Genomic DNA, 72,089 nt, shown 5'->3' on the forward strand with positions numbered 1-72,089 from the left:
TCAATGATGAAGATTAGATTCTTCCTCCTTGCCATATATTTCCAAACATATCGGTGAACTTGGTGGGGTTTGAGGGCGGTTCGCTACCCTCTTTTGCCATTTTTGGTCCACATCAATTCAATGCAAAACAACCAGTTGATTGTGAAATCAAGATACCATGCAAACAAGGGGTTTTATGTGCTAATTCAAATAATATCCACTGTTGGATTTTTTTTTTTTAATTTTGTTATTAAAAAAAAAAAAAATTGAATTTCATTCTTTTGTTTAAAAAAAAAAAAAAATTCACAAAATTCATGCAGGTTTGAAAATTAAAAAAATGGAACACTTGGAAACAAATTTTGAGGATCGATTTATCAAACATTGGGAGGATTCTATAAATGATGATTATCTTGTTTCAATAGCTTCAAGTTGGCATAACATATTTCTGTTGAATGCTTTTATATCACATACTAATATGCAGACCACAACAGATCTTTCTAATGCCAATCTTTTTGTCGAGGATATTTCATCTGACACAAACAGGGAGTATTACTTTTCATGGTTATTTTAAGAATGGATTGATTTTAATCATGATTAAGTCAATTTCAACACTTTGATTGTCCTTAATATGTTTTATTTGGTATGAAATTTTTGCGTAAGAATCATGAAGGAAATGGCCATTTCTTCTTGAACACACTTATGTTTTCTTTCTGCCAAGTTTTTTTTTTTTATAGGTTACAGGATAATCAAGTGATCATAAGAAGATTACATTGTGACGACAATTGGTCTTCCAAAGACTACAATTCATGAAAAATTCTAAAGACAAATCCAACTTCACAACCACTACCTTGCACCTCCCTTTTTTTTGGAAGCAGATTTTGAATTCCACCAATTGTAAATCCATAAAGCATGACATTTCCATATCCATTTTTCACAACAAGAGTTCATCTTCATACACCATGCATTTCCTTACATCCATTTTTGGACGCTTGAAGGAGCTAATTCTTCACTGCACATATCATGACATTTTCCACTACACCACAATCCTTTTGTGTCATGATTACAACTCCTTGTTTTACAACGATGAATAAAACTCATTCCCTTTCCATGATTACATTGCCTTGTGTTCCTCGCCATGCTGATCCACACTGCTTGTCCGTGAGTTCTTTCCATTTATAGTCCTACCAAATCTTTTTGTACAAACTCGCGTTGACTGATGTGGGATTCCTTAAGGCCCACCTTTCAACAAGTCTTGCTCCATCGACATCAGCACCTTATCTGAGAAATAGACTAGAGTTCATTTTGAGTACCTAGAGGCTTGCATGCCTTAATGGCAAGTTCTCTCGCTGATGATCATGGGAATACATCAATGTCCCTTGATCTTCAGATCTTGCAAGTGGCTCGACCTCAACACATCCATTCGCACTTCGCAAGATGTACTCGGGTACCTTGGCACTCATTGACATTAATGGTGAGTTGCCTCACATTGGTTAACGACATACATCAATGGCCGGTAATCCAATGAATTCTATTCATGCTCGACATCGACACATTCTTTCACATGATTAGAATTGTACCAAGAAGTTTAGTAGCAGGTGAAGACTATACACTTTTTCATGACTCCCTCAGCAATTACAGCAGCATGAATTCTGATCTATGAGAGTACCACAGTTCCACTTTCAGCGTTTATCTTTTCCATGATTCAGCATCAGCAGTTCAGATTCCTTCATTTCCCAAGATCCAGTTACAACAACATCAGTCACATTTTCCTGATCCAGCAGCAACAACAGCTACATTCCTATTGCATAATTCATCATTCTTGGGTAAGTAGAGGTATGTTGTTTTCTAATCTTTAATCATGCAATTCCTTATATGCTAACTTGAATATTTTGGAAAATTCCCTCACCATGCTACATTTCCTTTCATGAGCCATGTCAAGTTGCATGAGGACATGCAACCAATTCAGTTGAGGGGGGGAGAACTATATTCACTACATATTCACTTCCATGATTCCATTTCTTCACCACTATCACTCCATTTTTTTTCTCATTTACCATTCACCAACATTTATTTTCCAATGATACTTTGTTGCACTTTGCTTCATACGCAATATTGGCATGCTTCATTAATATTACAAAAGGGCTTTCTTATGCACATTATGATTTCCAGTGAGTGTTTACATTATTATTGAAGAAAAGAGAACAGAAGATGAAATGAATGTTGTTAACACAAGAACCAACATTCTTTGTATTCATGGTTGTCACACAAGAACCAACCATATTCATGGTTGTCAGACAAGAACCAACCATAAGAAAATGTAAATTGCTACTCATGTCTTTCACATATCCTGGAAACATTCATTATTAAAAGACATCATCATGTAAAGCCAAAGTTCAAGATGCCAAATGTTCTTCAAGAGACCCATGCATGGTTGCATGAGGACATGCAACAAGTTCAGTTGGGGAGGATGTTGGGACGCATAAATGTCATATTTTCATCCACCTTTTTCTTCACTATTCCTTACATTTCATCATCCCATTAACCTTTTATCATATCATTTTCATACATACATTTGGGTTTCACCTTCTCATATTCCATTTTATTCATTTTTGTATTACAAGTGAATTTATGATTAAATATTAGAAAATATACATATTTTTATATATATCTCAAGAATATGTGAGTTTTGTGATGTGTAGGAAATATGTGAAGAATTAATATCTCCTCCACCATATTAAGGAGATAATTATGCAAGCCTATTCCTAAGGAGAAAATCATGGAGGATTTGGTTGGCATATCTTATCCAATTCCTAAGGAGAAGATCATGGAGGATTTGGTTGGCATATCTTATCCAAGATATGTGAGAGATTTATGGAGGATTCAAAGGGATCATATTTTGTAATAATGGGAAAGTAGTTAAAAATGCTTGAGAGATTTGTGGGATCATATTTTGTAATAATGGGAAAGTAGATTAGTGGATGATCATTATGAGTTTGTTACTCATCCCATTGTATAAATAGGAGTAATCTGGAAGTTTTTGTAATCTTAGATTTTGAAATAAAGGATCATACTTCAATTTTGCTTCTACATCCGAGTCTCCATTTAAGTGGTGTGCTTGTGGAGTTATGGAGGGCCCCCATGGCCTCACTTGCATGCTTATTTGTTTATAATTTATTTTATGTTTTTGTTTGATTTCAGCTTTCAAGTTTTATTAAATGTTCTAATATTGGAAGAGTATTATTTGAAAGTGTTCTTGTAAGAGGACTATAAGATTGCAAACAATTATTAGATCTAGGTTTATTTCATTTCAACTTTTAATTTCTTATTAGATGTTCTAATGTTGGAAGAGATCTTGTAGAATATATTCTTGTAAGAGAATCATAGATCTCAAACAATTGTTAGATCTAAGTTTGATTAGTTATTGAAAGAGATCTTAATGAATATGTTCTTGTAAGGGGACTTTAAGATCTTGGAAAAATTAGGAATCTTTCTAGATCTATATATTTTAAATAAGCACTTCTAAGTTTACCTTCCCGGGTTGACATTAAATTAAACTCTAATTTGCATCCGCATTTTAGACCACACATGGAGTCTTATCCTCCAATACTGATGAAGGTGATCTATTAACCAGGTAACATGCAGTCTCCACCGCCTCTGCCTAGAATTCTTGTCCTAACCCAACACCACTAAGCATGCTTCTTGCCTTTTCCATCAACATCTTGTTCATTCTTTTTGCAACTCCATTTTTCTCAGGTGTGTATGGAGTAGTCTTCTTCCGTGCTATACCACACTTCTTAAAAAACTCTTCAAATTACTTCTTGCAAAACTCTCCACCATTATCTATCCTCAACGCCTTTATATTCTTCTATGTCTGGTTTTCCACCAGAGCCTTAAATTCTTTAAACCTATCAAATATTTCTGATTTCTTACCGAGGAAATATATCCATGTATTCCTTCAGAAGTCATCTATAAATGATACATAGTACACAGACTTACCCATCTTGGGAATTGACGGAGGTCCAAACACATCATTGTGCACAAGCTCTAATATCCCTTTCACCCTCTTAACACTAGAGGGGAAAATCACCCAATTATGCTTCACATATAGACAATGTTCATAGAAATCAAAATCCAGAGAGCAATTAGACATATCTTCTACCATACCATTACCATGAAGTTATTGAAGGCCCTTCTCTCCAATATGCCCAAGCGCTTGATGCCATAGCATGGTCTTTTCTTCAAAGACCACTAGATTTTCTGCTCCACTTTCAGGAACCACAAAATTGTTGGAACCATCAATAACAGTGCTACCCAAAAGCTTGTACAGAGTTCCAATATGAACTCCCCAAATCAATACCAGTGCTCCCCGAACCATCTTGCAGGTATCTTTCTCGAACAATATTTTTTCACCTGCATCATCCATCTTTCTTACAGAAATTAGATTTTTGGTCAATGTAGGAATATGAAGAACACTCGGAAGTGCTATAATCCTTCCACCTTGAAACTTCAACTTGACTTTTCTGCGTCTGACAATTCTATCCTTCCTGTAATCCCCTAAGAAGAAATCACTGCCATCATATTTCTCATACTTACAGAATCACTCCCTATGGTAATTGAAGTGAAAGGATCACCTTAGTCAATCAATCATGCCTCATGATCTACATGTGTAATTGAAGAATAAGCCAAGTACACATCCCCACCTTCATCTGAGGTGATTTTCACCTCTGCAAAAGGGGCATCATCAGATCCCTTTCCTTTCTCATGATATTTAGATCTACAGTCCTTTTTGAAGTGCCCTAATTCTTTTCCACATTTTCAGCACACCTTTACAGGTTTTCCTAGAGATTTAGATCTCCCTCTAGATTTATATCTCCCACTCGAGGAGTTATTTTTGTTTATGTTTTGGGTCCATCCTCATACAGACAAGGCGTCTCCATTCCGACCCTCCATATTTTTCTGTCTCATCTCCTCCAACAACAAGGATGAGACTATTTCATCAAACTTCAAGGTAGTTCTATTGCAACCTATTGCAACAACCAAACTATCTCACGAATCTGGTAGAGAACACAACAAACTAATGCACTTATCTTCATCTGAAATTTTAATATCAATAGATAACAACTGACTTACCATAGTATTAAAGGTGTTCAAATGCTCTGTCACTGAGTCTCCATCCTTCATCCTCAGGTTATATAGATTTTTACGTAGGAACATTTTGTTCACTAGAGAGTTAGATTGGTACAACGCCCCTAACTTGTCCCAAAAATCCTTCGTCCTAGATTCCCTTGATACATTCAAAAAGACTGAATCTCAGATATACAACTGTATTGTGCTCTTTGCTTTCCGATCGAAATTCACCCATTCTTCATCTGACATTGGTGTTGGTTTAGCACCTGAATCTACCACGATCCACTGATATTTATCTACTAGTAGATCCTCCATCTTGAGTTTCCACAACTCAAAACTCTAACCATTAAATTTCTCGATCTTTTTCTTTCCATTGTTCGCCATCTCCTTTCACCGCAAGAATTGATCCCACAGATCTCCCATTGAATAGGGTCTACCACAGGTCCAAGAAAAACCCCTCAGTATCAAAGGTGTCACCTTGAAGACTAAACAACTCTGATACCAAATGTAGGTTTTAACCCTGTACAAAAATTACTTGCATACGAATTCTAAAAAATAGAAAATAAACAAAGGCGAGAACATAAAACATAAAACAAATACATACAAAGATTTTTCTCTGGATCCCAAAACCGGGAATACCAGATTGATTTTTCATTATGTTCCTTTCAATGTTACAATACATAGATATACATGTTGAAGCATTCATAAACCCCAATCCATTAACCATGGATTATAACATAATCGTAGTTCCCTTGACCGGATCTACAAAATACGATGCGCTGAAAACCATCATGCCTAAAACCATGTGCAAAACCCATGCATAAAACGATAGGTAGGTCAGCTCACATAATATAGGGTCCAAAAAAAAATCCTGTGACGACTGCTCCAGACCCTGTGCACGGGGGTTAACGCCCCCGTCAAACCCCCCAACAATGAGGGCTGCACCTAGCGCAACGAACAATATAAGAGTTATCCCCCCTCGTGAGTGTGACTAGTCGTGGAAAGAATATAACAGCAACAATGTCATGGCCACTTTTGAGATAATATGTATTCTTCCCCTTTTGTTTTGATGATACAAACTTGTGAGCCCACGCACAAAAAAATTTCACAACAAACCCACTTATTGCTCGATTTTATGATAGGTGAAGGAATACATTATTTAATAGGAATATAAAGACCTTTTTGTTTGGAGGGAGGAAGAGGATTATTTATTTTGATTTTCTCAAAGAATACAGAGGCTCATGGTGGGAAAATCATGCGACATACATAATAATGGTGCTGAAGGTAAGAAAACACCCACAATGGCTTGCGGAATTATGAATGATCATTGAGTGTGTCAACAAAATCGTTTAGATAACTTGTTAAAAAATTACAATTCATATATGGAGATATTAATGAAATGAAATATAGTTAACCAAGATTCTATCTTATTAAATATATCAAATAAGATATTTTTTAATGTGATTTCTTAATTTTTTTTTCTTTCTGAAGATTGTTTTTTCTTCACAATTAATATAAATCATGTTTTTATATAAATTTTTTTAATGAATCACATGCAACAACTATCATGAAAAAAATAATCACGTATTTAGTAACTACTTCAAAGGATACATTTGAAAATTCAAACTTCCATGACCTAAGGGCTTATTCAAAACATAATGAAACTATTTGTTGAAGAGATAGTGGTTGTTGTGAGAAATAAAAACATACTAAATGGTTAAATGACCAAGATATATTGTCATTAGGGCGTGTCATTTATAATTTTCATGCCTTGGTGGTGTATCTTTATCATCAATAATTACATCCCATCCATTAATGGTTGGATTATCAATAGGTAAAGTGGGATCTAACCCATCATTGTCTTATCTCTCATGCAAATTCTCCATGGAAATGGTCAATTTTGTAGGATCACCCCCCCACCCCGTCAACCCCTAACCTTCCAAAAATATCTACATATTGATCATCTCAAGCACCAACCACAATAACATTTGGTTACCCAATGAGAAATAGCTAAATTTGAACCTCAATTAGACTAAACCAAATAACCGGTGGTGAACTTTATTTTGAAGCAATCCATTGAAACATATTGAGCTAAGCCACTAGTTTATAATGTAATGTGTGTGCATGTGTATGCACACATGCACAAACATGCACACACTCAAAAAATAGCCACAATAATGGCTCACAGTCCTAAGAGACTTGACTTGATTTGAAATTAACACATATGGCCTCCCCATTAGTTAACAATGGTTGGTAAGCTAGAGGGATTCTATCATATTTGAACATATGGCCTACCAATCATTAGCATGCATTGGATGAATAGTTCAATTGATTGAGCTAACCATTATGGATTCTTTTCTAGGGAAATATCAAGGGATGCCATCCACGATTTGAATATATAGATGGAAAATGACTTATCTACCAACCATAATAGTGGTTGATAACATAAACGGACTTGATCAAATTTGAACATATTGCCTACCCACTAGTAACACACTTTAGGAAAATAGGTCGATTGATTGAGATAATACCTAGGGAATTTTTTTCCAAGAAAAACCTCAAGGGATCCCCTCTTGTTCCCTAGAATATTTGGATGGAAGTTAACTCAACAACCACTAGTACGAAATGGCTAATTAGTTACTAAAAAAATGACTAAAAATTACATATAAACGACTATTTTTTAGTTGGTGACCAATAATAGCTAATTTACAATATCTTATAATGCGACCAAATTTTAGTCATTTTTAGCTTAGTCATTAATTAGTTGTCTCAATTTTGTTGTCTAGTAGTATATTTAGTCATTAATTTGGTCATTGATTGTCACAATTAATGACCAAATATATTACTAAATGATCACCTAAGAAAACTAATTAATGACCAAAAAAATATGAACAGAATGTTCGTCATGTTATAAGACACTGTAACTTAGCTACTAATAGTCATATATATGCAAATTTAAGTCATCGTTTGAAACCAATTAATGACCAAAGAAATATGACAAAATTCTGGTCGTGTTATAAGATACTATAAATTAGCTACTAATAGTTGTATATATGAAAAATTTAGTCATCATTTGTAATTACAAATTTATCATTTGCTGTAGTCATTCATCTTTTTTTGTAGTTTCATATTCATTATATAAATGACTACTTTAGTACTTTATATTCATTTCTTTTACTTTCATTAACCATTGTTATAAGCAGATAATTTAGTCGTATATTCATTTTATTTGTGTTCATCACTAATAAACATAAACTACTAATCTAGTATTTTTAGATTGATTTTATGTGTTCATTATAATCAACATAGATTAATTAGTATGATTTTGCAACTAAATTAAAAAAAATGCATACAATGTACATGTTCATCTAATATGAAAATGCAAAGTTACATTCGTTCCTAATAAGAAAAAATGAATAAAATGTGTTTTTCCTCCTCTTTTATTTTGTAAGCCAAAATGTTAATTACAATACTAAGTAATATCAAGTGCAATTATAAATAATTCCAACCACATAAATTATATCATATAAAATGTCAAGTTTTACAATATGAGTTTCCAACGTAATATTTGTTGGAGTACAATTTACACGTGAAATATTGTTTCATCACTTCAAAACATTATCATTGTGTTGCCAAAGCATTGTAGGTGAATTCACCAACTCTGAAGACTTGACCATCAGTTTCTATGTGTGCCTTATGCGGGATATTGGCTCTACAGGTATGACTAGACCAATTCTTTTCTCTCTCTCTTTAATTTGAATTTTGTCGCTCTAGTGTTATTGTTTTCCTCTTTCTTCAATTCCTGCTTCTTACCATCAATACTGAGTTCTTTTTCTGAACCAAAAAAAAAAAAATAGATAGAATACAGAGTATAAGACATGAAAGTTGATGAACACTGAAATATAAACTAAAGTAGACTATAAAGGATTTATACGATATATACCTCGACATCAGCAATATTGTTAATTCCATTTTTCCCCATAAAAACAAGAAACTCGAACAAGTTTTCTACAGTTGGACAATAGTGACCACTATGTGGCTAGATGACATGTATAAGCGAAGCAAATAAAACGTCACCATAGAATAAATTTTCAACCTATTGTGTTCTCAGTCTACAACATTTGTTGATGAAGTGTTATCTTCAACTAAGGTAATAAATGCAAGTAGACGCACACATTTCTATCCCAATATTTTGAATTCCCATGCATATGGTACATTGCAATTTTGATTTTATGCAACATAATCAAACACAACAGAGCTAGCAATTTATATTAATAATATCTCATGCTCCACTTTTGTAGTTGTTTCGTTTCCTCTAGTTATCTTTAAGAAGCAGTGACACTTCAACAACAAAATTGGTCAGTAGAAATCTAATGGATGGAGAAAAGTATCGCGGACACAAGAAACTAAAAAAGAATAAGACAAGACTTTGTAAATTGTGATACTAACTGGGAATATAACTTCAATATAGTAATTAATTGTCAAAGTACTATTCCAGGGGAAAAGGAATCCAATTCCCAGAAGCCAATAAATTATGTATGCTCGTTGTTTTCCCTGTAATTAATTGAGCAAGATTAGCACATGCAATTTCCATTTAGAATCTCTGAAATGATTCTATAAATATTCAAAACAAACTTAATGTTACTCATTCATTTTTATCTGATGCGGAGAAAACTAAATATGCTAACCTGTTTTTGAGTTGGAGAGATCTGTAATTCATTGTGTCCAAAATCATTTCTTATTGTCATGACTGCATTTTTTTAATGATCAGGTAAGAGACCTATATTTGATCAGAAAAAATATATTTTCATAATATATTCCATTTTTCTAATTCAAGGTTAAATTTCCTTCCAGTTTATCACGTTAAAAAAAACCCGAATCCTTTTGCTTTAACAAGTCATTGTTGTAATATACTACTAAATGGACAGCTACGTAATGAATTTATTAGTGGTGGAATACTAATAAATCACAAATATAGGCAAGAAATAACATCGCTATGTCCTATGCATGCCAAGTCTTTATCCTCTTGGTTGGAAATATTACTTCATGAAAACAGGATATTTGACGAAGAGAACTTTTCTAAAGCTAACCAATGCTAGTGTATCCAACAACATTGACATTTCTATTGGTATTCCCTCAAAATGCGTTGAAGTATCAAACAAGTGTAGTGCACCTCCCTATACACACTCCTCTTTCTTCATCATGTGTCTTTGTAGGAAACCCTCAAGTTTGATACTCCTACAAGTACTGCTACAAAGTTCTAGCTCTAAAGGCACTCTGATTTCAAATAGATGAATGTATTGTATCTTGGTTCTAAATGATAGACACAGTGATGGAAGCATCATGTGATCCTAAGCTTGATTATATGTCTCTATAGAATAGCATTAAGGAAATTGTTTCTATAAAGCTTTAGGTCCAACTCAGCATGGACAAAGAAAAAAGGTTTGAATTAAAATCAGGAAAGAGTTAAGAGTTAATTCAAGAAATTTTGTCAAAAGAAAATAATTTGGACAAATCTTTGTTTTTTAACTATCAAGTTTTACCCGATTCTATCTGATCTGCTCAAATTTAGATCCCAGCTGAATCAGACTAGCCAAGTTAACTCGGTTGAGTTTGGTAACTATGGCTACAAGTATATTTACCAGTGAAGGTAACAATGGCCCAAACGTGATAGGAAAAATAAATACAATGTGATGAATCATCACATTGTATGTTGGTTACAAACATAGTCATAGTGAATTCCATGCATGCAGCGGCCATTAGTTGTAAGAGAGAATGTGGATGGCTAGTTAAGGTTATACAACATGTTGAACTTGTAAGATGTATTTTAAACACCATCATGACTAATTAATGGGAATTTTGATAATAGAAAGGAAAAACACACTGCATACCAGATCAGTACATCCTTGTTGCAATGAGTATATGAACATTTCTTATTATTCTTTTATTTTTCACTTCCTCTTCAAAAATCCTTCAACGAGCATAGAGGCATATGATACTTGCTTAGCCAATACTTGCATGTACCATCTAAGGCCTCCTCAAACTTTGTTCCGTGTTTAAAAATTCAGGTTGGAATGGCTTTCTGTTTCCCAAAGTCTATCAAATACTTTGTTAGACCATTTTCTGAATTCCTGGCACAAATAACAGTCTTCTTGAAGACAACACTCTTTATCTCCTACCATTTTATGTTGACATGAATCTTTTAAATTTTAATGGTCATCCCATCTAATGCAAGCATCAAGGTTCCTTATCAATAAATCATTTCAAGAATATATAAAGATCAATAAAAGGCTAATTTCTTAGAGCAACAACTCATTATGCATATTTTCTACTTATTATGGGGATTTATAAACCTTGGATTGTAATAAATACTAGGTATTCTTCTGAAACCACCTGCAAATTTATAACATGTTAGGATTTAGAAACCTGAGATAAAGTAAAACCAAAATGAATGAACAACTATAGACACTAAGGAACTCAGAAAAAAATTGAAACGAACACCTTGGTGTCCATCTCACCGAACTGTACTGCAAGGTAACACCTTCTAGTAAAGTGCTTGGTCTGAAAGTATTCCACTCGCCCACTAATTAACTCCAAATGTTTTAACATCCGCTCAGGCAGACATAATTTTCGCAACACCAGAAAGCCTTTGGCCACATTGAAAACAACCTCCATGTTTTGGGGTTAGACCAGCTACAATTGTACCAATTCTATTTACCACGACCACAATAGAGGAATCATCAACAAGTTTGGTCCACGCTGACACAAGTGCAATAGGTCTGATATTCATTTCTAGCTACCAATAACAAAAAGGGTTAAATAATTTAGTAAATCAAAATCACCACAAAATCTCTTGAATAAGAAATAATTTAGATACTACAAATGTCATACAGTTCACATGATTAGGAAAAAAATGTAACTAAAGAAACTTAACGAAAATAATTGGGTGTTTGTTTCTAGGAATTCCAGAATGCAATTATGAAGCAATCTACACTACAAAAAAATCAATCTCATAAATTCTTACTTTCAAAAGATAATATTTGACATCGGAAACAATTGAAGATTTTTGAATGGACTTGCACCAATGTTTTCAATATGATGGATTCTCCTATGGACCCTCCAAAAGGCCATGTAATTGGTCTTCCGTATACATTATATAGGCTACAATGGCAAGAAAATGACCATCACCATTCTTTGTTAGATGAAGGCCATTTTCCATCTGTGCATCTCTTGTCATAATATTTCCAGTAGCTATATTCAACAAACAACAACTGCGACTACCTAGATATGACTTACACACAAAGAACCATCGACATCTTTCCTTTGGTACTTCCATAGTTTTCTTTCTAAAACATGGCCAACAGAGTTGCACAGCTTCCCTGGAAAATATTTTTACTTGTTCCGAAAGTGTTGCTAATGGAGATTTATTTTAAGATACACGTGCATTCAATGGTCAATATTGAGCACCTATGACTACTAAATTTGCATCTTTTGATGTAGCCATATCACCTAAAACATATTGACTGATATATGCATTTGGATGGAAGGTCAGTTCCTTATTTGAAGGATTGTTATTAAATTTATTTTGGCCCAGCACAGAGTTGGGGCCCATATCAAACTGCTTTACTTGTTCCACTTGGATAGCTTCACCGCCAGCATCTGTTTTAGTAAGTTTACATTCACACTTTTTAGTCGGGCAATCATGGAAGGGGATGTGACAAAACAAGTTCCCAACAGTCTCAAGCAACTCTCGCTCCCAAGAAACTAGTTCCCAAGCATAGTATTGTGTGTACCCATGAGGTAAGATGAATAATAAGAACCTTAACAAGAAAGTTTTAAACAAGGAGAGACTTTTGCTCGTAATTTTTTCTAGCACTCAATAAAATATTTCTTGCTAAGAAATCATTTTCAGGCATCTAGAAATCTAATATAATTTCTCAATATTGCACTAAACTACATATCTTTGAATTATCTATATTTATTACATCATCAATTATATAGTGAATGCCTAGGTAACCAATTTTTCAGTGTCTGAATATTGAAACAAGGATTTACTTAAGCTTTTGAACCACAAGTTTTTGGAAATCTATGTCACCTGAACATTCCCTTCACAAATAAGAGATGTGCCACGCAAAATATTGGTTGCGGAAATCCTTTCCTCATCTAACTCATTGATTTATATTTAATAATATTTCTCAACCTTTGTTAAACTTCCATCAAAGCAATGAGGATTTCAATGACATTCTCTTTGAAAAAACAAGAGAGTCCAAGCAAAAACATTAACAAAAAAAACAAGACCTCAGATCATCTGCAATATTTAAAAATACAGAATTGTTGTATTGGAACTTGGATTTTAGATCTATGGGAAGTTTATATGTTTAGACATAAATAATGTTTTCACCAAAATACTTGAAAATACCTCAATGCAGGTGTTGCAATTAAGATCATTTCTAAGTGAAACAGAAAGGGTGGCTCCTTCCATAAACGCGGACCAAGGAGATACTTCAACTGGTGTTGATCGAGGAAGTACTAGTTCTCCAACAGAACCAAGCTAAATATATGTTGATGAATCAACCAAGCTTCTAGCAATGAAAGCTTCAATAATCAGGTGCCACATGTTTCCACCTGAAATAAAGATTAAATATATCTTAACATTTTCAAAACTTGTTCTCTTCGTATCTATGCAACAGACATGTTATATATGGTGATATATAATGAGAAAAACACTTGCAGAGAACAAATAAAGAATACAAAAAAGATTAGAAGAGGTTGTTCCTTCAAAGAAGCATGTAAATACCTCTGATTCAGGTTTGCTCGTTTAGGTTTCCCCCTTCTTTGTTTCTACTAGTTGGATAATCTTGAAAACACAAATCAGAACTGAGTATAGGCATGAGGTTTCCCAGACTAGACACGGGTTCATGGTTTGACCAAAACTTTCCTTATAAGCGGGTTGTATTTTCTGTCAAGACTTCATCAGCCAAAAGTTACAACCAAGCACAAAGAAGATGGACACAAGACTAGCCAAGTGCTGCAGTGTCACAAGACTCTTTGAACTTCAACCAAATGCACATTCAGAAGCTAGAACACAGTGCATGACACCACTTATTTATAAAACAAAACAACAAAGCAAAGAACAAAACAATAAAGCAAAGCAAAATAGCAAAGAAAAGAACAGAACAACAATGAAAGGAGTATGTACACAATGCGGGCGTGGCCTTAGATCATTGAAAATAATATTTTAAGTCTTGGCCATTAACAGAGAGAGTGTCAATCTTCATGCTAAGTGATTGTAAATGATACGTGTGTTGGCCAAGCTTCTCGTGAATGGTGAATGGGGCAATCCACAAGGACTGAAACTTCATGTGTTTTCCTTTGTCTTCGTGGGGTTTATCCCACTTCAAGACTAAGTCACCCACAACAGAGCTGGTACTCCCTGTAGACTTCCCGTCGAACCATCTCTTGATACGGTTCTGGTAAAGTGTAAACTTTTCTTTTGCTTTCACCCTTTCTCCCTGTAGCCTATGTAATGTGTCCATCTTATACTGAACTAATAGACACAACTTGCCTTGGGACTCCTAGGACAACTAGAGAGCAGGCAAGTAGATATTCGGTGGGAGGATGACTTCTTTTCCGTATACCAAGAAGTAGGGGGAAGTATTCAGAGAGGGTTTGGGTGTGACTCGGTCAAGCCATAGAGAATTCCCTGGAGCGGAGTGTCAGTTTCGTTGTTCAGAGTAAATGGTCTTTTTTATGATGTGGATGAGACTTTTGTTTGTTGACTTGGCAAAACCATTTCCTTGTGGGTAGTAGTTAGCAGAATTGTTTAACACAATACCATTTTGCAATGAAAATTCGTAAATCTTTAACAAAGAAATGTACGTTGCATTGTCAAAAACAAGTGATCTGGGAATGCCAAACCTCGAGATGATTTTTTGTCTTGGGACGTTGATGACTTCCTGGTCTTTCACTTGTTTCAGAGGAACTTCTTCTGTCCACCACGTGAAGTAATCTGTAGCAGTTAAGATGTAGCAGTGTTTCTTTGACGAATGTGGGAAAATATCCCCAATGATGTCCAAGCCCCACTGTTGGAATGATTCATCCACTGCAATAGGCTGTAACGGGGCTGTTGACCTTTGTTTTCTGTCGGCACATCTCTAACAGACCGGACACTTGCGGGCATAGGCGTGTGCATCTTTGAATAATGTAGGCCAGTAGAAACTGGCCCTCACGACCTTGTGTGATGTTGTGTTTCCCGCGAAGTGACCCCTGATTGGTCCGTCATGGAGATCACGTAACACCCTTTCTAAATCCTATGTGTCCAGGCACCTGAGAAAAACATCGTTGTGATGGTTTTTGTAAAGCACTCCATGCACCAACTGGTAAGATAGAGATTTTAGTTGGAGTTCCCCCTTTTGTTGCATAGAGAAGTGAGAGGGCATGGTGCCATGCTCAAGGTATTGGCACATGCCTATGTACCAAGGGTTTCCGTGCGAAGTGGGGGGGGGGGGGGGGCTCGATCAAAATTATACATTTTAATTTCTTGCTCCCATCTGGCGAGCTCTTCTTCTTCCTCTTGCGCATGTACTGGTTCCGCTCCTAGTTTTCAAATATTGTGACCCTTTATGGTGTGAACTTGCTTGATGTCAAGATCATATTCTTGTAGTCCTGTCATCCAGTTCGCCCTTCTTTCACCCAACTCTTTCTGAACAAGTAGTGATCTGACTATTGGGTGTGGCACAAAGATAATGAAATGTTTTTTCAAGAGGTAGGGTCTGAAGTGTTTAACCAGTTTGTATATTGTGTATGCTTATTTTTCCATGTTGGGATAATTTAGTTCAGGTCCTTGCAAGCTCGTTCTCATGAAAGAGATAGGTCGTTCATTATTCAACTTGTCTTTCTGAGTGAGCACAACAACGAGTGAAGTATCATAAGCAAACATGTAGAGCAAGAAATATTTTTTTAAGTTTGGGTTGTACAGTGCAAGCACCTTTGCTATAGATTTCTTAATCCAGGAAAACACTTCCTTTTCCTTTTTTTGCCAACTGTATATTGTGTCCTTCTTGGTCATCTCTTAAATGGGTTTGACAATCTGTGCATAGTTAGAGATGAAATTTCAGAGGAAGTTAATCTTCCCCAGGAAGGACTACATAGCTTTCTTGTTCACGGGATAAGGAATCTGCATGATGGTTCGAACTCTGTCTGGATGTACCTTGATCCCACTCTTGGCAATGATGTGCCCAAGGAGGTTACCCTCAGACACTGCAAAAACACTCTTCTTGGGATTCAAGGATATTCTTTACTTCCGGCATTGCTCAAAGATTTTCTTAAGATGGCGCAAGTGGTCTGACCACTATGTAGAGAAGATTGTCACGTCGTCGAGGTAGACCACTACGCTCTATCTGATGAGCCCACGAAAAGCGATGTCCATTGTGTGTTAAAATGTTACAGCGCCTATGTTTACCAACCCAAACAACATTCTACAATAAGCGAACATACCCCACTTGGTACGAAATGTTGTCTTTAGTTTGTCAGGCTCTGGGACCAAAACCTGGTTATATCCTGAGAAACTATCTAGCAAAGAGAACATCTCTACTCTAGATATTGTCTATAATATGTGCTCCATAGATGGCACTGGGTAGTTATCTTTGTTTGAGGCACGATTAAGATTACAGAAATCAACACGCAGGTTGATCTCCCAGACTTCTTCCTAACATGGACTAGATTTGAAACCCACATGGAATGACGAACCTTGTAAATGATTCGAGCATCCAAAAGCTTAGTCAATTCTTTCTGTATGAGGGGCTCAAGTGATGGATGCACTTTCCTTAGCTTCTGCTGAAAAGGCTTGGTCCCTTCCTTAATTGGAATAACGTGCTAGATTATTCGTGTGTCATATGTTTTCAAGTCATCGTATGTCCATGTAAACACATCACGGTACTGTTTAAACAGGTGGACAAAAGCTTGCCGCTCTTGTGGTGTGAAACAATATGTACTGAGATTCACAAACTTCGGATCTTTGTCTATTCCCGGGTTGATCTATTTGTACAACATTATGGAACTGTGAGTTTTGGTATTCACGGGCCCCTGAAAGCAGCTCTGCAAGTCATACAGTTTTTCAAGTGATACCACACCCTTGGGGATGAGGTTTCCTTCATTGTCATCAGTTGCGCTCTATAGAGACTACTCATGCTCGTCTTCATTTATCGCTACATCTTTGAAGACATCAGAGTTAGCCATGAAATGTAGTATTTGTTGGTCATCATCAAAAAGAAAAATTCAACATAAAATCTATCCCTTAACGGTGTCATCCTAACAGCTACATTTACCAGAGAATTTGTAGTTGCGTTATGCATTCTTGGTACATAAATAATATTGAAAGCTTGGAAGTTAGAGATAAGTCACCATACCTCTTCTTGATAACTCTTAAGATGGGGTGAAACACAATGTATGGTGTTACGTACCTGACGCACCACAATCTCTAAATCACCTACCACTTTTAGCACAACAATATTGAGGTTGATCGCTTTCTGAAAGCCCAAAATGAGTGCTTCATACTTGGTGGTGTTGTTTGTGCACTCAAACTCCAAGTGAATTGAGACTAAATGTTTCCTTTGCAACAGGTCTTTCAAAACACAACCGGCTCTAGAGCCCTCCTATGTCTTAGATCTGTCAAAGTATAGGGTCCACATATTATTTGTACAAGGACTTCTTACCACACTAGTACTACTGTCACTACTGTTGTTACTGTTACAATCTATGGTATAGGTTTCATTTTCACCAATTGGGCAAGGAAGGAGACCCAACTATGTGTTTGGTGGGGTTGGGGCTGGCTGTGCGAGATAACACCCCAATTGTGTTTTCAGAAAGAAATTTCCGAACATGAGTTCTACGAAAGCCAACGGTTCATTTTCACCATTCAAGGGATTAACCTTGTGTTTCATGTATCTTTCCGACGACACTCGAATCTGGTTGTTTCTTCCCTTGTGCGGAAGCGATAAGTGTGACCAGTTTGTAGAAAACTATCCTTGCAGCTTGCTAGACCAATCTCTGCTGAGCAGTAATCCATATGCTTCCAGGATGTCCACAATCACAATGTTAATGCACTGATGAACTCGTCCATCGGATGATAGTCGTATGATCACATCCTAGAGTTCACCAATGGTTGGCACAGATGTTTTTTCAAGTTGGATGATCTACGCAGTTGTGCTACTCCATTGAGAATTGATCCTCTTAGCAATGGAGAGTGGCATGACATTGATTGACGCACCAGAATCAACGAAACAATTGTGGAAATTGAAGTTAAATATTTTGAATGACAATAAAAATGGTGGGCAGAGCGAGTTTTCTTCCTCCATACAAAGCGTGTTGAGCATGGATGTGAGTGAGTCAGGGGACTTACTTGGTCCCTTGCTGGAAGAGGCAACACTGTCTACGAAGGTTTTCCCCAGTGCGCGCAAAAGAATATCCCGCTAACCCGTGATCTTGATTAATTCATACAGAGATATGTTCACATGGGTCTTTTTCATATCTTCAACAATGTTGTAGTCCAGAGTGGGAAGACTCACCGAGATGTTTGGGGGTAGACTTGTGTTGAAGTTGTCAGATGGGCTACTCATCTTTGCTACTCACGAATGTACTTTTTTTTGTAACTATCTTCCCGGACTTGCTTTGAGTTTTCTATGTTGAGTTGACCAGTGGATCAACTAATTTGAGCAAATGTTGTCTTATCTCTTCTTTCTGTGTCTCAAACACAGTGCGGGCCCCTGAAATTCTCAATTTGTATCGATTATTTTGCTTTGGGGCTAGACGGTCACTTGAGGCTCCTTCTTATGGTCATCTGCTTGGTAGTGCAAGCGTATTGATACATGTTGATTACATGCCCTGCACTTGGAGCTTCATCAAATGCAACAACTTCTTCTTTATCTTGATCCTTAGGCTAAGCTTGCTCACTCTCCGTGAATTGGTCGGTCAACTATGTAGCCAGAGCGTTCATTCCTTGGTTCCATCCTGGGAAAGTATTTTTTGAATGTCGTTCGCTATGGAACTTGCAATAATGATCTGTCACGATCACATCCATGTTTAGCACAAGCTCAAAGCTCTACGCAGATTTTGACGGGTGGCGACTACTATTATCTGAAGTCATGTTCTTCCTCTACGCGAACTTGGGAGGCCTACTATTCCAGGTTGTCTTGCTCGTTCGTTGTTTGAGTTCAGAAACTTGAGTTGTCAAGGATTTGATGAGACGAGTAAGCCTCTTAATTTCACTTACTTCCTTTTCCTTTGCCTTACTCATAGTAGTTTGAAACCTCTTGCCTGTGTCTTTGGATTCCTTATCTGATTCTTCATCTATAATGACTCCAATAGCGCGCAGGTATTTCTCCACATCAATTGCCTCTTGGAAATTTTGCAATATAGTTGGTTTCACAACTCACTTGATGAACTACACAATGATGGTCGACAGTGCATACGTGTAATAGTCAACAATGATGGAGTCGTGAGGTTTGGTGTCTGCTATGAACTTGTTCAAGATACGGTTAAACCTCTGTTTGAAATCTTTGACTTTTTCTTTCTGTTCCATCATGAGACTACCCAACTCTTTTAGCAACATGGCAGGGGTTTTGTCTTCAAAAAAATTCTCTTGAACACCCACCAATTTTGAATGGAGTTCACATGAAGGTTGTGGTACCATACAGTTGCTCTGCCATCCAAGGTACATGGAAATAGTCTACATGCAATGTAGTCATAATGTACCTCGAGTGTTTGGAGATGTAGGTAGAACATGTCTAAGTGATCTTCTGCCTTCACTGTCTTTTCAGGTTCATACTTTGTTAGTATCTTCTTTATGTGTCTTGGCATCTTGTGCAAGACAACCGAGAGTGCCAATGGGCTCTGGGTCATCCATTCCAGATTTTGGTTAGCCATGTTGTCCTCATCTTCGTCCTCCTCCTTGTCTTTTGAATCTGACAGTTCTACTTCTGAATCTATTGGTTCGTATCCGCCTCCACCTCCTCCGCTACATTCCCCTTTGCCTCCTCCGCCGAAACCTAAGCCTAAGAGTAAGAGGTTATCTTCTTCTCCTTCTCGGAAGACTAGAGTTTCCTCTTTTTTTTCAACAGCTTCTACCAGCTCTTTAGAGTGGCAAGGATTTCTTCTTCTACAGATGAGACTACCACTCCTGTGGCAGTAGTCTTTTGCTTCTTTTGTGAATAGGGAAGAGTGTGCACTCCTGTAATCAGTCTGACAAATTTAGCAAATTGATAGGTGATGGGACGGACAACGCGAATGTGTTGATATGAAATTTGTTCTTTGGGTTTGGGAGGTGAGGAATAACCAACTTCAGAGTTGCACATAGGGGAGAGGGAGTTTGTTACTGCCTTGACCAGATGATAGATGAGTGGGGTTGGTAGGATATTCATCCATAAACTGTTGGCGACCCTCCTTCTAGTGCCAGAAATGTTGATGGTGCTGGACCTGCCAACATTCAGGGGATCTATGTGGTATGAGGTCCCAACTAGACCTCACAGTGTTTGGTGTAGGAGTCCCATCCGATACGATGGCCTAGTTTCCATTATCTTAGAGATTTTCCTTAGCTCTTGTTGTTCATCACATGAGAGTTTTATGCTTGTATCTTCAAAAAGAGAGGTGAGTATGCCTAGTGAGTGTGTAATGTAACTTGTGTTCAGGTTCTCTTACTGTAAGTGTGAGAGTAAAGTGAGCCTCTAGATGATAGGTAATAGTACCACCCAGGGAGAGACACACGCGAACCAACAAGCGTCTGTCAAGCATCCAACAGATGTAGCAGTCGTTAAAACCAAAGTGCAAGGGAAAACACGTACACCATCTAGCAGAGTAGTCCACACGGAGGTGACGGTCATTATAACCAATAAACAAGAATGGTCCGTCTAATGTCCTGCATAGTAGTCCACACGGATGAGACAAAAGTGATAAGAAATACAACACATCTTCAACAATGTAAGCACTAAAATAACCAAATTAGTTTAAATATCTTAGTACAGGTGAAGCAAACATGCATTACAAATGTTTAAAGAGTAGTCTTACAAACATCTACAAAACATGAGTGAAAACGTGTTGGGTTTAATAGGCTTTTGAATTAAGCAAAATTCCCAAGACACATTTGTACACCATACATCACTAGTCCAAGTATTGGGACATTGGAGCCACTACTCACTCCTCAAAGAACAAACTACATACTCTCAAGGCTATGTGGGAGGAGCTAAGGTAAAAAGTCCTTGCTCATACAACCGGAGGGGTATATATAGCCAAGGATGATACTTGACCCTTGTGACTTTTGGACTACTCTCGTGATTGTTCAACTTCTCATGAGTTTTCAACTAACATGACTCTTCGACTTCTTGTGTGCATCCATTGGACTTCACTTTACATTACATTCAATTACAATGGACATGGCCCATAATGTTGATGTGGCCGAGACAACTCATGACACAACTCGACATGACACTGCTGACATGTATTGGATGATTGTGGTGTCGATGTCAAGTTGTTGCGCTGCTGAGTGATGGATGTACTCTTGGTGAGCTTTGTCTTCTCCTCTGCATGGCATAGTATTGTGGGGTCTTCAATGGTCTTGGTCTTACTTGATGGTTCAATGCATGAGTTCCTTTTTCTTATTTCTTGATATGCTTGGTACGTCCGTCCAGCTCCTAGTAAGTCTTCTAGAATGTGTGCTCATTCTTCATCCCATTCATCGTCTCACCATGATCCATCAGTGTACCTGTTCCTACAATTCACTCATGATGGGACGACATCAAATCTAAAACCTCCTAGTCTAGCATGATGCATTGTTCTCGTGTTCTAGGTGACAGGGAGGGAGGACAACTCATTGAGACAGCGCAGAGCGTAGCTCAGGCTAGAATGAGGAATTCCGGGAGGACAACCTACACTATCGGGAAAAATTGCGCAGTGATCACTAGGAGACAGAATTGCGCAGCGAAAGTTACCAGTGTCAGCTGCAAGGTGGGACACCTCTGCACAATTTTCAGAGGGAGGATAGAGTGGGGTTGTAAAGGGACTGTTGGGCAGTTCTACGCACTTTCCAAAGGGAAGACAAAGCAAGGTTGTAGAGGGACATGCTGAGCATGACTACATCTTTTCTGGAAACAGTGTAGGACCCGCAGTAGGGGAACTGCTAGATATGTCTGCCCAATTTTTGGAGGTAGTGCAGAGCAAGGAAGCAAGGGTCAACTGGGCAGTTCTGCGCAATTTCTAAGGGCAGTACAGGAGAGGCAGCAAAGGGTCAGCTGGGCATGTCTGCGCAGTTTTGGAGAACAGTGTAGAGCAAGTAGAGGACCTTCTAGACATGAATGCACAGTTTTCAAGAGAAAGGCATGACATGGTTGTAAGGGTCTTGTTGGGCATGACTACGCAATTTTGGAGAACAATGCAAGATAGGCAACAAAGGGCCTGCTGGACATGTGTGTGCAGTTTCTGAAAGCAGTGTAGAGCGAGGAAGTAGAGGACCAGCTAGGCAGGTCTGTGTATTTTTGGATGACAGTGCAGACCTAGGTCTCAGATCAGTGCAGGCTTCAAGTAGGCAAGAAGGAGGGTTGATGGTAGTGCTTGAGAAATGCGCAGTTTAGTTGGACATGGAGGCAGTTTCTGTGCAATTCTAGGAGGTAGACAGGTTGCTCACCTCCAGGATTGCACAATGAAATTGACTTGGAGGACAACCTCAAGCATGCATAGTTCTGGGCAGCAGAGTAGGGTCACTAAGGGCTGAGACTGCGCAGTACAACTCAGTCAGGGCCTGGTGGAAGAAGGTTGTCCAGTCGGTCAGATTTTCAGGAAAATGGCTAAGTGTCGAAAGCAAGTTAACTTGTGGAGACTGACATTGTGTTTATACACTTAGCATACTTGATGATGAGACAACATAGACCACCATGATAAAAAGACAAAACATTCCCTCGGTGAGATTGTCTTGGAGTTGAGAGTGACAAGCGCGACACTTGTGATAGACCTTCGGACGACCGTGACGACACTTGCACGACAATGCTTATAACTCTATGTGTTAGTGCAACGGGTGTTCTCATAGCGAAGACAACCCAAACGCACAAAGCCAAACCTTCAAACTCACCATAACTAGATCGCAAGAATGACAAATCAATCAACATGTCGAAAGACGACCGCTGGTCAAACAAGAAAAAAGGTGAAAAGACTTCACAAGAGCTCATGGGGTAAGCTCAAGTGTTTATGACCATCAAAGAAAAAACCAAGGAAGGCTCTGAAATTTTGATGCAAGCCAAAATTTTGGAGGGTGTTGCAGCTACTACAACACTCCATCATGAATAAAATGTCCGTGGTTAGTTCCAGATGGATCTACAAAGTGAAGCACGCAATTGATGGGAGCATCAAGAAGTACAAGGCCAAATTTCTAGCCAAAGGCTTCTTTCAGGTAGAGGGAGTGGATTATGAGGAAAAATTTGCACCAGTGGCAAGATATTCCTCAATTAGGACCATTCTAGCATTATTTGTGCGGATGGGGTAGAAGATCCACCAGATGGATGTGAAGACCTCCTTTCTCAATGGTGTTGTTGAGGAAGAAATCTACATAGAGCAACCAAAGGGATTTGAGATATATGACAGGGAGACACATGTGTGTAGACTCGGGAGAGCCCTATATCATCTCAAATAGCCGCCCAAAGCATGGTACACTTGGATTGATACATGTCTTGGAGGATTTGGCTTCACAAAAAGTGAAGTAGATGCCAATATCTATCACGTTGTGGTAGATGGAAATTTGTTTATCCTGGTTTTGTATGTTGATGAATTGATACTTACAGGGGATGAGCAGTTGATTCGCTTTTGCAAGGAGGACCTTGCAAGAGAATTTTGTGATGAAGGACATGGGCCCGGATGCATTACTTACTTGGGTTGGAAGTATGGAAGGGTGATGGTGAGTTTTTTGTGAGTCAGGGGAAGTATTCCTATGAAATACTTTAGATATTTCACATGGAGAACTGCAAGCCTATGGACACACCTCTAGCTAAAAACTAGAGGAAGGAGAGTGCTTGTTTTGGAGAGATAGTAGATGTCACCATCTACATACATATTTTGGGATCCTTGATGTATTTGGTGAACACATGGCCCGACATATGCTATGTAGTTAATCAGTTGAGTCAAGCCATGGTGAAGCCTACCAAGTTGTATTGGAAGGAAATAAAGCATGTGTTGAGGTACCTCAGAGGCACAACCAAGTATAGGTTATGGTATAGGAGGAAAAAGGGAGTGAATCTAAAGGCCTCACTAATGCATATTAGGCAGGGAGTCCATCAAACAGGAAAAGTAATTCAGGTGTTACCTTCAATGTTGGGTCTGCAGGTATTTCCTGATATAGTAGGAAATAGAGGTTATATGTAGCACTCAGCTCAGCAAAGGTTGAATACATGGCTACAAGTCAAGTAGCATGTGAGGCCATATGGATGAGGAAAATACTTGTGGGTATTTTTAGTCAGGAGATGGATCCGAAAGTGATTTATTGTGATAATCATAGATGTTTCAAACTATTTGAGAATCTATTATTTCATGACAGGTCCAAGCACATTGATATCAGTTACCATCACTTGTGGGATTGTGTGCAGAGAAGAATTATGATGCTAAAATACATTCCAACTGAGGAGCGAGATGCAGATACCTTGACAAAGGCATTGTCAAGAGGAAAATTCAAATTCCATAAGTGTAGGATAGGGGTGGTGCAAAATCCCTTTTTTTGCTAAGAGGGAGTGTTAGAAAATGTAGCGAGATAGGATAATTTTGACTTGTGCCTTAGTCAAATTTAGTAATTCTATTTTACACATTAGCAGGATGACTTAGATTGCAGTTAACTTGTGTGACATGGATTTTTCTACTAGTTTACTCAGCAAATTCGAGTTATAGGCTTGGAGTAGAGTTGTGCATGTGTTGATTGCTAAACTTTAGTAATCTAGTTTAGTTATTTTCAATTGAACTCAGTTAACTGAGCTCAAGTCCCTAGTTGAGTCAGTTGAAGGTCATTTGAGTATTAGAACTATTCTTAAACTCATTGATCTCTCACTTAAACTAGTCAATTAGCTAAAAATAGCCAATACATGCATGGAATTCAAATTTCCTATCTGGAGTGGAGGAAACATCACATTGTAATTGTCAATTGTATACTAGTTGAGTGTATAGGGAGTGGCATTGTGAAGATGATCAACTCCTTCAGGATCTGCGCAAGGAAACATGAATTTATCCTATTTTTTAGGGCCTAATTTCCTCAAGGATTGCACAAGGAAATAGGAGGAAGTTGGAGCCTTGAATTGGCTAAGTGTTGGCCATAGCAAGACAATCAGTGGGAGAATATGTTTATAGTGAAGGGTGTGCTTTAGATTTGAAGCAAGACATTGTAATAATTTCTCATTCTCATTTGATTAATGAAAATTAGTGGAGGGATTTTTCCCAGTTGGGTTCCCCTCTAAATCGTTGTGTTCATGTGGTTTGGATTGTTGCATGTCATTTCATGTGTTTCTAAATTGTGATTTCCATTCCACAAAATAGTATAATAAATTTGCAATCTCTTGTTTTTAGTTCGAATTCATCAGTAGCTATTAATTTGTACAAGAGAGAGGAAGGGGGGAAGAGAGAGAAAGGATGGGTTGGTAGTGAGGGAGAGATGAAAAGAGAGTGAAGAAGAGGGAGGAAGGTTTAGAGAGATGGGGGAGAGAGAAGAGGAAAGAGAGAGAGGGGGGGAGGTAAGGAGAGAGGGGAAGATAGGGATAAAGAGGGAGCAAGTGTGGGAGAGAGAGAGGGGGGGAGATAAAAGGGTAGAGATGAGAGAGAGGGGGAGATAAAAGGGTAAAGAGTGAGATGGAGAGTGTCAGGGAGAGAGAGTGTGATGGAGAGAGAGAGAGAGAGAGAAAGAAGGATGGAGGTGCAATGTGAGGGAGAGGAAGAGAGGGGTAGAGGGAGAGGGAGTGAGGGGGTGAAATTCAGTGAGGAGGGTTAGGGGAGAGAGAGGGAGGTAGAGAAGGGGTAGGGGGGGAGTAGGGGAGTAAGAGAGGGTAAAATGGAGAGAGGGAGACAGTCATGAGGCAAGGGAGAGAGAGAGGGAGTGAGGGGGAGAGAGTGAGCAAGGGAGAGAAATACAAAGGGATAGAGGAGTGGGAGAGAGAGGTAGGGAAATAAAGGTAAATAGAAATAAAGTAGGGGTAGGAAGAGCATGAGGAAGTGTGTGTGTATGTGTGAGCAAGAGAGAGAGAGATAGTGAAGTGAGAGGGGGGTAAGAAGGATGAAGGAAGATAGAAGAAGTGAGAGAGAGAGGGAGTGATAAAGAGATAGAGAGATGGGGAAAGTAGGAGAGATTTTTTACTAGAGTTTAGGGATAAGCCATCAAGTCATCATGACCTTGATTTAGGACCACGTATTAAGCAATTAGTTCAATACATTTGAAGTTTGGGTCCACTAAGGAGGGTCCACTTCTATACAATCATATTTTTGGATACCCAGATTATTTCATAACCTTTTAGCTACATGAGCTAAACCATCGAGCACCTGTTACCATGTGTTGTGACCTTTTCCTCTGTGCGGAACTATGATAGGATGGAACATTGTTTCCATATTGAACCGCTACATACTAATGAGCTTTGGTATAGTTTTCCATTCTAGCACCCCCTAACTGATGATTTTTTCAAAAGATTCTACAATTGATTGTAATTTCCCAGTCGCATTGTGACATCGCATATCAAAGTGCTAAAGCTTGTTTTCCACTCTTGGTACCTCGATATTCTAGTATACAGGACTTGTACTTGACCCATATGTTGGAAATAATACTAAGAGGGGGGGTGAATCAGTATTAACAATTTAACAATTTTTCATTTCCATAAACAAATTGATATACGCTACTTCTATTAATTAAACCTACGTAAATACGCAATTGTGTTTAGACAAAAACACATATATCTTGCAGATTTCTAGTTTAGTTCACTGATCTTAATCTGTGTATCAGAACCATAAAACAATAATCAAGTGTAGTAAACAGTACAGGCAATCACACACATGAACACAAGATATAAGGTGGAAACCCAATGTGGGTGAAAACCACCTACTGCAATTCGTCTCTATCTTCTTTTAGTAAGAAACTTCTTTTTACAATATTTCTGTACTGGTGTAGTCTTATACCAGTACGCATGCTTCTTCCTGTAGAAGGCTACAACCTTCTCTCGTTCTCCAGCTTCTCCTGGAAGGGAGCTACAACCCTCTTAGGTCTTGTACTCGCTGATGTACTAGTACGTAGGTGCTGACCTACAGAAGGCTACAACCTTCTCTTTTCTTCCAGGGACCACGTTTCATAAATTTTTAGTCTGGATCCATCAATAACATCAATCAAACATCAAATATATCTACATCAAACAATCTTCTTTGCACCCACCAAAAACTGAATCAAACAATCACTTATCTGAATGTTGTAACCAGAATACAGTAACAGTAACCAGAAACCAATCCTGAACCCAGAACACTGCAACAATAAACAGAAGTAGCTAAAACATATTTTATGAGACGTACGCTACTTCAATATGTATAACCTGCGTGCATACACTGTTATATTAAGGCAAACCTGCGTATACACATTTTTGAAATACCGAACCAGCGTGTATACGCGCCTTTTCTATGTGGAACCTGCGTACAGATCTATAAAAGATAATTTACCCTTTTCAAATATTCAGACATTAGTTATAACCAGATCATCAAATTTATAGATCAAGTCATGTGCCAAATATAATAGATCAAAATCACATAAATATACTTCTCTTCAAGCCTTGAGATCTTGACCCATCAATAGAACTTATCCTTCTTCTAGCGCTCAGGTTCCTCCTTGATTCAGATCCGGCTATACACCATTACCCAAAGACCAGTATTCTAGATCTTTCTCTTCATACGATATTCAATCCTTAAGTGCCTTTGCCTAATGATCTCCTTTCCCTTTTATAGTCTTAGGCCTTACTCAATACCATGGTCCAAAACCATATAGAATCAATACCTTGGACCCAATACCTGGGGTCAATACTTCGGACCAAATACCATGGACCAATACCAAAATACCATGGACCAAATACCACGGACCAAAACCAAGTTTTCCAAACTGTACGCACTTTTCTGTGCATGAAAGTGCGTGTATACGCATATGCACCTTTTGGTCTGTGAAATCGCGTGTATACGCGGCTTCGTCAATGGGAACCTGCATATACCTCCTTTTCCTTTATTCTGAGAGCCAGTGAGCCTGAACTGTCATCTGAGTGATTTGCCGAGTGAGTTGCCATCAAGGACAATACCTGTGTCATAGTGCCAAACCTGTGTCATAATGCCAACAATCTCCCCCTTTGGACTTGATGGCAACCCCAAGTTACTCAAAGTCATTCTCCCCCTTTGTCATCAAGGGCAAAGGGTTATGCTCCCCCTGAGTACATGGTGAAATCTCTGCTTTGCTGTGCTGTCCATGCTCCCCCTGACTGTAGGCAAGGTCTGCAAAAAGATGATCTACAAGAAAGAACATGACTCTATACATCATAAATGACCTTCCTATCACCAAAGAATCATACATACATCCATCTCCCAACCAAGTAGGGATATACCAAGATTGACTCATCCACCCAACCAAGTGGGGATACACCAAAAGTTTATACATGATAAAACACGAACATTACATTATCCATCCCAGGCATAATGGGGAAACAAGATAGGTCGTTACATGACCTTGATAAAAAGAGAAATATATGACATAGAGACCAAATATCTAAGACAAGACTATTATAGTCATCAGCAACTATCATCAGTAGCATTTTTCAATCATCATCCAGACCAGCAACCATGATCTCCCTCTGCACCTCTTCCAACAAAAACTGTTGTGAAATTGAACCAAGATCTTCTAAGATAATGCCAACAGTGCATTATTAGAAGTATATGCTCCCCCTGAACTTGTGCCAGATGGTCTCTGTCAGACCCATATCAGACTCTTTTCATCCTGATTCTAGCCCATTGTTTGTCTTCAAACCAACATATACGCGACTGTATCCACAGAAACCGGAAATGTTGTTATTGAGATGTATGCGAGAACTAGATTGTTGATTTTCTAGTACATGCTTATGACAAAAGATGTTATCATTGTTATGTACATCACTGCATTTGCTTTTTGTACATATGAATTGCTTCATTTTGTGATAATTGAGCCTACGACGCTTAGTTGGTTGCATTTGTTCTAAATGAGATGCTATCTCAAATTGAATATTATTGTTAAAATGTACTTGAGATATACATTGTTGTTTTTCTAGTATATGCTTATGACACAATTGATTACAATCCTCTTTTGCTTCCATGTACACTTGTTGAGAATTGCGATCATATTTTTGTATCATTGCGTGGTAATGAATATGTAATGTATCTGTTTTGAATGACATGATGTTAACAACACGATTGCATCTCGAATGAGCAGAACTGTAACTGACAAAGTTATTAGCAACAGAGGACCATACTTGGATATTCACTTTGAATATGACAGATATCCATTGCAAACAGAATGGTCCACCCTCTACCTGCCCTTTCTCATATGGCATTGCCATATTTATGAGATATTGTTGCCAGTTGTTATTCATTGCATAGTGTATCACATCAACTATTAGGTATTGTTCTAAACAATGCAATGCTTCTTGATTCTTATGCATAAGTGCATTGCAAAAAGATTGGACAATGTAAAGTCACAAACACTGTGCATCGAATTCTGTTGCTACTAAATAGCAAATTGCATTAAAGAGACTATCACCGCAATTAGATGTCATTTGTTTTGCCATCGTTAATTCATTTAAAAGCATATTATGTGCAATATGCATCCAATGGCTTTCAATATCTTTGCAAATAGATGACAGGTAGATATTAGATTGTTTAGAAATGCATATTGGGAACTTTTGGTAAAGCAATGGTTCATAATGACCACTAACAAGATTTGCATCATGGAAGAGGATGCAATATGGAATTGTATTTTCATGTTGATTAAAAAGCAAATATCTTGTTTTCCTTGTTAATGACCAAACTCCAATTGATATATTTAGCCATTTAGCTAACCAACGTATGCAAAAGGTATCCCCCCATAGCCCTCGTTCAGACTCCTTTATATTTGTAGATGCAGAACAATGCATTTTATGAAGATATGTACCAATATCATTAATTCCATGTAACTCGTATAGGAAGTCAGATGCTAGTTCATATTCATATGACTCTATTGCTTCAACATCATTATTGTTTAAGCAAAAAAGAAAATGTTCTATTAACCCATTTCGTAGTTGATTTGAAGTATAACGAAAATGTAGAAGCACTTCAAATGAGTCAAATAGACAATCCCCTACAGTATATGAAAATGCATCTAGTCTAAAGAGACCATTTCTTTTTAATACACAATCAATGTTGTCAGGCACAATGCATTGTAATCTGAATTTGTAACTGTCAACATCTATTATTTCTTCCATCATTTCCAATTGCTTACCAGATTTTCCTTGTGCAATTGTCTTCGCAGAAACTCAATTACTTTAGCAATTTTTACTATTGCTGTTATCTATAGATTTGCAAAAAATATTGATGAGATCAGCAAAAACTGAAGATGATTGTTTCCAACAAAATAGATATATTAAAACAATAGGCTCTTGCATTATGTTGCCAAACAAATATCAAATCTCTAGCAACAAGTCATATTTAGAAATGACAAAGGAATTGAAAATGAAAAAATCGCTTTGGAAAGCAATATAACTTGATAAAGAAAGCAGTGGAAAGACATAATGAAAATGACTGGGATGGAAAAGTTGCAATTGAGTCCTTTGTCAAGCCTCAGTCAGTGGATTGGCGGAATCACTACAACTTTCATGTTCATATTCAAGGAAGTGGGTAAATGTTGTAAAGCAGAATCAAATGGTTGAATCTCCTTCTCAAAGACAAAAGCCAAGGTGGAGCCAGAGTGTATCCCTTTCTGGATGCAAATGTGAAAGCATTTGTTCAAGTAGTATGAATAGCACATAAGTTGCACGAGCAGCCGCTGAGATAGAAACGCCATCAAGGGCAGGGACAAAGATTCCTCACAGGACTACTTAGTTGCGTGCCAGGAGGGAGGGGCTGAGATTAGGCTCGGTTATGGAGATTAGATGAGAGGGAGCTTCCATTGAACTCCCAGCCTTACACGCCTCTTAATGGCCCTTAGTTAATCAGTTTCCTAAAAATTCACAAATATGGCAACAGTTTCCACTAGTGAAGCAACCATTGATTAACCAACCCAGGTTCAATCAACCCTTCTCTCCATTAAACGTCCAACCAGGCTTCAGGTAGCCACTGGAGAATGTACAACCGGGCCTCAACCAGCTGGCCATGTTGGGCCAGCCATTTGTCGACAACCTTGCTTTCAGCCGGTCTGATAACCAACATCTATCAATACAGCTTATGGTCATGGTCAGTTGCTCGATGATCTTCGTTCTAAGCTTCCTTTCTCTTGATCACTAAGTTCAATGTATTAGATAATCCCACATTCATTACTACACATATCTCTGCATTTTAGGCATTGACATTTCTCATTAGACATAAATACCTCGTCATTCCTAGCAGATAATGTAAATGATGTTTAATGAATTTACAGGGGAATTCGATATTAATTGGTGACTCCATTTGACTTTCAAGATCATTAGATGTGGTCACATCAGAAACACATTATAGTTTCCCATGAAGAATGGAACATTTTGTTAAAAAAAAAAAAAAACTGATTAATGAAAAACATAGTACATGGGTTGGAATGGAACAATCATGGAACATTTTTTTCTTTCAAAGAAAAAAACTGATTAATGAAAAACACAGTACATGGGCTAATATGTGCGATTGGGCTCTTAAAAAAAAATGAAACAAGTTGATCTTCATTAATATGAAAAACAGTCTATGGAACATTTTTTTAATAATAATAATAAAACTGATTTTTATTAACATGAAAAACAATACATAGACTAATATGTATGGTTAATAATTATAATTTATTATACAAAAAAATCTACAAAATGTGTATCCTAATGTTTTTAATATTCTCAATTATACAAGAAATAAAAAAATTAAAATATCAATTCATATGTACTAATTCTAAAATAAAATAATTCTCCAAAATAAAAAATTAAAATATCAATTCATATGTACTAATTCTAATATAATACATACTAATTCTAATATAATACAAGTCTCCTTTTTAATCTGTTAGAAAAATCAGTGTTAAGAACAAAAGAGAATTGCTAGTCATATCGGGTTTGGATTGCAAATTAAAGCGTTACCATGGATGAATTTTTTGTGCCTGGTTTGTTATGCTTTCAACGTTATTGGCGACTATCGAAGGGCTTTCAAATAAACATCGAAGATTTATAGATAAATTCAAATTCGATTCTTGGATTATACATCTTCATATTAAAGAAAGTAGTGGGACTGTAACCAAAATAATCATATAGCAAATAGTAAAATACACAGTTATAAGCCTTCAATTTTTTTATTTATTTTTTAATAAAAATTGCGCAATGGAAACCCTTCGAATAGTAACTTGCAAGCAACTTATATATGCAGAACATAACATCACTAATGAAATTAGTGCCTAACAGAGGTGAAATGCATATACATTTGAAGGATTACTGCCAAAACGATGCGAAAACGATGCAGAGAAATCCTAAACAATGCTAAACCGCAAGATTGTCTAAGCCCAAGAAATTCTTTGAGCCCAAAAAAAGTCACGACCATACCTGTCAAATAAATATGGACCTCAAAGGCTGTCAAATTAAACTGGACCTCAAAAGCTGTAGTAGTTCACTGCTCTGAAACTGTAATGTATAAAAGCAAAGACAAATTGTAACGTATCAAGCTAAAGACAGAGTTTTTAAAAAGACACCTGTAACACATGCAAAAAAAATGTATAATACAAAAATATATTTCAAACACGTAAAATCCCATGCGCCCACAATTTTACCACCTGCCTGCCTCTCGCCTTTCTTGCATACCCAAGGTCTTTACCTTTGTCCCTTTTTGCATGTCCAACGTGTCTACTTCCTAGCTAACCAACTCATTAAGCAAAACCTCATATGCATCTAAGAGGGCCTGTCAGGCATGGAATGACAGAGTGTAATATGGATTCAACAAAATTAATTTTAACTTCAGGAAATGAAGACGGCCTTAGAAGAAAAGAAACCCACACTTACTTTGTTGAGAATCAAGAACCCACCGTTACGCGGATTGGTTTAGTCCAAGATGAAACCCACAATGATCAGGGTTGGCTTAGTCAGTGTAGAGCTCTTATATACAAACAGAAAGCCAGAGAAGAAAGAAAAATGGAGGGCATTCTTCCCTACGTGCATAAAGCCCTCACTCATCAGTATGGGCACGGGCTTAAACCTCCTTATCAGAATCTTCGTACAGCAGAAAGCTCGGAAATTTTGAATATGGAAGGCCATTGCACTAAGTCAGAAGGCTACAAAGATGTGGAATCGAACTCGGATTACCTCAGCTCAGATTTGTCAGGCTTTAACCACGACCTCCCTGCAATTCCATCTCTCCATGAGCAGAGATTGTCACGCACAACAATTGAAGAATACAAGGATGTTATGAGCCTGAATGTTAAGCTGTCTCACAGACGGGCGATCTCGTGTTCCTTTAGCCCTCCAGATCAGGAGACAACCAAGAAAAAGGAGTCGAATCGTCAACGATAAAGGGCATTTAGGGTTTTTTATTAGTCAAAGTCTTTCTGCTAATGCATGTTGTCCTTTTTAATCTGTTAGAAAAATTAGTGTTAAGAACAAAAGAGAACTGCTAGTCATATCGAGTTTGGATTGCAAACTAAAGCGTTGGATCCAAACCATGCTTCTAGGACAGGGAAGCTAGAAAGGCCAACCCCCGCGGCACGGAAAATCTTGTATTAACAGGGCAAATTACGATTATGAAGGAAATTGCGAAGGAGAAGATGGCCTGTTTTGTGGTAAGTCCGAAGGAAATCCCAGGCCCAGATCCGACGCATGTTACTAAGAATCGAACCCTGTTGGTCTCTTGCCCTGTTTGGTCTCTGCACTGCACTGCTTGGGGTTGAAACCGTCATCCTAGCCCTCGGCTGCCCGTTTAAGCTACAACAAGCCACCTTGATAGCCAGGCTTTACGATAGGCTTTACGAGAGCCAGACCAGTACATATAGGAAAGCCCTTACAGTATAGCCAGTACCGTATAGCCAGTACAGTGACAGGATAGTCGTAAATGGATGATGGACATGGCAACGACTGGCAGCCAGTAAGCTAGAGAGAAGTCCGCCTGCCCTGCCAGAGAAATATAGCTTAAGAGAAAGAGGTGGGCCGCTCGTTTAAGCTATAACAAGTCGTTTAAGCTACAACAAGTCAGTAAACCTACATGCGCGCTCAGTCAGGTCATTTTCGGCCACCATCCCCTTGCCCTAACAGAGAACTCCTATACCTGGATGGGTTAAAACCCAGCCCCTTCTTAACAACAGTGGATAGCTAGGAAGATCAGGAACAAACCAGGGTTTTGCCTCAGCTAATAAGTTATGCAGAAAACAAGAGGTAAGCGAGCAGAAATTACCAGAACAGAGATACCCTGAAACTGAAATTCCTCCACCCTCCTTGGCAAACCCCTCCTTGACTGAAACTCCTCCTCTCTTCCCTGGCTGAAACTAAAGCTCTCCCCCTTGACACCTGAAATTGAAACTCTCTGCTTTGCTCCTGAAACTCTCTCGAAACTGAAACTCACTCTCTACTTTGCTCTTCAATCTCGAAACTGAAACTCACTCTCTACTTTGCTCCTAAAACTCTCTGCTCTGCTCCTGAAACTCGCTCGAAACTGAAACTCACTCTCTGCTTTGCTCCTGGCTCACCGCACATGCAGAGGAAGGATTTGTGGGCAAACGTGGACGGCTGTGGACAACCATCAGACATCTGGCACTGGCTGCATGCAGGGCACCGAGAACATGCATGAAAGGAAAACTTGGCACCGAGAACATGCATGAAAGGAAAACTTTGAGCAGCAAAACTTTGCCTTTTTGATTAAAAAATAAACTTTGGATAAAATAACGATGTCCATTGTAATCTGCCTTGAGACAAGTGAGGTTTACAATAAGAGGTGTAAGTGAAAAGTTTGGTTAAAATTTCGTTGAGCGAAATTGGAATGCCAAAACCTTAGGTTAAATTTTGGTGAAGAGCGTAGTCAATGGAAACTAATATGAATTCAACGCATAGCGATCGCTATAGTCCCTGCTTTGCCGTGGGCAGGGACTAATAACATAAAGGAAAACAAAACTCTTATTTTGAACAATTTATATTGTTGAAAACACTCAGTCCAACTCTTGCACTCCAAGCTTACCAAATCCTTGTCCAAAGCATATTTTTCAACATTGATTTCATTATACCCACAAATATATCATGGGAATTCCCATATATGGTATTTTATTTAAATGTTATCATTAATATTGAATATTATTGAGAGTGTTTTTTTTCTTTTTAAAAAACTAGAAACTAGATTGATATTAAGAGCATTATAGATATTAGTTTTGGAGGGTAGTTTGATGGGTGATTGTTGTAATTTGAAGTCATATGTGGTTTAAGTTTCAAATCTCTCTATTTATTGTGTCGGATATGCACGGGGTTCATCTATAGGTTATAATGGTAGTAGTTAGTGCACGAACCAATCATAAAAGTACGAGGCCAATATCGTTTTTTATTCTTCTAGATATACAAAAAGAAAAAAGAGGACATTATGCATACTACAAACTAATAATCTTCAAGAGTGAGCAATTTTTTGAAGCCACGCTAAGTTTATATGGGCTCTACTGACATGAATTAATATTTTATCCTCTTTTTGAACAAGCATAAAGTAAAGTCCATGAGTGTTTTATTGAAATTTAAATCATATTAACTATTTACCAATATCTTGGTTTAATTTCCAATTTATATATTTAATTTATAGACAATTTGGTTCAAAATATTTCACCTAATGAACCACTAACATATCACGTGCGTTCGTGACATACTACAATACCCTTAATTTGACAACATATTGGAAAATACATCTAAAAATCGCATTATTTAACCCCCTACCAATACGAACCCAATACACCTTCCCAATTTAAAAAACCCCTACTTTCACTAGATATTGTAGGTATCCATTTTTACATTAGCATTTTTTATATCCCTTTATATTTTTTCATTAACTTTGAGCTCCATTTTTTATACCTTTCAATATAAAAACTCTTTACCCCCTATATATTCCCTTTATGTCATTTTTTCCTCAATATATATCCCCTAATATGAATGCACGCGGTATGGTATTGCTCCCCTAGTGAAGCCCCCGTGATGTATTCATGTATAACTAACAAATAATTTTATATAATGTGTTGGTCTATGAAAATTTCTTATCATCAAATCATAATAGTCTTTTTTTCTTTTACATTTCCATTTACCATGTTATAGAGCTAGAAAATCAACACATGAAGGCATGATAGAGTTGTAGATACTTACCAAATCCCTAGATGGTTAATGGTTGTTTATTATATTGATAAAGGAAAATGGTCCATAAGGCCCAAAATCCAATTTTGAGACATCCCTTGGAATTGGGCTTTACATATATATGCATAGAGTAAACATATTTGTGGATGTTTTCAATCAATCATCCAACAACATGTTGGATATACGACATCATTTCATTGCATTACATTGCAATTTATTGTTAGATTTCTGACAGTGTTCCATTGCATTACATTATAGATGCCAACAAAGCCTTCTTGAAAGATCTAACTGTTGATTCATCCCCTTTCCACCGGTTATTCGACGAGGGATGTGTGTTAGATATCTCACAACCATTTTTTTCGTCAGATTGTTTGACTAAGTTTCACTGATGAGCCTGGGAAACAAGGTATGTTGGAGTGATGACACAATTTTGTCTAATAACCGATGAAAGGTGGTCAGGTTTTAATGCACTATGCAGTAGTGTAGGAACCAAAAATGATTTTCATTGATAAAAAAATCATACATAGGATATCACAAGACTGGAATGCTAGGGAAAATCCTTCACTTAAATACTATTGATTTCTAACTTTAAAAATGAAATTCCTAATGGGCTATTCGAGCCCTTATTTATACAAAAATAGTTGAGGAGTGTTGGCTTGGTTTGGGCTGACCCAGGTTCTATCTATATTGCGCACCAATAAAACCTTCAATCACTAACCCTTTTGGCAATGACCTGTAAGCAGATCACAGTCTCACCCGAAGTAACTATGGGAGGATGTAGAGCTAGGTTTCTGCAGCCTTAAGGGACTAGGGGATGTGGTATTATTATGTTTCTTTATTCTTAAAATTCATAAATCACTTAAACATGCTATCTAAAACCATAAACCATCATTGTGATAAAATTAAATGTAATTGTAATAACTGCTACTCTACAATAGATAATAAGAAAATATACACAACAAGACACCAAATTACCGTAGTTCACCCCAATGTGGGGCGATGTCCACAAGAACTATTGTTAATATAATGAATCTTTGTACAACAAACAGTTCTTGGCCTGCGCACTAAGTTGCAGGCTGTCTGCACACTGAGCTGCAAAGCCTATCCTTCGCTACAAAACTACATATCACAATAATACAACCATAACATTGATCTCGATCAATTTGATGATTCTCTTCTTATTATTTCACCCTATATATACTATTACATTGTACGGTTATATCTTTTTTCCGTGGAGAAAATTCGTAATATTCATAAAAGAAGATTACATATTGTAGATGCATGAAGCATATGCAGAAACGTGGGCAGAGCCACTTACAAAAATACTCCAAAAGAAGTATCCAGAAATGCCCTCAGACAGGGCAGCAAATAAAAGGTATGTAGAAATCCCAGCAAAATCTGCAATACAGTGCCTAAAATATACCCCAAAAGGCCAATATTGCGCCCCAGTAATAACAAACCTGAAGAGGCAACCCATCCCATTACAAAAAAAACAACAACAAAATAGAGCAGAGGTGCAGAAAATGGCACCCATGCACCACAAGCAGTTATAGCTTATGTGGATAGAAAATGAGAACAAATAGCACTAGATCTATCCGCCCAAAGCAGAAGGAGAGGCACGAAATGAGGAAGAGAGCAACAAAGGTAGCCATTGCTTCCCCGCCCCCTTAAACTCTCCACCCGAATCAGACGAGAACAGAGGTAGAAACACTGCCTCAAACATCCACAGCGACCTGAAGAAAAAACCAGTGGAATCTTCCATAGATGCGACACGAAACAGTGCAGAGCGCCGCTGTTCCCTAAACGTGCCAATGGATATGTCGCGGCCAGAACAAACCAAACTACCGCTGCGAAGGAGAAAACCCACTGGAGCAGAGGCGAGACCATGGGTAGAGGCGGCAAGGGTAGCCACCGCCCCCGCTCAGAGAAAATAAAAGACCAGAGACAATATCCCGCACCCGCGCCGCTGCCTAGGATGAACTGTGCCTGCGAGTCAAGGACGGAGGAGAAAACTCCGCGGCGTCGCCGGTGGAACCCTAGCCGCTGCAGCGTCTGCGCTCGGCTCCCCCTTCAGCGTCAGATCAAAAATTCAAATCAACCGGTAGAACTTGTTGTTGTTGTAGTGGTTGTTTTCCCCTTGTCATCTTGAATCCGCTTCTAAATCTATTACGTGGAATTTATTGAACCCCAATGATGGGTAATGAAATTTATAGGGTTATATCATTACAATACCATGGTCCAAATACCATGGACTCCCTAAAACAAGCAAATATGGTCCAAAACCATTGGCCCTTTACAAAAATAGTGCACTTTTACAAAAAGGAGGGGCTTCGACCCACCCCAAAGCCCTTACACCACGTAGTATATTCCATGTGCTCCACTGCACAGTCCACTTTGCATTCCACTGCTCTACTGCGCGCTCCATTGTGCACTCCGCTCCCCAAAATGCGGAGTCTTTGCCAAAATATAGGCCAAGTTGGGTTGTGCCCAATAGGCCCCCAACAGTGATGTGTGACTCGTCTCGAGTCACTCAGCCGATTTGCCTCTGATCTTTGTTGCAATGTTGTTGTAGGCATTGTTGGACTGCTACATAATGTCTGTGACCTGCTTCTCTTCCTTGCTCACTTCCTCCAACAGTTCTTTTGTGGCAAGTTCTGTATCCTTATGCATTATTGTAGTCTCCTTTTGTCGAACTTCTTGAAGCTTCTCATCCACTGCTTGGGATAGTTGGAGAGTGTCATCCTTCCATGGTTGAGTTCTCTCTGTCAAAACCTACGCATCCTTCCTCAACTCCTTTATCTTCTTTTGGAGGGCATTCCCCTCATTGATCTTGGTGAGATTTTGCGAGATTGGTAAGGTCTTCGCAGTTGCCTAAATCTCTTCTAGCTTCTGCTGCTTCTGTTGAATGTCCTCTTGAAGTTTCTACACATTTGGATCTTCCCATAGTGAAGTCCAAATCTGTAAGCTCTCATCCAAAAGCTTCACACAATCTATGATATCTGTAAAATCTGCAATCCTCAAGCTAGACATGATGTACTCCACGGGCATCACAACTTCTTGCCCATAGATTAACCTGAAGGGTGTTTGACCTGTCAACTTTTCACATGTGGTCCTATAAGCCCATAAAAATGCTAAAATTCTAAGGTCCCAGTCATCTCTCTTCACATTGCATACCTTAGTAAGTGCATTCTCCAAAATATTATTAAATGCTTCTACTGTTCCATTAGCCTAAGGGTGATAAGGGGTACTCTTTTGATGATAAACTTGGAACTCCTCAGTCAATGCTTCATTAGTATTATTGAGGAAGTGTGAACCTTGCTCACTCATCAAAGTCTTTGGACATCCAAATCTAGACAATATGTACTAAAAAATAAACTTCGCAACAGTCCTTGTGTTGCAGTCCCTTACTGGTTGTGCTTCAACCCATCTTGTCAAGTAATCAATCGTTGTAATTATGTACCTTGAACCAATCCTCTTTCCAGGTGGGTTGATGGGTCTAACAAAATCAATGGCCCACTTATCAAAGGCATGCAATGTAACTTGTGGTACCAATGGCATCTCATCTCTTCTTGAAGGCTTTCCTATTCTTTGACACACATCACATGCTCGACAATACTCCTTTGCATCTTTGTGTAGTGTAGGCCACCACAATCCTGCTCTCAAAATCTTCTGCGCAATAGCTTTTCCTGCATAGTGTCCACCAGTTGCACCCCCATGAGCCTCTGCTAGAATCATCTGTCTTTCATGTTTAGGAACATATCTGCGCAATATCTCATTTGGTCCCATCTTATATAATTGTCTTGCTATTAATGAAAAGTCAGCTGCCTTAACCACTAATTCTTTTTTTTTTTTTGTGTAGTATACTTTGAAGGAGCCATTCCTATGGTCAAAAACTGAATGATATTTGTGAAATGGTCATCTACAACTCTGATTGCAAATAACTGCACATCAGGGAGACTAAATTCTATGTTGGTTGGTTCTTCCCGTGTTTCTAGTTTTGACAGATGGTTAGGTCCTGCATTCAGTCTCACTGGTTCAACAATGATCTCAAAGTCATATTCCTGGAATAACAGTAACCATATGCAAATCTTTCCTCCTAAGACAGGCTTGTTAACCAAATACTTCAGTGCAGAATGATCTGTAAATATTTTAAAGTGTGACCCCAAAAAATAGCGTCTAAATTTATGTAAAGCATATACCATGGCCAATCCTTCCCTTTCTGTAGTGGTGTAATTATTTTCTTCTTAAGAATTTTCTACTTACAAATGCTATAGGATGATCAATCTCTCCTGCAGCAGGTTGTGCCAATACCACACCCAAAGCTATACAAGAGGCATCCACATGGACATGGAATTCCTTATTCTAGTCAGGGAACACTAGTATAGGTGCAACTACCATTTTTTATTTCAAATCGAGTCTATTCTGACATTCTTCATCCCACTAAAAAGTTATATCCTTTTTCAACAATTTCTCCATAGGCGCTGTAATTTGAGCATACCCCTTGATGAACTTTTTGTAATACCCAGTATGTCCCAATGTAGTGCGAGCTGTCTTACCATCTTGGGTGGAGAGAAGTTCACAATGATAGCAATATTAGCAGGGTCCACCATTAGTCCTTGCTTACAAACAATATGTCCCAACAATATGCCGAAAGGTACACAAAATATGCACTTCTTTAGGTTCAAAGAGATCTGATACTGTCTACATGTGTTGAGCATAAGTCTTAAACTTCGAATATGTTTTCTCAACAATCCAAATACTGTCCAATCATCAAAATATACCTCTAAAAACTTATGAATGTATTCCTTAAAATCTGCGATCACCACCCTAGAAAATATAGCAGGGGCATTTTTCAATCCAAAAGGCATTACTGTGTATTGATATGAGCCCCATTCTGTAGAAAATGTGGTCTTGTGTCGATCTTCAGGTGCAATCCTAATCTGATGATAACCTTAGAATCCATCTGTAAATGAGTAAGTTTCCTGACCTGCTACATTTTCTAGCACTTCATCTGTGAAAGGTGTAGGGAAGGGATCATGTAAACATGCATCATTCAACTTCCTCATATCAACACAGATCCTAATTTATCCTTGAGTATTCTTTTCTTGCACCACCATAGGACTCACCCACTCTGATTCTTCTACTAGTTCAATAATTCCTACTGCTATCTTTTTATCAATTTCTACTTTCACTTTCACCTTATACTTTGGGTGCAAACTGAAAGCCCTTTTTTGATTGGCTTCACATCAAGCTTAAGGGGAATCTTCATAACTCCTAGATCTCCTATTATACCCTTCATCTCTGAAAACTTGGTGGGGAATAATTCTTGATATTCCTGAAGTAAATTTGTAACTTTGTTGACTGTCTCTTCATCCCAGTAGTCTCCTATTGTTGCAAACTTGGGTTCCTTTTATGATCCTATGTTTACCTTCTTGGTCTTTAGTGGTTTCATTTTGTTTGGTATCTTTGGATCAGGTCCAGTTACTTCACGATATCCTTCTGACTCTGCTCTGTCGACGTTGCGAGGATCTTATTCTTCATCTGCATTAAGGTTATAACATTACAATGCATTTTCTATTTGTGTAGCCCAATCAGGTTGTTGCCATGTCAGAGGGGTGACATTCTCAAAGATCCTCTTTTTGACTGTATGAAGGGCCAAATCTATGTATGGACAATCGTCCTCAAAGCTGAATGTTAATATGAAGCCATCAACCATGTCTGCCCAGTTTATTGTACCATGTCAAAGCTCTATTTCTAGGTACTAGTTCTTAAGGATTGTCTCTAATGTATGAATGAATCCATGAACCCATTCTTGCTGTGGAATCTCCTTCCATGCTGTAGTGCATAGTTGGATATGCTTCCTAGGATTAGTTTCACCATCATATTTTATCTCTATCTCTCTATCTAACTACCCATTAGTCTTCAACATTCCTGCCAACCTTCTATATTCCTCTTGTGTGCATTCCACCATCTAGCAAGGGTAGCTTTTAGGGCTATATCCAAGGCTCACAACCTCTGATTTTCTAGAACTTGTTCTTCATAATCATTAAGAAAATCATTTACATCACCTAAGCCATCATAAGAAGGTAGGTTACATACCTCAGATCTCATACAATGAACTGATTTGGTAATTCTTGCACAACGTCTTGTGGATACTTCATGCAGCGTATTCTGTCAGTTCTCCAACTCTTCTTCTGAGTCTGAGGTACAAGAACTGTCATGCTCGTAACTCAACTTTCCCTCTACAGTAGGGTTAACAAAATCTTGTTCCTTCATTGTCATTTGACAAATAATGTCTATGTCAACTATGAAGTATTCTTCTTTGACTAGTTCTGTGTATCTTACTCCTTCTGATGGATCCAAGGGAACAATTACTTTCATATTGCTTCCTCCAAATATCATTTGTCTCTTCTTCATATTAATTATGGCCATATTGTCAAATTCCCAGTTAATTCCAAGCAATGTAGAATAACGGCTATTGTCATCGACGATCTCTATTACTTCAAAATAAAAAATCATGTGAACTCCTTTAATATCCACCGTGACACTTGGTATTCTTCCTAGAGGTGAGATCTTTTGTTGATTTAACATCCTTAATTGAATAGGTGACCACTGTAACTTCGGCTTACCCATTAATTCCCATGTCTTCTTTGTTGAGACACTAGCATTAGATCCCAGATCCAGAATACTTTGATCCATCTCATACTCTCCTATCTACACATTAAGCCTCATCTCTGTACTAGTTCTCCTTGTCAATGTAAATATTGACTGCGGGCATCTCACTTCGCGGTGTTTCTTTGGATGCACATGAATATATCGACTCTTGAAGCCCTTCTACAGTCTTTTGATATCTTAACAATTTCATACAAGTATGCAGAAAATACTTTAAAATACCTACTTGATTTGTTGAATCCTGGTATTGTGTCATAGCTCGATCCTGTGTCGGAGCTCAGTTCTGTATCGAAGTTGATGACACGTTGCATTTACTTTTCTGATCAGGCTTTGGCTGTGCACTAGAGGTCGAAGCTACAACATCCATAAAACTTTTTTTTGCTTCCATAAATACTTCTTTTTCTTTCTGAATATAAAAAAAAAAGGAACTTTCTCAGCAACCTTTCTGACCTATGCACTTTCAGATTCTTTCTTTTCATCCACTTTATCACTACTGGTTGCAACTCCACTTCCAGTGACAATACTAATTCAAGGTTCGTTAGTCCTTTCTTCAGCAGTCATCTGACCAGCTCCACCGCCTTGACCTCTTCCTTAGTAACCTCCTCGACCACCATGTTTTCCATTGTCCTCATGTCCATGCTCTTCTACTTTCATTCTATAAGTGTCAGCACCACGCTCCATCATTAGTTCGTAAGCCCGACAATTATTCTCATCATGTCCTACTGATTTACAAAATTTGTAGTAGAGATTCCTTAGAGTCTATACATATTTCTGTAACAAGTAACAGTCTTATGAACGATGTTCACCTCTAGTCTTACATATTTCACACCACAGGCTGGATCCTACATTCAAGGGATTTAATGACCCACTAGCCATGTAATTTCTTAAGATAGGGAACTGTTCTTTAGAATGGCCCTCTAATCTACACTTCATACACCATACTTCTTCTCTAACCTCTTTACTTTTCTTGATCTCTTGTATCTATAGGGTTAGGTTCACCAACTGACTCTGAATCTATTGCATTCATGCATTAGTATCTCCTATAGGCGAAGCTTCCAATTTCATCGACTTGACTTTCTATCTTTTGTTGCATCAATGGAAATATGATGTGTGGTAAAAACACAAATATAAACCATTCTTGATGTTTCTGTGGAGCTATGTCTAAGCTTACGTGATCCAATAACACCTTAAATCTCTGATCAAACTCCCAAACAGACACAGTAGGTTTATGTTTGATCTCTTTCAACTCAATGATGCACTGTGACTTAGACTTCAACTTCTTAAACTCTTTTATCGTTTTTGTTTTAATATCTGCAAATGTTTTGATCTGATTATTTGAATACTTCATATACCATGTAAATTCTATATCTTAGAATGTTGTAACGAGTTGCACTTTCTTTATATTCTCATCGTTGATCTGCTTCTCTGTCCATACTGCTTCACATAAAAACCAAAACTATTTCGGATCCTCCAATTGAGTTCCTTTGAAAATAACTAGCTTAATATCCTTAACCATACTTCTTCTCGAAGGGGGAGGGGGAGAAGTAAGGGGAGGGGGATGGGGGGTAGGAGGTATAGGGAGGGAGAGGGGTAGGGGGAGAGCCAAAAACACCTTGGCTATTACTGGAGGTTGGCTTCAGTGAACTCTCAGGCTAGAAGGATGAATACTATGGAGTCACTTGAGGGTTATTAGGGTGGATTTCTTCTCTTTCACTTTCAGATTCACTCAAAAGAGAACTATAATCAGTCTCTATAAAGGTCTTTAGATCTTGTCCACGAGATATCTTGCTCAAATTTATTCTCTCTTCTTCCAAACATAAGTAGACAAGTAATCTGATTGCATCTATAAAACTCCCTTTTCACACAGAAGCATTTTGATCCAAAGTTTCAGAGATTTTAAATACTTACATCGCAGTCCTTTGAAGTCTCATCATTCCGCTTCATTGTAGGGCACGGTCGACTCTACGATGAACTCAGTAATGAATCCTCCCAAGAAGTTATCAATCCAGAAATCGACAACCCTTGAAATCCTATTTCCAGTGCTCTTAAGTCGTTGTATCAGTTCAGGAGTTCACACCCTAGGTTCTTCACCTTTAAAATAGTTATTCCTTTCAGTCAACTTCGATATCCACTTGTACAACTCGGCAGGAAATGAAGTGAAGAAATTTTATATTGATCTGTAAAAATATACTTCTGTAACCAAGCTTCAGATGTCATACGAGGGTTTCTATTTTCTTGATCTGTGAATTCTTACTCTTTTAGTTTTATCCAATCTTGAATCTCCTTCTTCGATGGGTGCCACATCCACATATCCTTTAAATAGATCCCAGTCCCAACAATGGAACCATTTATTTGCTTGGTTTGGGTTGACCCGAGTTCTATCTATACTGTGCACCAACAAAACCCTCAATCACTGGCCCTTTCGGAAACGACCTGCACGTAGATCGCAGTCTCACCCGAAGTGACTACGAGAGAATGCAGAACGAGGTTTCTGCAACCTTGAGGGACTAGGAGATGTGGTATTATTATGTTTCCTTATTCTTAACATTCATGAATCACTCCACCACATTACATAAATCACTTAAACATGGAATCTAAAACCATAAACCATCATTGTGCTAAAATTAAATGTAACTGTAATAACTGCTACTCTACAATAGATAATAAGAAAATATATAGAGAAAGACACCAAATTACCGTGGTTCACCCCAATGTGGGGCTATGTCCATAAGAACTGTTACTAATATAATGAATTTCTGTACAATAAACAGTTATTGGCCTACGCACTAAGCTACAGGCTGTCTTCACACTCAGTTGCAGACTCAGGCCTCTGCGCACTCATCTGCAGAGCCTCTCCATCACTACAAAAATACAGATCACAATAATACAACCATAACACTGATTTGGATCAACTCGATGATTCTCTTCTTATTATTTCACCTTATATATACTATTATATCGGAGGGTTACATCATTAAAATACCATGGATTCCATAAAAAAGAAACTATGGTCCAAAACCATTGGCCCCTTACAAAAATAGTGCGCTTTTACAAAAAGGAGGGGCTTCGACCCACCCCGAAGCCCTTACACCGTGCAGTATATTCCAAGTGCTCCAATGTGTGGTCCACTTCGCGTTCCACTACTCTATTCTGTGCTCCGCTGCATGCTCCACTGCGCACTCCACTCCTCAAAATGCAGAGTCTTTGCCAAAATCTAGGCCAAGTTGGGTTGTGCCCAACAAGGAGCAACCTCCTTGAAGAGAGGGTTTCTTTCCCTCCATAGGAGCTAGAAAAAGGATCTTGTTCCCTATGACCTCACATCTATAAGGAGGAGTAGTAATTTCCTTAAGCCAACCAAGTTTGGTTATTCTGTAGCATGGGACAAGTCCCATATTTTTTTCTTGGTTGGATTCCTTATGATCTATACCAAATATCCTCAATATCATGCAAAATAAACACATTAGGCACTCAAAGTATGATAATCATCTCTAACCTTCCTAAGAACTTATTAAAGTTGAGAAATACGTTATTAAATGTGCCTAGAAAAGGTTAGATAGGTCTTAAGTTGTACCTAATTGGGAGGCCCTTCATGGGCCATTTGGGCATCCAAACCCAGCTGGATGCACCAAGGCATTCAACCCATCTAGGAAACCAGACCCAGTTGGCGTGCACTCACTAGTTTCCTAATTCGAACAGGCAGATGTCAGATTCTTTGGACTTACCCGGGTTGTTGGCCCAAAGGTCACACTAAGAGAGAGAGGGGGGGGGGGGAAGGAACTGAATTAATGTGAGATAAAATTTTCCATTTCAAAACTTTTCATAATTAAAAAACAATATAGTAATGAATCATAAGGATCATATCATCAACAATAATAATTCCTTATCAAGCTACCATCATATCAATAACATACAAGCCATCACACCATAAAGAGACATAAGATTTTTACATGGAAACCTAAATGGGAGAAAACAACAAATATTCTTCTTCTTTATCTTCAATTCATTTACATAGATTTGCAGGTTATGACCTGCTGCAGGGAACTACCCCCAAGATATGCAAGCTGCCACTTGCAGTAGGCTACAACTTGATTGAGGCACCAACCTCGAAAGATGAAAGAAATTGATCGCTATAGGATACAACCTGATTGAGGCACAAACCATGAATGATGAAAGAACTTGATCATTGCAGGATACAAACTAATTGAGGCACCAACCTCGATGATGTGTAGGCTCCAACCTCCTCCTTCAACTCCTTGTGGACGTCTATTTCATATCATTTTCAAAATGGATCCACTATCATCACAAACATTTATTTGTTTATAAAGAGAAATAATCATAACATGTGATCATTGTTGTCACCATCACAATGTGTACATGTTGTCACCATCATCTCAACTTACACACACTGTCACCACTATCATTACCACTGCAACTTGCAAATATTGTCATTGCAACAAACCATACAATTACTATCAAATATTGTCATATAAATCTCTATAAATATCCATCATGTTGTTTTCCATACTTTTCTCCAACTCATTCATCAATTTGGCCTCTCAAACTTCTTCTTGGACACATTTCTAGCCTTATTTCCAAAACCACTGCAATTAGCTCATGAACCCTCAAAACATATAAAATAAGATTTCGATCATAAAATGCATGTTAGCTAATATTTAAAGCATCCAGAAGCATCCACCACTAATATTTGATCACCAAGATTCTTATTAAGCTCAATTTGGATCAATAATGACCAAAGAAACCCATTAAAATCATTAAAAAACTATATGTTAGACGGACTATTCTACAATTTCTATTTTTCTGGGTATGCTTCTAAAATTTTGGCATACCCTAGCACCAATGCTACAAAATTCCAATTCGATATTGCTAATGATGTGACAAAATGGCGTGTATATATAAATATAAAAAATACAAATGAAACTTGGTAACTGACGGAGGTCGAACTCGACATCTTGTCAATATCAAATCAATCAACTACCAATCGCGTTGCCCAATTCCACCTATTATGGAATTCAAATGAATCGCATATGGTTTGAAGAATGTGGCTTCAATGCAACGTGGGTTAGTATTGTATCCTATTCACATATTATTTGAGTTCCATGACAGGTCTATGTGCATATGTGATCATCCACGTTTCAGTTATAACACCTCAACCATGTACTGCTTCGCTAAATTCAATAATTGGCACCGAATCCATGCTTGGTATGCCAGGATCTCTGTCTCCATGTCATACATGGTTAATCCACATCCTTCAACTTAGGTCAGTGTTTCGCCTTGACTCATGGTAATCACGTGGTTGTAGATCAATAGAACCATATGAATCAACGAGCCATTTCGCAAACCCAAAATTGTGCACCAATGAAAACATAAAAATTACCAGAACTATGCTTTTGAGATTAGACCTTGCATTCAACCAAATTAGAATAGTATTTTTTGGATATTTTCATTGCGAATTGCCTTTTATTTAAGGGCATATTTGTAGTTATGTTTGTGGCCAGGGACTCAACAAAGTTGATGTCCCATTACAATTTTTCCAGAGTTTATAAAAGGTTTTATAGTTGGTTGACCTAATCATATGACGAAATATAAGACTTCAATGTGACCGTGCTCTGTTGGTTCATAAACTTAGCCCAAACTGACCATGTGGCTCCTCCATGTGACCTTGTACTAGAGGTCACTAGGTGTTTTCTTGATGACATCATCATGACATCATTGATCCATGTGGTGGTGCATGAGGGGTGCCACATCTAACCCCTTTTCAACCCTTTCACCAGTGTTAATATGCCAAATAAGCTTTCCATGTGTAAGCATCTGGCTATGCCACATGTCATGGCACATCACACCCTATGGTTTATTGCCATGTGTTGGGGTGGAAGGGTAACATGTCACATATTCATCTAATGAAATTGTGCCAACTATTGTGGACGAATTGGTCCATCTGTTCCATACGATGCTTGCTACATGTCGTGATCTCATTGGCTTAGCAAAATGTGTTAAGTGAGATGCAACTATTGCCAACATCCATTGTCCATTTTAGCGATATTGATTTTGAGTAATCCGATCAGAAAGAAGATGCAGACTCTTTAACACAATTAATGGTCATGCATATTTCATTGAGATCCAGCATTGACCTATTCAATGAATTGAAGATGTGCGTGAAAGGTGCACACTATTTAAATTACACATTGATAATTTAGGTTTTGTTCTATAGTTTGACCTTTCAACTAATGCTAATTTCAAATGGCCATAAATTCTCATATGAGAGGAGTTTTTCAGAGAATAATATATAGTTGGAAAGGTATCAATGAGCTCTATACAACCATGTAGTTTATAGGATCATTTGGACATAATAACTACATCAAAAACTCAAATAACTTCAAGCACCTTAATCTTCACTTAATGAGAACCTGTAAGAGATTTGTCTATCATATAGATTTATAGAGAGTCGTGCTGCTCCCTAAGGCATCATGAATGATATTGTTGATGTATCATATATCCCCTTTGAAATCACTAAAAACATTATGTGCAATATGAGCTTCGAGGGTATTCAGATATCCAGTGTTTCCCAAGGCAACCACTTAAGAGAAAGGCTAGATACTATATTCCCACTACAACAAAACCAGCGATTAGCGTCCCTTTTTACTTCTTTTTTTGCATCTAGAGCCCATTTTTGGTGCTATTTGCATCCATTTATCAAATATGGTGCAAAAATTGACACAAAATTTGCATCAAGTTTTGCACCAAATCTTACACCAAGTTTAGCACCAGGTATTGCAATAGGTTTTGCACCACGTTTTGCACCAAATTTTATGCCAATTTTTGTGTCATCCTTTGCACCAGGTTTTGTTCCAGGTTTTGCATCAATTTTGGCATCTATTTTTTTTGACATACTTTTGCATCCTCATTTGCGTCCACTTTTTGCACCTACACTTGCATCAACTTTTGCATCGACTTTTGCATCCTTGTTTGCATCCTTTTTTAAATCATTTTTTGCATCCATTTTTTCATCCATTTGTGCATCACTTTTGCGCCACGTTTTACATCGAGTTTTGTGTCTAGTTTTGCATATAATTTTGCATCTACTTTTGTTGCATCCACTTTTCCATCTTGTTTGGCATCCATATTTACATCCTCTTTTGCATCTATTATTGTACCCACTATTGCATCTAATATTTTTGTGCCACAATTGGCGCCTAGTTTGGCACCTCCTTTTGCACCCACTTTTGATTATAATTTTGCATCCACGTTTGCATCCTCATTTGCATCTAGGTTTTCATCAACTACTACATCTATTTTTGCATCCCTTTTTGTATCCAATTTTGGACCAGGATTTGCATCGGGTTTTGTGTCTCGTTTTGCATCTACTTTTGCATCGACTTCTATTGCATCCATTTTTGCATACAATTTTTCATCCACTATTACACCCATTTTAAATTTCACTTTTTACATCCCTTTTTACATCTTCATTTGCATCATACTTTGATTCTTTTTTTTCATCTATCATTACATCCACTTTTGTTATGCCATAATTTGCACCATGTTTTGCACTCACTATTGTATCCACGTTTGCTTCCAATTTTGCATCCATGTTCACATCCTCTTTTGCAACAAATATTGCATCTATTTTTGCATCCACTTTTGTGTCAGGTTTATGCATTGGGTTTTGCATCTCGTTTTGTATCTACTTTTGCATCTACTTCCATTGTATTGATTTTTTTCATCCAATTTTTTTTTTCCTGTTGCATCAATGTTTGCTTCCACTTTTACATCCATTTTTGCATCTTATTTTTCATATATTTTTTTTATTGTTACATCCACTTTTGTTGCACCATATCTTGCGCCTACCATTGCAACCACATTTGCTTCCACGTTTGCATCCACAGTTGCATCCTCTTTTGTGTTCAAGTTTGCATCAGATATTGTGTATGTTTTTGCATCCCCTATTGTATCCACTTTTGTTTCATCCATTTTTGCATCTACTTTTGTGTCCGTTGTTGCAACCACATTTGTTTCACCACAGTTTGTGCCAAGTTTTACACCTACCATTGGACCCATGTTTGCTTCCACTTTTGCCTTCATGTTTTCATCCAAGTTTGCATTGACAACTGCATCTACTTTTGCATCCACTTTTGTGTTAGGTTTTTCATGTTGTTGTGCATCTACTTATGTTGTATCCAATTTTCATCCAATTTTACTTCTATTGTTTCCCCCATTTCTATGTTCGCTTTTGCATCCCTTTTCCAACACTCATCATATTTTCTGCATTGATGATATTCCTTATGGCATTGAAAATTATGAACAATTGATGACAATGTCAATAATATTGACAATGATGAAAATGAAGATGATGGCGATGACATGAATTGTGATTATGATGATAAAGACGATAGTGGTTACAATGACATTAATGATGATGATGGCAATGATTATGATGATGACGATGCTAATGACCTTGGCAAATCTTCCCAATTTTAGATGTTTTCATTGTCATAATCATAAGCATTATCTTTGGTGTCATCATCATCATTTTCATCTAGGTCATCATCAAAAACAATAATGGCATGAATGATGATGATGATTACAACAATGTTGATAGAAATTACATTAATGATGATGATGGGGATGATAAAAATGACAATGACGATGATAATGGTGGTGATGATGATGATCATCGATCATCTCTCAAAAATAGAGTTGTTATTTCTCTTACGTATATCAATGTGTCCTAAACAACCCTTTTCTAGCACTGATCACATTTTTTGGGTTGATGATATTTCTTACAACTTCTATAATTATAAACAATTGCAAACAATGTCCATAATGATGATGATGATGGAGCTGATGATGATGGCATGAATGGTGATTACGATGATAATGTAATGATGGCAATAACGATGACAAGGATGATGGTGATGATGATGACAATGATTATGATAATGAGATGAACAATTACTAGTTTCACTACCATCTTCTGGATACATATTACTATCATACTTTTTAAATTTTCTGTCTCTCTTGAGGTATCTTACTATAATGGTGTTGTCAACACTAGAAAGATATCTTGTTGTAATGGTGGTTCTAATGTTAGCACTAGCAAAGTTTTTGTTAAATTTTGGTTAAAAAAAATCGATTTATGCAATTATTTTGACAATCTATGTAAAAAAGTAAATAACATCCAATTATTTTGACTGTAGTCCCATTGATTATCATGAATTCACCAGTCTGAAGACCATCTTCTACATACATATTATTATTAAACTTTTTGCATTATATCCCTCTTATATCTTGTTGTAATGGCAGTATTAGAATTAAAAAAATATCTTGTTGTAATGGTGATGTTAGTATTAGCACTAAAAAAATCACTAAATTTTGGTAAAAAAAAGTTTATCATTTATTTATTTTTAATTTGGGAAATTTTTGTTTTTATTTTTTTTGTTTTTAATTCTATTTTTATGCAGTAATATTTTTTTTGGTTGAATTTTGGTAGTAACTAGTTTTTGGTCGAATCATATGTATTAACCATGTTCTTTATGCTACAAGTCTAATTGTTGGGACAAAATTGCTCTTTCAAATAAGTTGCAAAAGCTATTTTACATCCATTGTTGCACCCATGTTTACACCCACTTTTACTTCCCTTTTTGCATCCTATTTTTCATCTTCATTTGCTTCTTTTTTTGCATCTATCATTACATCTACTTTTGTTGTGACAAAATTTGTTCCATGTTTTGCACATACTTTTGTACCCACGTTTGCTTCCAATTTTGCATCCATCTTCACATCCTCTTTTGCATAAAATATTTCATCTATTTTTGCATCCACTTTTGTGTTGGGTTTTGCATCTCATTTTGTATCTTCTTTTGCATGTACTTCCATTTCATCCATATTTTGCATCCAATTTTGTTTCTCATGTTGCACCCGTGTTTGCATCCACTTTTACCTCACTTATAGCATCTTGTCTTGCATCTAAGTTTGCATATTTTTTTTTGTCTATTATTACATCCACCTTTTTTGTGCTATTATTTGTGCCATATCTTATGCCTATCATTGCAACCCACATTTTCTTATACTATTGCATCCATATTTGAATCCTCTTTTGTGTCCAAGTTTGCATCAAATATTGTTTGTGTTTTTTGCATCCCGTTTCGAATTTACTTTTACATCCACTTTTGATTTGTCTAGTTTTGCAACTAATTTTGTGTTCACTATTGCACCCATGTTTGGCCCATGTTTACATCCCTTTTTTCATCCAAGTTTTCCTCCTTTTTTGCATTCAAGTTTGTGTCCCTTTTTTTTTACATTCATTGGAGTATCCACATTTGTTTCACCATAATTCATGCTAAGTTTTATGCCTACTATTGTGCCCATGTTTTCTTCCACTTTTTCATCCATGTTTGAGTCCTATTTTGTGTTCAAGTTTGTATGAACTATTGCATCTACTTTTTCATCCACTTTTGTTCAATTTTTCTGTCTTGTTCTGCATCTACTTATGTTGTGTCCACTCTTCATCCAAATTTACGTCTATTTTTACCCCCATTTTTTTTGTTTGCTTTTGCATCCATTTTCCAACACACATCATATCTTTTGCATTGATTATATTTCTTATGACATTGAAAATTATGAACAACTGATGACAATGTCAATAATTATAATGATGATGATAATGAAGATGATGACGATGACATGAATTGCGATTGTTATGATAATGACAATGATGATAAAGACGATGAGAGTTACAATGACAATGATGATGATGCTAATGACCTTGGCCATTCCTCCCAATTTTTAAATGTTATCATGGTAAAAATCATAATAATTATCTTTGGCGTCATCTTCCAAGTCATCATCATTATCATTATTTTCATCTTGGTCATAATCAAGAACAATAATGGCATGAATGATGATTATGATGTTCATGATGAAGATGACAAAAATTATGATAAAACTTATATTAGTTATGATGATGGGGATGATGAAAATTATAATGACAATGATAATGGTAGTGATGTTGATGATCATCAATCATTTCTAAAAAATAAAGTGGTTATTTTTCTTTCATATATCATGTGTCCTAAGGTTGGTGATATTTCTTATGATACCTATAATTATGAACAATTGACGACAATATACAAAATCATGATGATGATGATGATCATGAAGAAGACATGAATGGTGATTATGATGATAATGAAATGATAACAATAATGATCACATTGATGGTGGTGATGATGGCAATAATGAAGATGATGACCCTCCCTCTAAACTAGCGAGGTACTCATAATGAGACAAAAAAGTACTCTCAAGTTGAAATATTCATATAAGAAGGGATCTAGATTGATAAGCATCAATGATGATTTACAACATCATAGCAAAATTTTTCAAAATAGTAAGGCCTTGACTAACAAGTTCATCTCTCCATTAGATCAGAGCACAATGTTGGGAGGCATAAATTTGGACACCACTGCCTTTCAAGGCACTTACCCCACCAAGATGTTTACCAGGTATGTCCTCACATGATCATTTCCTAATCCACTATCATAATATTTGACACCAGAAAATGTCAATCCTCATGACTATTCTTATCTTGGATTAATGTACTTGACTTATGGCGATTAGTCCTAGTCAATGTCCAAATTCTCAAAGAATATTGGTCCCAGATGTTTATCCAATCCACCATTATCCCTACTAGTGCCTTTACTAGGCTTACGTTTGTTAATCCTAGCCATATTACATGACACATGGATAACATGGTGTCTACCCTCACTCCCTCTCAACCAGGGAGGAAACATCCACAAGCATAAGATTTTCTCAAGAATACCCATCATTTTCGTAGAGAATAACATCATTAATTTGTTTTCATCACATGACGACTTTATGATTAAGCATTCATAGATTTGTGGCAAAATATTTCCCCTTTTGTATTTGTGATGAAATACAATAAAAAAGTGAAAGCCAAAATCATTAAACATACACTATATTGATTTATCTAAGTCTAAACTCTAAGGTTGAAGTGAAAATTCATGTAAATCTTATATCTATGAGTTGTGCCAAACTTATGAAAACCTTATTCCCTAAGTCCTATATATAAGAAAATGAAAGAGAAAGAAAAATAAGGGCCAATAAATGGTAACTCATGTATTCACTCCCTCTTTGGAAAATATATGAATATATACACTCCTAGTCACACTTGATCACATGTATGTGATGGTTAAATCATGAATTCTTCTTTTCTCCTTGCATTTTCACTTCATCATTTAAGCACCTAATTGAGGATCTAAGGAATGTTTGTTTCCTAAGGCTTTCATGTCTACTCTTGGTTTACTTACGTCACACTACTGTCAATTTATGTGACAGAGTGAAATACATAAGTTTGTGGAGTTATTATAGAGGTGTATTGAGTTCGTAACCACACACACATGTATTACATCTCATTGATCCACATGTGTGGGTTGGAGACTCATTTCTTGACAACTTTAATGGAGACTACTTTGTGGCTTTAATGGTATAGCTTACAAAATTTCTTGTTAAACATTTCTATTCATTCTTTCTTTTCCTCGAGACACTTATAATATTAAAGTCACTCCCAACAATCCATGGAGATGGGGAGTATAAATTACTTGTGCTAGAAATAGAATTCAGAAATAGAGGTTTTCCGTTTGCGATATTGGAGTCATAGACATTGGATACATGGTAGTAGTCCTCAATGTCAATTAACTAAAATTGTATTGTCATAATGCGAAAAGAGGTAAACATATTGGTAACCTTGATGTCTTAATCATTTCAAATAATAACCATTCCACCCAAGTATCTCTAAGCATCAATCACTACTACTTGGAAATTCCTCCCCCATTTTCTAATTATATGAGGTTGAACCTCACTTAATATTTTTGCTTCTTATATCAACATTATTTATGGGTGCTTTGCATACCATTTTTCTTTTAGGAGTTTGTTTTCGCTTACTATTGACGCCCCTCATGTTCCAAGACTATTTTCATCAAAAATTTACATAGAAAGAAAGTATAAAGTGACTAAAAAGTAACATGTCTCAAGATTTAAGTGCTTGGACAATTCCACTTCATGACTCCTATATTTCCTTAACCTGGGACCAAATGGTGAACTTGATGGCCTTAAGGGAAATTGATCAATGAAAATCTAAAAAAGAGGTGATTTTTGACTTTATCACATACAATTTAATATACTAAAAAAAATATCCATAACAATTTCATCAAGCAAAGAATCATTGCATTATAAAATACAATCTATAAACATTTTGGGAAAGTTTTGCTAAAACATGCTTAAAAATCAGCATATTTAATATTAATATTTAACAATAATATGGACAATAACACATTTCGATAAATTAAATAATATATTATCAAGCCTAAAAAATGTCACTAACTGAAAACTACAAAGCATGCAACTAATGGAAGTGACCACTCAAGGCCACCACAAGACAATTAATCTATTAAGACCAAGATTACTGGGGACAAAGATCTATAAAGGACAAAGGAAAACCTATTTTAACTTTATTGTTTTATTAGCCTGGTTCAAGATGAACATTTCAAGATATCATGAAGAACATAATTAGTTTTATTGCATTAAGAAAACCCAAGCACATTCTATAACTTAGCAAGAAAGAGATGTATAACACCCATCTCAGCAACACGACACATGACATTAAGTTACTTTACTATATATAATTTAAACTCCTATCATAAAATCACAAATTTAGCATGAATGGAATGTTTAAAATCCATTTTTATAAAAACAAAATATAATTTTTCTTATAGAAAAATATACCAAAAACTAAATATATTTTTCTAGAAAAAAAAATACTAAAACTAAATATATATTTAAAAAAAAACTAAAACATAAGCAAACTAGAATTTGAATTTGACATTCTTGGTCACTTTCGGAAACATATGGTGGAATGTAATCTCTTTATCCTCATCTTTAGCTTTTTCCTAAAAAATAAAAGCATACAAAAGTGGGAAAGAGCCATAAAGCATGGGGAAGCTTTTTCCTAAGCACAAAAGCATCTAAAAAGTGGAAAATTCCTTTTTTATATGAGGAAACATTATTCACCCAAAAGATTTTTCCCAAATTGAACTAATGAGGAATTTTGGAAATCTTCATAGCCTCCACTTTCCTATATATTAGAGGCTTGGCCATTGAAAAAATGATGGGAATTTTGTATTGTCACGCTCTTGAGATCTGTCTTGAGAGGGAGAGTTTTGGAGCTATGAGTTGGGGGAGGTGATGTTGCAACTATATCTGATTGTTGTAACTTTCCTCCAACTCCTTTATTCATATAGATCAGTTGTTCTTCCTTCCATATGTTTCTATTCATTCTTTACTTCTTCTATTTAACTAATGTGCGCATGGGTTTTTGGTTTATATTTATTTATTCAATAATATTTATATGTTTTTTTATAGTTTTGATTATTAAGATATTATGTTGTGAAGGTTGCTTTATTCCCTCTCTTATGTGTAGGACCAAGCTTTGGAGCTAGCTAGGAGCGCTTCTTGGCTATACGAAAAACTCCAAGAAGACCTGCATGCGAGGACTCACAAGAATTCATTCTCTTTTTCTTAATCTATACTCTACATCTTGATCTACTAAGAATCCTAAGCCTTAGAACAACCTTTCTCTTAATTGGTTTGTCCTAGGTTTCTGAGATAAACTGAGAGGGTTTTGTTTTCATCTAACCATGCATTAAATCCTACAGCAAAATGATATTTAGAAAATTTAATATATTTCACTATGTAAATGAACTTAGTAAAATGAACCCATAGAGGTGGTCATAAATGGAAATAAAAGTAAAACTCTAAACAAGAAGCCAAAAGTGGATTTAACCATGGATGAAAAATTGGGAGTAGAATTGGATGTTAAACTAGCCATCAAAACAATATGCAAACAATGACACAAAAAGGTTTTTAAAGTAAAATTAAAAAAGGGTGCAACACTAGACACAAAGAAGCGAACAAAATAGGGCATATGAAAGGATACCGAATTGGGTGCAAACAAGAATGCAAAAATGGACACCAAAATGAGGATGCAAAGAATGGTGTAAAATTAGGATGCAAAAATGATGTAAGAAAATACACAAAACAAGATGCAAAATGGGACTAAAAAATGGTGAAACCAAGGATGTCAAAGATGATGCATAACTAGATGAAAATTCCAACTAAAATCTAGGTGCAAAATGAGATGCAAATGTGGACACAAAATGTGGCAGAAAAAAGGATGCAAATTTGGAAGCCAAAAAGGATGAAAAACTAGATACCAAAAAGGATGCAAATTTGGACATAAAAAATGTTGCAAAATTGGACACAAAAGAAGAAAAAATGGTGCAAAAATGGGCATAAAAATGGCTCAATTTTGGATGCAAATTGAGATGCAACATTGGATGTAAAATGATGCAACAAATCATTCAAAACTTGGTGCAAAAACAAATGCAAAAGTAGACGAAAAAATGGCTCAAAAGTGAACGTAACAATAGACGCAAAATGGGATGCAAAGGTGGATGCAATATATGGTTCAACATAGGATGAAAATTTAGATGCTCAAAAGGATGAAAAATTGGATGCAAGAAATGGTGTTAAAAATGATGCTAAATTGGATGCAACAAATGATGCAAAATTAAATGCAAAATATGGTGCAAAATAGGATGCAAAAAAGGGAGATAAATAAAATGCAAAAGTGGATGCAAAAAATGATGCAAAAATGCATGCGAAATTTGGCACTAAATCAGATTCAACATATGGTGCAAAATTGAATGGAAAAGATGGTGTAAAAAAAGGCAGAAAAATTGGCACAAAAATAGATGTAAAAATAAGTACAAAATTAGAAGCAAAAGATGGCATAAGACCAGATGCAAAAATTGGCACAAATTGGATGTAAAAAAAGGCGCTAAATAAGATGTCAAAGATGGTGTAAAAATCGATGCAAATTATGACACAAAAATAGAAGCAAAGAATTCCACAAAACAGGAAGCAAAAAATGATGCAAAAATAGATGCAAAAAACGGCACAAAACTAGAAGCAAAACCTGTTGTAAAACCAAATGAAAATCTTGGTGCAAAATATGATGCAGAAAATGATGGAAAATTTGGCGTAAAAAGATGCAAAATTTGGTGCAAAAAAGGACGCTTTAAAAATTGTACAATAGAGCCAGATTTAGTGCCAGGTTGCTCATCCCAATTGAGAAAAAAATGCACTAAAATCTAGTGCTAAATCTGGCGCAAATTGCCTGTTTTGTTGTAGTGTTCTCAAGTAGGTGGACCTCAAACAAGTGGCATAATTATGTGACAAATAGGTGGTTGAGTGATGATGTGGTATATAGAAGCAGTTACACATGGAACCCATTCTCGAAATTTTTGGGTGGCCAAATGGAAACATGGAAGATGACATGTGGTAAGCACAATATAGCCCTAGAAACGCGACAAGTTTTGGTTGGTTGGCACAAATGAAAAGGAAAGTGATCATGATGATGACATGGTAAAGAAGTGGTTCTTGAGAGAATGTATTTGGGTATTTGAGCCTTTGGGCATGGAGAAGATATGACAGTTTTTGAATGAACCAGTTCTAGATTAATCTGAATTTAACTAAGTCTAAGAGTACTAGGTCAAGTTTCCACCTGGAAAAAGTGCTAGGCCTAAAAGCTATCTTGACATCTTGGAGTTGATGGATGCAAGTGGTTTAATAGTAGAAGAAATGACCAGATGTCGTATTTTCGAGATTAGGGACCTAACATCGTTTTGAAGGCACCACATTACATGACAGTAAACCACATATGACAAAAATCATACCCCCCCTTTCTTGTTAATTTTTTTTTAGTCAAGGGGACCTTGAAGTGATGTCTTGGTTATCAGATTTGATCATTTCATAGGATCACAGGGCATGCCTTAAAAAGTTGGTGGATATTTAAATTGTGCACACAACGAAAAGCAAACCTCCTGGTTAAAGTTTGGATAAGCAGGGGGACCCCAAAGTGATTTCTCCATCATTTATTTGATCGAGTCACTGAGAGAGTCGGTGAATTTGGTGGATATTTAACATTAAGTGAAACCGATTTGCACTGGACATGGTTAAGAAATTTGGGTTTAAGCCCGTGGTTCTACTTGATGGTCATATGCTCCTGGGAGCATGAAAATAAGGAGTTACGACCACAAATTCGGTAGTGTAGAGCGCCAAATTTTAGTTAAAAATACTAAATAGTATTAAAGTTTCCATGGGAAAAATTAAAGGTGTTGTGTCTATACAAGGAAGAAAAATGATGTGATAAGTTCTCATGAAAATCAACAAGAAAATTTTTTATGGATGTGAAGAACAACATACTATGTGAGGAAAGATGAGAGGGAGTTGCACTACTACAAAATAAATGAAGTTAAATGCTAAGTTGAAGAGATATGAGTGAGAACAGACATAGGTATGTTATGTAGAGTGTTGCGTGTGCAAATTAGTTAAGATCTCAAGTTTTTGTGCATTTGAAAATTGCATAAATTCAAAATTATGAATGGTATTATAGAAAATAAACTGGATTTGAGAGCATATAAGTGAGTGAGATGTTGTAATTGTGAGGAACTTAAATTGAATGACAAAATCAAAGGAAGAAAGGTTGTTACAAAGCAAAAATTAGTAGATTTGAGATTTAAACATTGGTGTCAGTGATATTTTAATTAAAGGGCCTCATATTTTACTTTGAAAATTGATGAAAAAGGGGTATGATAGGCTAGGAAAGTAGATGCTTGCAGATTAGGGAGATTAGAGTCTCCTTCAAGTTGGTGTCCATAAATATCAGGGAGTTGATGCTTCCAACAAGTGGTTTCTTGCAAAGAAAATAGCATTGGAGCCTCTTGTAGGTTGGTGCATACATAATTTGATGTAATTTAGAGTTGGTGCTTACATTTACATCATAATAAAAAAAAAATTGTGGTTTTGTCCCGTATGGGTTTCCATGTAAACATCTTGTGTTCAAACTTTATGTAATTGGTACAATGTCATCATTTTGAATGTGTTTATATGGCTAAATAATTGTTAAAAATTTTAAAAAACTGATTCAACCCCCCTCTCAATATTTTCCTAGTATATAATATTAATTTTCATCCATCTTGATGCTTTTAAAGTGGAAAATTTTGAGGAATCAACTCACATGACTATTTTTACTAATGTGTCCCGTTTTAGTGAATTGGGGTTTAAAACCTTCCATAGGTAGTTTGAGGCCTCTAATGAATATTTTTTGGGTCCAAAAACTCTCACTTGTTATATACCTTTGATTAGGATCCTAGACTTAGATACCTCTCCAATGTAAGAAACACCTCAAACAAATTTTGTATGCAAAAGGTATGCCACCTAGAAGTTGACATTCCTATTTTTTCCGCCACAATTCAAGAGGATGCCACATCGGTCCCATTATTCATGGAAAAGGGGATATCCATGTTACTTAGATGATGAAAAATATGTGAAATTATAACTCACGTTGAGGGTTGAATGGGTTAGGTTTAACCCCTAGTTGGCTATTGAGTTGTGTTATAGCCAGACAACTAGGAGGAAAAGGGTTCAATTATATTCTAGTGCATTTTATTCCATTGTAGATCATAGTATTTGAGAGTGGATAGAGAGAGGGAAAATAGTGAGAGTTTTTATTTTGTATCAACCCATGGGCTATAGGTCTCATTCTTTTGTATTTGTACCATTTTCTATTCAGAGAAAGAGACAGTAGAGTAACCTCACCTTCGAGTTGGGTTTTCCCCTGAAAGGGTTTCCCATATCATATTTTGGTGTCTTGTGGTTCATGAGTGATTTGTTTATCTACTCTATATTTTACATATTTTTAGTTACTATATCCATAAAAAAAAAAAAAAAACAAAAAAAACAAAACTAGTAAATCTAAGGAAAGATTAAACCCTCATAGCATATATTTCATATTTCAATATATATATTTTTATTAGATTTATTGTGATGAATTGTTTGGAATATCCATGACAATTTATGGATCAAAAACCCCCTTTGGCTCTCTCTCTCCTTACCACCCTCCCTCTCCCCCCACTCTCCCTCTCAACGTCCTCTAATGAGGGATCTATGGACTTGTCATGAAGGTAGTTAGGGCAGAGGAAATGGATAAATAGAAGACGACAATAGTGTCCCAATGGTAGAAGAGGATGTAAGTAGAGGAAAGGAGGGAGAGGACAAGGGGGAGTGTGGGGTAGGATGGAGGGAGACGACAAGGGGGAGTGTGGGGTAGGATGGAGGGAGAGGAGAGAATGTGAGGGAGATCCAAATAGAAGATGGATATAAGTGAGACCTAGAGAGGTGGGCGTGAGGGGGTGGGGTGAGACATGAAAAGGGGGGGTGAGAAATTGTGAAGGGTATATGGGTAGGGAAGGGAGAGTAGTAAGAACTAGGGATAAAATGAAACATCCAAATAATATGGAAAGGAAAGGCGAAGTGGGAGCTAGAGAGGAGGAGAGGAGGTAAGGGTGGGGATTATGGGAAGGAGGGATGTGGTGGGATTAGGGAGGGTTGAGATGATGGCTAGAGAGGGTGGATGCGATGAAGGGGTGAGGAAAGGAGGAGAGTAGAGAGGGAGGGTGCAGTGATATGGGTGGAAAAGGGGGAAGGGGGGGAAGAGGCATAGATAGGTGAGACAAGGGGAGGTGGGTATTGTTACAGGTCTATTTGGGCACATCACTCCTGACAATCATATCAGTACAATTAGGGCTCATCAAACCCTAATTTAGTTGCTACATGCCCTAGACAAGTCATCAAATTGAATGCTTTCATCCATGAAAGTTTCCTACCTTGAAACCCTGCTGAAATGCCTCCTTGGGACACTAACGCAGCCTTGGTCAGGGGTAATTGTGCTGCAGAGAAGGTAGGCCCATTTAGGCCTGCACTGCAGTGCACTTAGGCCCACTTTGACCTGCACTGGGTGAGAATGAGCAAAATTGACATAGGATTCTGGGAATATTCCTTGATTCTAGAGCATTCTAGAAGGATGCCCAACTCTTATCTCATCCTATGAGCTCGAATTTGGATAGGCTATGGATCAATTAGCCCTCTATCCTCTCATCCCTTTCTCCATGGAAACTAACTCCAATTTTGGAAAACCATTCAATGCCCAATTTATGACAAAACCACTTGCATTTCCCTATAAATTGACCACTCATCATAGTGATCAGGGGCTGGAATTTGAAGATTGTAGAGAAATATTGTTGGTTTGAGACTTGAGTTCATTGTCAAGTAATGTTATGCTGCTGGATTGATGTGCTATTGGTGTGATGAGGGTTTGGACTAAGCTGGATGAGTGACACGGGATCGAACCGCATTGGGTGTAACTCCTTCTTCTACAATTAATAAAGTTGTTTGTTCCTTTTCCCATATTCTTGTTCATATCTATGATGCATATATGTTAAATGTTGTCAATTCCATTTGTTTATAGTAGATAGAACGTATGCTTTGATCGTTGTCATCTTCTGTTTGTGTTGGTAGGTACCGATTGAGCGAATTCAGTTCGAGCGGGAGCGATGAGAGCAATTCAAAGGAGATCAAAGGAAGAAAAAGATCACAAGTAGGTTCCTTCATCTCATCTATTTATTGTAGGAAAAGGTCAAACCACTTTCTTTCTGTTGTTCTAAGTGTAACTACCCACTTAGGGAAGATGTACTTATCCGTAGGTATAAATTCCATATAACAAATTGGCGACCATACTAGGGAATGACTGTCATTCCTGGTAGTTTACCCTTATCATATTACATCCTAGTAGACTTTACTTGACTTCATTAATCTCTTTTCAGTCATCTTGAAGTGTTTTTGGTCAAAAAGTGTGCTTAAATGTCTCCTGATTGGACTCTTTGGCACCAGCGCAGTGTTGGTCTTGACACAGTGTGTTGCAGAGCAACCTTAGCTTAGAGACAATGCACTGCAGCGCATTGTCTCCCACTCAGGGCTGTGCTGATCCCTGTTAAGCTAAAAAACCCATCTTTGGCTTGGTTTTTTCCAAATTTGCTTCTGATGTTGTTTGCTGAAAGATCAATGTTTTCTATGGTTCTGAAATCAATTTGCATTTCTTCTCCTAGCCCTACTTTGGCCTTGATTGTTTAGTGTTTCTTAAGAGATTTCTTTATCATTATCAATTCATTGTCAAAGTTAGCTTACATCGATTAGTCTTTTCTGAAAAAGAATTGTCGTAAAGTCTTCATTTCTTTGAAAAAGAAACTGTCGTAAAGTCTTCATTTCTTTGAAAAAGAAACTGTCGTAAAGTCTTCGTTTCTTGTGAAATTGATCGTTTGTGCATTTAGTTTCCTTATGTTCATCTAAATATTAAAGGAATGAAAAGAAAAACATGCATAATTCATTCAGAAGTTTGTGTGTGCTTGTAGGAATAGTATAGGGAAAGTTGCATTAGATGTGCTCTATGCTCTTTGTTTAAAGATTCTGATTGCTCTATCCCTTTTAGTTATAGTTTTCATTGTTCAAATCAAATGAAAAGAATGTTTCTCATCATAGTTTCATTCTAGGAGTTTCAGAAACATCACGCAGTGAACCTGAAAGGCAAATTTTTAAGCAAGATCAACTAAAACTTACCTCAATTAACCTAATGGAGCATTGTAACTTAACGCATAACATTTAGAGGTATAGGCTAAAGATGTGTCCCGGAGTCGTTAAACATATCAATTGTCGCTAATTGTCTGCGATACATTCCAAGTGTGATACCTCATTCCATGTACGTAAGTATATCGTAGCTCGTCCACGTACTTTCGAGTATATAGGGTGGTGTTATAGTACGAAAAGTATAAAGGAATTCTCTCACTGTGCGGTTTCGCATTAGACAACGCTAACACGGATTGGGCCTCCATGTACTTTCGGGTATATATGGGAGGACTACATTAGGTTGCTATCCATCCATAGGTAACCGAGTCGGCCGCCTTGTATATTGTGATACATTGAAAATAGCATTCAAGGAGATTGCCTGCACGTATGTTAAGTCCTTAGCTTACTGAGACAGTATATTGCAGTTCATAGTTACTTGGTAATCCTTTTGCCTAGATTACCCTCTTTTTGTTTATTTCTTTTTGTAATAAAATCAATTAGCAATCATGGAGTAAAATCAAACTTTACCCCGTCATTCACGGAGGACAGCGAGTAAACCGCCTTTACCCCCTGAAGCTACACTTAGTCGGAAAAAGCGGTCTCATTTAACTGTGTCCAGTACATCACAAACTTCAGGTTCTTCATTTAATTTACCAAAGTCACCTATACCGGTAAGTACTGTGATCCCAATTACTCCTACAATTACTAGTTTATCTGCTACTGAAGTGGAACCTTTACAATTACCTGAGGACACTAAAAGTGAACTTAGTAAAACGGCAACTGAAGTTGTTCAATAAGAAATTACTTCTGAACTTGAATCTGTTCAACCGGAAGTTGATCCTGAACCTATCACAGTTCAACTAGAAGTTACTTCTAAACCAGAAGTTACTTCTAAACCAGAAGTTCCTTCTGAACCAGAAGTTGTTCAAGAAATTCATCCTGAACTCATTGTTCTTTTACTAGAACACTTGGATCTCGAAGTCGAACAATCAAAAGTTGTTCCCATACTGGAAGACGATCGACCAGTTTATCCTCAGACATATGTAATTGTTGAGACTTCTCCTCTACCGCAGAGTAAAACACCAGAAATTTATTACAGTCCTGACAATGAAATCCTTCCACCTGGTTTGATTACTACTGAAGAGGAATATGAAGAAGAAAATTCACCTAGAACTCCAACTTGTTTTGGACCCGAGCTTTATCTTTATCCTTCTTATCCTCAGTTAACTGCTCCTTTTGATCCTGTTTACTTTCAAACTCCCGTAGATTCATTAGGACATTTATTGGGTCATTTGACTATGGCTGAAACAACATCCCAGACTGTATCATCTGTTACAGCTGCAACAACATCTATTGTTGCTACTTCTTCGATATTTACCACAACACCTGAGTCACATCTGTATGGTGTTCTGTTTGTCCCACCGGGTTACCAATCATTATCTGGAACTCACTTCGGTGTTGCTTCTAGTTGTGGTCTTCACCCATGTCGTCCACATGAATTTTACCTAGTTCTTCACTTACAGATACTGAACAGTTTGATCCAACAAGTCAATATCAAGATGGTCCATCTGGTTACCATCCAATGTATCCACTTTACACTGGATTACCTCCATATGGATAAAAATATGCCCAATCTGCTTATCCTCCATTTTCTGGGGGGAAATCATATTGCAGTATACCGCCATCTTTAGGTCCAACTTATTCTAGAATGGCTGTTTTTCAATGGTAGCCTACAATGCCCGTTCAACCAAGGCTTGTGTATCCATCACAACCAATGCAATCTGTTTCACCCATACCTACTACACCTTTCGTTACGACTTTACCACAGTTGCAAGCTCAGTTGATTGTATCTCAACTTTTGCAAGTTGGTCCTTCAACCTCTGACCCTCAAGTTTCAGGTCTATAGACTCAGCCTTCCTAGGCCGTTTTACAACAACCGTTTGTGTCTGGAATCCAACAACGTCAGGCCAGTTTACCATTAACTGGGATGACTCAGACTTATACTGGTCTAATTTATTCACAACCTGGTCAAACTTACATTGGTGGGAAACAACCGTTACATCAACAACCATGGCAGCCACAATATCAAAAACAACAATTCCAATAGTACCAAACTTATCCTGGACTTGGTCAACAAGCCTATGCTAAGTTTGGTCAACAGCAAGTTTACCTAGGTCCTGATCAACAAGCCTATGTTGGGTTTGGACAACAGCAAATTTATCCTGGTGCCCAACAACCACCTTATACTGGATATGCTCAACAAACCTACCCCTATCAAGGTTACCAACAACAGATTCTGTATGCTGGTATGCAAAGGCCTATTGCCCAAGCAATTCCATCTTACCCTGGTTACGCTCAACCCGACCTAAATCAACAATTTCCTTTTGTCGCAACACTTGAATTATTGGATTTAAATTGGCTTACCAATGATTCCATTCTTTATGCACCTTGGTGGCCGGTGATTCCACACAAATTACCTTTTGATATTCCTAATTTCAATGGAAACCCTGGAGAAGATCCATCCAATCACGTTATGAATTTTCATTTATGGTGTTCATCCAACTCCCTAAATGATGATTCAGTAAGACTACGTCTTTTTCAGCGAACGCTTACTAGTCCGGCTACAAAGTGGTATATTGAATTACCACGAGCTCCATTTGACAATTTCACATCCTTAGCCACTACATTTTTGACCCACTTCCAGTTGCCCATCAGATATGAAACTGGAATGGAACTGTTGACCAACTTTAAACAGACCACTACTACTCACATTTCTGATCATATTCATGAGTGGTGTCATCGTCATCGAATGGTCAAAACTTTTGTTCCTGATCAACTTTTCGCTGAGTGGTTTATCAAATCCTTGTTTCCATCTGTCACCGAGGATGTGTCTAATTGAGGAGTTGTTACTGAAGAGCAAGTAATTGCTCGTGCCCAATACTTAGACTTGATTTACACCCAGTCTGGCACACTCTATGACAAGATTCCAAATGCACCTAGACTAGCTTTTACTGTTCCACCACTTCCATCCAGTAAGGACTCTCACGCTGGTGACGGTGTGATTGGTTCTTCAAGCACTCAAACAGAGAGTAGACCATCTAGTCAAACACTTGTTATTTCAAATCAAGCTTCTAATGCACCTAATAATACACTTGCTTCTAAAATAAATGCCATGTCATCTGACAAAGGTAAAAATGAAAAGCAACCTGGAAGCAAGAAAAACGGGAAAACCAAAAAGAAACAAAATCCTCCCCCTCAAGAGAAATCATCTGATTCCTCTTCTCCGTCTAGGAAACCTCATTACCCATGTTTAATTTGTAACGATGAGCACTTTACGCGAGACTGTCCTCACCGCTCTGAAGTCTCGAAACTTCTTAAGACTTCTAGTATATCCTCTGTGTTGATAGACCCTTTTCCAAGCCTAGAGACTCATTTGGTTGCTACAAATCATGCTTCCACTTCACAAGTGCTTATGCTATCCACCACTAAGCCTAAGACTGATGTTTTGGTGACTACACGAAGTAAAGATTACGGTAATCTACCATTGTTGCCGAATAACCAAGGTACAGATCAACCCAATGCTTCGACTTCGACTTCGTCTGATTCCATTCCACCACCCATTACACCATAGTTAACAATAAAACCGCCTAAGGGAGTTGTTCATAAATCTACATTCAACCCTAGAGATCGAGCAGTGTAAAATTATAACACAGTAGAAGATTTAGCTCAGTCACCTTCTGCTATGTTGATGCTTGAGGTGCTTCAAAATTGTCCCTCCCAAAAGCAGGCTTTATTTCCAGCAATTGGTGGAATTGATCCAACAGATTCCAATCTTGTGGTTTTTAGCCATGTGAGTTATACGCCACAATTTCCAGCACAATTAGCATTCTTGATCCAAGTAAAAGCTTTGAATAAACTCGTTCACCGAACCATTGTTGACGAGGTTGCATATACTTGTATCATGTCAATGAATTGCTGGAAAACACTTGGCTCACTGCCTTTGCCATGATCACCTACAACGTTAAAAGCTTTTGACGGTCGCACTTATACACCTTGTGGAATTTTAAGTAACTTGCAGATAGAACTAGGGGGCAAAACTATAATTGTTGAAGTTGAGGTCGTTGATGGACCCCTTGACTACAATATTTTACTAGGAAGACTGTGGGTTTACACTATGGCTGCTGTGGTTTCGACGTACTTTCGTATGATCGCTTTCCCTCATAAAGGCAGAATCACAATAATTGATCAACTTGCCTTCTTCGCCTCTAGTTCACATGCAACTGGAAGCGTTCCGCTAGTTCATGGACCCCCACTATCTCTTCAGAATGTTGGAGTAGGTATTCAAAGATTCTTCCCTAATGGGCACTTTTTCGCTACTGTCACCATCACAAATGGTAGAAGTTGCAAAAGTTGAGACTTGTAACATGATATCTTCCACTTCATCTGACTCATGGAAGATTTCCAATAATTCCGAAGTTGATATGCGTAATGAAACCATGCCGCTAAGCCCCATTGAGCTCGCATAGCAATCAATCTTTTTGGCTTGTGTGGCAAATCCAAATCCATCATCACTAATTGTATGGGTTGATCGTTCGTTAGAATATGGTACTTCCTCTGATCCTTTTTCACGTACATTTTCTACTGATGAAGGAATCATCCAATCAATGATGACAGAAGAAGAACCATGGGTAGATTATCATCATCGATCCCATCTTCTAGATCACATAGAAGATATTCCAAATGAACTAAATCACCCTTCAATCGTTGATTTCCTTTCAAATTCTGTATTTATAGACACAGTCGATTCTGAACGAAACTTATCGAATATCGAAGAAACCATTTCTATCGATATTTTGACCAAACCTGAAATTGTAGAAAACATCCATGTTGGCAAATCTTGTTCTCCATCGAAACTTGAAACTTACTGTGCTCTTTTTCATGAATTCCACGATATATTTGCTTGGTCATATGAGGAAATGCCAGGTATTGATTCTAGTATAGTTGAACACAAGATTAAAATGTATCTTGATGTCAAATCGATACGACAACGCCTCCGTCCTGTTCATCCAAAGAAGGTTGTTGCCATAAAAGCAGAAATTGAAAACTTTTGCATGCTGGTTTAATTTACCCCGTTCCTCTTACCAATTGGGTTTCCAATCTTGTTCCTGTCATGAAGAAACAAGGAACAATACGAGTGTGTGTTGATTATAGGGATGTTAATCATGCTTGTCCAAAAGACAACTATCCCACTCCCTTTATCGACCAGATAATTGATGACTGTGCCGGATGTGAAATATTTTCATTTATGGATGGATTTTCTAGCTATAATCAGATCAATATCCACCCAGAAGACCAATATAAAACTGCCTTTATTTGTCCCTGGGGCACATTCGCATATAGGAAACTCCCTTTTGGTTTGAAGAACATTGGGGCAACTTTTCAGAGGGCAATGAATTATGCCTTCCATGACATCAAACACATTGTTCAACCCTATCTAGATGATTTACCTGCTCATTCACGGAAATGGGCTAATCACCCACAACATTTGAGAGCCATCTTTTTACGATGCCGACACTACAAAATTCAACTCAATCCACATAAATGTGTGTTTTATGTTGGTTCTGGTCATTTGCTTGGTTTCGTAGTGTCTAAAGAAGGAATTCGACTCGACCCCTTTAAGGTTAAGGCGATTTTTGATCTGCCTCCACCTTCCAATTTACTTTAGTTACAGAGACTCCAAGGGAAGGCTAACTTTCTAAGGAGATTCATTCCCAACTATGTCGAAATTTCTAAAGGATTTACTTGTCTTTTGAAAAAGGGAATTCCCTTCCATTGGGACCAGGTTGCGCAAGATTCCTTTGATGCTCTTAAAGATACCTTTATCCGAGCATCATTAATGTATGCCCCTAATTATCAAAACGACTATTTCCTGTATCTCGCCGCTGCAGATACAACCATTGCTATGGTTCTAGTCCAAGAAGAAGATGGGATTGAACATCCGATCTATTTTTTGAGTCGTAATCTCAATGATACAGAAGTTAAGTAATCTTACGTGGAAAATCTTACTGCTATCCGAAGTTGTCATGCATGCCAGATTTTTGACCGTAAAACTCAATTACCACCTGCACCGCTGCATATTGTTGTCGTTGTTGGACTATTTGCAAAATGGGGCCTTGATTTCATAACATGTAACCCTCCCTCGGCTGGGGGCATGGGTATATTATTGTCGTCATGGACTATTTTACAAAATGGGCCGAGGCGATGCCTACATTAAACAACAGTGGTGAGACAACTGCACTTTTTTCTTCAACCATGTGGTTGCACGGTTTGGTGTACCACAAGCTATAGTTACAGATCATGGTTCACATTTTCGCAATCACATGATGACTGAATTAACTACCAAGTTAGGACTTTCACATGATAGTTCTACTCATTATCCACATGGTAATGGACAAGTTGAAGCCATCAATAAAATCCTTAAGCGAATGCTTCAACGAATGATAGGAGTTCACAAACGAAACTGGCATTTGATCCTGTACTTAGGTTTGTGGGATTACTGAACCTCGATAAGAAACACAACTGGATTCACACTTTTTCAATTGGTGTATGGTCTGGAAGCAATCTTGACAATACAATGTGAAATTTCATCACTAAAACTCGCAATTGACTTGTTACCTGACACTTTTGATGAAGAAGCATGTTTCTTAGAACTCATCCATCTAGATGAAACACGTCGTAAAACTGCATTGGCCAATGAAGCACATACGAAATGAATTAAGGTGCAATATAACCGCAATGTCAAGCCTCGCATATTCTCAGAAGGAGACCTGGTCTTGCTTTATGATCAGGAAGCCGATAAATTAGGAGCAAGAAAATTTGAACCACTATGGATGGGACCCTATATTGTCAAGCGTGTTTTGGAAAAAGGCGCTTATGAGTTGGTTGATTATGATGGAATTCCATTGTCACAGCCCCGAAACAGGTTGTATCTTAAATGTTACTATGCTTGATTATGCGTAGTAAAAACACTGTATATATGATTTGATTGCATGTGTGTGTCATAGTGTGACTTTTAGAGTTTTTTATGTGGTTAAGTAATCCACTTTGCATTTGTTGCAGATGTCGGAATCTTTGGAACCATTTGTTGGTTATGCCGATGGTGCT

The sequence above is a fragment of the Pinus tabuliformis genome, chromosome 5_1, assembly GCF_031772625.1.
Source record: "Pinus tabuliformis cultivar Carrire ecotype Pingquan chromosome 5_1, CPIR1, whole genome shotgun sequence".
NCBI lineage: Eukaryota > Viridiplantae > Streptophyta > Pinopsida > Pinales > Pinaceae > Pinus > Pinus tabuliformis.